At 46.4% G+C, this 67118-nt stretch overlaps 5 protein-coding genes and 2 non-coding genes across 21 annotated transcripts; 2 read left to right on the forward strand and 5 right to left on the reverse strand.

Annotated features, from left to right (window-relative positions):
• Positions 1–30: 30 nt before the first annotated feature.
• CIART (circadian associated repressor of transcription) lies at positions 31–4893 on the reverse strand. Of its 7 annotated transcripts, none has more exons than XM_032154804.2 (7): positions 4805–4830; positions 4475–4554; positions 3793–4218; positions 3546–3621; positions 2928–3006; positions 2724–2835; positions 37–694 (listed from the first exon to the last, which is right to left on the reverse strand). In XM_032154804.2, exons 3-7 carry the CDS (start codon positions 4156–4158, stop codon positions 170–172), a joined length of 1158 nt encoding a protein of 385 aa, XP_032010695.1. In that variant the 5' UTR covers positions 4159–4218; positions 4475–4554; positions 4805–4830; the 3' UTR covers positions 37–169. The 7 variants fall into 7 exon arrangements, with proteins under 7 accessions (XP_058295320.1, XP_058295319.1, XP_032010695.1 ...); XM_058439338.1 differs by having other exon boundaries at positions 3793–3964; positions 4805–4828; XM_058439337.1 differs by lacking the exon at positions 4475–4554 and having other exon boundaries at positions 31–694; positions 3793–3964; positions 4805–4885.
• A 1602-nt stretch (positions 4894–6495) lies between these two features.
• CUNH1orf54 (chromosome unknown C1orf54 homolog) lies at positions 6496–19045 on the reverse strand. Of its 3 annotated transcripts, none has more exons than XM_032154814.2 (8): positions 18883–19045; positions 15695–15820; positions 15245–15309; positions 13933–14016; positions 12304–12362; positions 11475–11585; positions 7717–7818; positions 6496–6585 (listed from the first exon to the last, which is right to left on the reverse strand). In XM_032154814.2, the coding sequence occupies exons 3-7, from the start codon at positions 15288–15290 to the stop codon at positions 7720–7722; spliced, it is 399 nt and encodes a 132-aa protein (XP_032010705.1). In that variant the 5' UTR covers positions 15291–15309; positions 15695–15820; positions 18883–19045; the 3' UTR covers positions 6496–6585; positions 7717–7719. The 3 variants fall into 3 exon arrangements, with proteins under 3 accessions (XP_032010705.1, XP_058295328.1, XP_032010707.1); XM_058439345.1 differs by having other exon boundaries at positions 18932–19037; XM_032154816.2 differs by having other exon boundaries at positions 7717–7815; positions 18883–19027.
• Positions 19046–19086: 41 nt separating this feature from the next.
• Positions 19087–23139, forward strand: APH1A (aph-1 homolog A, gamma-secretase subunit). Of its 2 annotated transcripts, XM_032154812.2 has the most exons (7): positions 19087–19405; positions 19976–20146; positions 20314–20387; positions 20626–20748; positions 20903–21030; positions 21451–21574; positions 21911–23139. In XM_032154812.2, exons 1-7 carry the CDS (start codon positions 19293–19295, stop codon positions 21973–21975), a joined length of 798 nt encoding a protein of 265 aa, XP_032010703.1. In that variant the 5' UTR covers positions 19087–19292; the 3' UTR covers positions 21976–23139. The 2 variants fall into 2 exon arrangements, with proteins under 2 accessions (XP_032010703.1, XP_058295327.1); XM_058439344.1 differs by lacking the exon at positions 20314–20387 and having other exon boundaries at positions 20112–20146.
• On the reverse strand, positions 23025–30290 carry CA14 (carbonic anhydrase 14). Of its 3 annotated transcripts, none has more exons than XM_032154806.2 (11): positions 29897–30290; positions 27914–27934; positions 26457–26636; positions 25798–25940; positions 25478–25573; positions 25228–25294; positions 24899–25056; positions 24679–24799; positions 24419–24439; positions 24220–24304; positions 23025–23504 (listed from the first exon to the last, which is right to left on the reverse strand). In XM_032154806.2, exons 1-11 carry the CDS (start codon positions 29949–29951, stop codon positions 23438–23440), a joined length of 1014 nt encoding a protein of 337 aa, XP_032010697.1. In that variant the 5' UTR covers positions 29952–30290; the 3' UTR covers positions 23025–23437. The 3 variants fall into 3 exon arrangements, with proteins under 3 accessions (XP_032010697.1, XP_032010699.1, XP_032010702.1); XM_032154808.2 differs by having other exon boundaries at positions 23425–23504; positions 24419–24436; positions 29897–30156; XM_032154811.2 differs by lacking the exon at positions 26457–26636 and having other exon boundaries at positions 23425–23504; positions 29897–30156.
• Positions 26297–26401, reverse strand: LOC116470089 (small nucleolar RNA U13). The gene has a single exon (XR_004248518.1). It is a non-coding gene; the product is annotated as a small nucleolar RNA U13 (small nucleolar RNA).
• A 16689-nt stretch (positions 30291–46979) lies between the features above and the next one.
• On the reverse strand, positions 46980–47169 carry LOC116470130 (U2 spliceosomal RNA). The gene has a single exon (XR_004248545.1). It is a non-coding gene; the product is annotated as a U2 spliceosomal RNA (small nuclear RNA).
• An 821-nt stretch (positions 47170–47990) lies between these two features.
• On the forward strand, positions 47991–66088 carry ANP32E (acidic nuclear phosphoprotein 32 family member E). Of its 4 annotated transcripts, none has more exons than XM_058439340.1 (7): positions 47994–48399; positions 51872–52021; positions 53109–53231; positions 54871–55036; positions 57634–57815; positions 61300–61354; positions 63753–66088. In XM_058439340.1, exons 1-7 carry the CDS (start codon positions 48346–48348, stop codon positions 63818–63820), a joined length of 798 nt encoding a protein of 265 aa, XP_058295323.1. In that variant the 5' UTR covers positions 47994–48345; the 3' UTR covers positions 63821–66088. The 4 variants fall into 4 exon arrangements, with proteins under 4 accessions (XP_058295325.1, XP_058295323.1, XP_032010709.1 ...); XM_032154818.2 differs by having other exon boundaries at positions 47995–48399; positions 63750–66088; XM_058439341.1 differs by lacking the exon at positions 47994–48399 and adding an exon at positions 48945–49028 and having other exon boundaries at positions 63750–66088.
• Positions 66089–67118: the final 1030 nt, after the last annotated feature.

The following is a 67118-nucleotide window of genomic DNA, read 5'->3' on the forward strand; positions in this document are numbered from 1 at the left end:
AGTTTTCAATTTCCCCCAATCAGCAAACTGTTTAGGTATAAAAAAATTTCTTTAATCAGAAAAGATTTATCTTCCCTCAACACAAATGCACACATTAAAAGTAAAAATACATATATACATAAATATTTACACAAGTTAGAAATCACAGTGGACAGCTGTATGCCCTGGGCTAGAGGTTGAGAAGATGAGCATCAGGAGCAACTGGAGGATGGCTTCTCTGCTGCTCCCGGTGTCCTATGGTCATCTTTCTGGCCAAGGTGGGTAGACTGGGAGGGGATAGGGTATAGCTCCAGTCTGATGGCAGAGTTACTGGCAAACTGTAGCAACGAGGACCCTCGACAGATAGTTTCATAGGCTCACCAGGGATGACAGAAGATGCTGTAGTAGGTGGGACTGGGGTGGTTGGGGCAGAGTGGGTGAAGGGTTGCACTCCATGCTGGAGGAAAAGAATGACGCCAATGCCAGTTCCAGTGCCTAAAGGACCATGGCTAAAGGAGATAGTACCTGGGGAGCTGAGAGGGGGGTTGCAAATTGGAGTGGTGTGGATCCAGGTGAGGTTCACAGCTGGCCATTCTGTGAGGTGCCAAGGCTGCTTTGGTTTTAAAGCTAGATGTCCTAGCTGTGTCTGGTCCATCTTTTCCATAGGAGATGCAGGAGAGGAAGCAGCTGAATCACTGTGGTGGCTTGGAAAATGCTACGGAGGGGAGAAATGAGAAAAAAAGAAATGTGGAGAAAGCTTTCAGATGAGCTCCACCTGGTTACTTAAACCTTTGCATTCCTTGGGAACTCAGTTTGCAATGCAAACATACCTCGTTTTATGCAACAGATATGATCTTGCCAGGCCATGATTAAGTAAAAGTTTTGGTGGCCGGGTGTGGTGGCTCACGCCTGTAATCTCAGCACTTTGGGAGGACGAGGCGGGTGGATCACAAGGTCAGGAGTTTGAGACCAGCCTGGCCAAGATGGTGAAACCCTGTCTCTATTAAAAATAAAAAATTAGCCGGGCGTGGTGGCAGGCGCCTGTAGTCCCAGCTACTCAGGAGGCTGAGACAGGAGAATTCCTTGAACCTGGGAGGCGGAGGTTGCAGTGAGCCGAGATCGTGCCACTGCACTCTAGCCTGGGCGACACAGCGAGACTCCATCTCAAAAAAAAAAAAAAAAAAAAAAAAAAAAAAAAAGTTTTGGTAACTAAATTATACTTTCATTTATTAAAAAAAAAATGGCCTACTATGGACCACATACTATATTAGACACTGGATATCCAGAGATGAACAAAAAACAAACAGTTCCATAGGTTCTATTTATAAAATAATCCCTTGTAGAATTTCTTTGAAAAGAAGTCTATTTTTAATTGGAATCATCATTTCCCAAATTCTGTATTTAAATTCGAACATTCTATCTTGAGTTCTTTAAAAAGAGTAAATTAATATTCAGGCAAGATCCTCCTACTGTTTTTTAAAAATTTTATATTTGAGACAGGGTCTCACTCTGTCAACCGGCTGGCACAATCATGGCTTACTGCAGCCTCGACTTCCCAAGCTCAAGAGATCCTCCCACCTCAGCCTCCTGAGTAGCTGGGACTACAGGGGCAAGCCACCATGCCCGGCTACTTTTTGTATTTTTTGTAGATACTGGGCTTCACCATGTTGCCCAGACTGGTCTCAAACTCCTGGGCTCAAGCAATCCTCCTGCTTTGGCCTCCCAAAGTGCTAAGATTACAGTGAGCCACTGTGCCTGGCCTACTTATTTTTTAATAGATTAGTCACAGCAATAATAACCATGGCTGATTGAAAATTAGGACTGGTGATTATCTACAGAAGACTCTCCTTCTCCATCATTTGAATGCCCTCTACACACCCTGTTATTTGAGGACAGAAAATAGGTCATTTCCTTTTTTTTTTTTTTTTTAGATGGAGTTTTGCTCTTGTCGCCCAGGCTGGAGTGCAATGGCACGATCTCGGCTCACTGCAACCTCTGCCTCCGGGGTTCAAGCAATTCTCCTGCTTCAACCTCCCGAGTAGCTGAGACTACAGGCGTGTGCCACCACGCCTGGCTAATTTTTGTATTTTTAGTAAAGACAGGGTTTCACCATCTTGGCCAGGCTGGTCTCGAACTCCTGACCTCATGATCCACCCGCCTCGGCCTCCCAAAGTGCTGAGATTACAAGCGTGAGCCACTGCTTCTGGCTGAAAATAGGTCACTTCTATACCAGGTCTAAGAATCTATCAACACTGCTGGTATTGGTGCCCTCCCTCTCCTACTTCCAGTGAGGTACCTCTTATGACCAGTCCTTGAAACCCAGTGTAGACTCAAAAACTGTCAAAGGGTTTGGCACAAGGATACTTGGGCAGAAATGAAAAGAAGGAGAGGGGAAGGGTTTGGGGGCAGTAGGGAAAAAAGAGTTTGCAGAGAGAAGCTGAGGTGTCTTCCCGCATGAATCATTTGGCCAGGTAAAAAGCCTTTTGTATCTATGCAGAAAGCAGATAAGCTGTGGCATGAGGGGTAGGATTAAACTTCATGGAATTCTTCCCAGTGATTCAAACAAAACAACAACAAAAAACATGTAGGAATCAAGACAATTAAGAAAGTTTAGGAATTTTCTTCCCTGAAAAGAAACTTGAAGAAAAGATTCAAAAGAAAATGGCAAAAGGGGCCATTTCTGCATGCACATTTCATTTTCTTGGCTATTTTCCCACCTCTTCCTCATGTTCTTAGGTTCTTACCTTGGTCAGCTGATGCTTGCCACCACCCAATGATGACTTCTGGGCAGCTATATGTGGAAACCAAGTCTTTAACATCCCTTCTACCTGTAGCAAGGTTCCTAGGTAACGTTCCCTGTGAAAATGACATTGCTTTAAAAAACCAGCAACAGGATTGGAGAAATCTCCTTTTTATGAAGACCCAAGCAAAGAACCAGGGGGACTTACCCCATCTGTGGCTTCTGCAAAACACCTACGATACGCTGGATCCTGTCCATTGCCACACTCTGCTGAAAACTGCTTAATCCTGGGGACAGGGACAGAGAGAGATTAAGGATTGAGATTCAAGCATGTAGTCAGGTAAAGGAAGAACAGAAGGGGGTTAAAACTGATTGATCTAAAAAAATTAAGTCGGGCCAGGCAAGGTGGCTTATGCCTGTAATCCCAGCACTTTGGGAGGCTGAGGTGGGCGGATCACCTGAGGTCAGGAGTTTGAGACCAGCCTGGCCAACATGGTGAAACCCCATCTCTACTAAAAATAACAAAAATTAGCTGGGCGTGGTGGTGGGCGCCTGTAATCCCAGCGACTGGGGAGGCTGAGGCAGAATTGCTTGAACCCAGGAGGCGGAAGTTGCAGTGAGCTGAAATGGCGCCATTGCACTCCAGCCTGGGCAACAAGAGCAAAACTCCGTCTTAAAATAATAATAATAATTATTATTATTAAGTCATAGTAGCAAAAAAGGAGTAATATAGGCCCCAAACAAGAACTTAAGAGAAATACACGTCAAAAGAGGGAAAGAGAAAGAGAAATGAACCTAGCCCAAATGAATGCAACAATGAGATTACCTCTCTCAAAACGACCCATCTTCAGCCCATTGAGTAGGTCTGTGAGAGGAGGTATAAATCCTTGGAGTTCTTTACACTGTAGGAAAACAGGACAAAGGCTGTGAGAAGACCAAGAACTGCCCACACCAGCAGTGGCTCTTCCTTCACCTCCAAATCTGGGAGTCAATACTGTCCTCATAGGGTCCTTATCAACCAGCTGGGTGCTAAGCCACTCCAGGAGAGTCTCCTTTCACCTGCTTTCTCTTACCTTCTGGGCAAACAGCAGGTCTCCCTCTGTGGTACAACCTTGGATGTTTAGACTGGTCTCCAGTTCACCATCTCTTGATCTTTTCGCCCCAGATCCTGCCATAGGAGAAGCCGAACCCCGCTGTTCCGGATGAGATGGTGTATGCTGGTTACCGGAAACCTTCGATCGATGCCTGCAGCGGATAGGACCCGGGCTGGGCCGTGAACCTCCCCTCTGCCCAACAGTGTCTGGCCTGGGCCCATGGGCCCCCTTGTCCTCCCTCTCGCTATCAGAGGGGAAGCCAAAGTCACGGTTCACTGGGGAAGTGGAAAAAGACGAAGAGAGAGAGTAGGAGGAATAGGAAGAAACGCTAGATGGAGAATCCATAGGTCCAGAAGCAGGGGCTGTAGAGCAGCTCCTGGAGTACCCAAAGATCGGAACCTGCAACTGAAGAGCAAAGCGAGGGAGTTTGAAACCGGGGCTTAAGGATTAGGAAATGGACTGGAAGATTGGGGTGTAGTGCGTGGGATAATACTTGTTCTCCCCCTCCCCAATATTACCAGTCTCAGACACAACAGAAAAAGAGATTTCTACCCCCACCCCCGCCCATTAAGAACTTGGGATCCCCTCTCTGGCCGCCGCAGAGCAGCTCTCGGCCTGACGCGGCCTCGGTTCTTTTCTTCCCTCAGTTCAGAGTACATACCGACTTGAAAGACACCTTCCCCTCCGCCCGTTGTTCGCCAGGGCTGTTCGCCAGCCTGAGTCCGCAGCAAGCCTCTCCACCTGAGGCCATGCCACCCACAAGCGGTCAATCTGGGCACGCGAACCCACCTGGTGATCCTACGGCAACCGCCCCCATAGAGACTGGCCTGCCCTCTCCCAATCTTTCAAGATCAGGATCCCTACGCCGGTCTCTCTGAGCTCGCCCCTGCCACGTGATGCAAACCCTCCCAATACCAAGATCTGCATTCAGCCCCCAAATCCACTCCCAAATACTCTCTAACAGCTCGCTTTGTCCTCCGAATCTCCTTACCTGTTGTCAGCCGGCTCAGCCCTGGCTCGGTTTCCAGCTCCTTCTCTGTCTGTCCGGGTCTGTCTACCCACCTCCGCCTCTCTCAGTGGGCCCCGCCCCTTCCCCCTCCCAGACACGTGCGGCCCGGCACGTGCCTCCCCCTGCTTACACAGATCTCGCGCTCTCATTGGTTGTGCCGCCGGTAACACGTGACTCTCGTTACTGAAGTCCAAAGCCCATTTGCTACAGTACAAAGGGGCTCAGCCAGTAGAGAGGCAGCCAAGTGATGATTGGCTGTAAGGGAAGCATTCCGTGCTCCGCCCCTACATGTGGCTGCTGGAGAGGACCCGGTGATGAGAAAAGGAGGAGGATGGGAAAAGAGTTGAAAGAAAGGGAGGGGAGGAAAAGGGCGGAGCCCATGGCCTTAAATAGGATGGTGATGCGCCAGAGATGCGCGGCTTGAGTGTTCAGAGATTGGTTGTGCTACTGAAGGCGTGCGCCTCCGGACGTGGGACCCCCGGTTCCGTCTTAGGAAGTAACTCATTTGCCCCCTCTTTGAACACCTCCGCTCACGAGCGCAGCACGTGGAAACCATCAGTGATTTGTGTCTGCAACGTGTGTGAGAGAATGGAGGTGTGTGACACGGTATTTTCTCCCGCTCTCGGCGGCCCAGCCCTCGTGACTCTCTGGTCTGTTTCACCTCCCCCACTCCTTTCTCCTCCAAGTTGGGTGCCTCCTGCCCCGCCGGGTGAGGAGGGTGGGGATTGCAGCCGAGAACACCGCGTCCTCTCTGGCTCCCGCTGGGGCGGCTCTTCCAGGCCTTTTCTTACATAACCTATCACGCACGTTACCAGCTCAGATGCCAGCCCGCCACGACGCTAGAGGTCAAAACGAAACTCAGTTTTTCCTGACTTTTTTTTCCAGGCTTCTCGGGCCCGGCGTCCTGAATTATATGATTCACAGGGAACAGAACGGGGTAGGTCCCTGATCTCCTAGGTTATGGTTTTGTCCAGCTTCAGTCCCTTCATTTGTCCCCTGGAGAAGATTCGAAAGACTTTGAAGGAGGGGAGGGAGGCAAGTCCAGAGTTTAGAGAGTCTCAGAAGTAACTGGGACGTTACTATTGTCGTTGCGCCTTGCATTTTGAGAGTACAATGGAGAGAAGAGCAGGGCCCAGGGACTGTGAGCTGGTTGAAGATAGGACGTCGGAGAGACCGCAAGGGGGCAGCCCAATTCTGATTAGGGTCCCAAGGATAGCGAATTAAAAAAAAAATTTAAGTGAGTTTTTTCCTGCCATAATTACCAACTGCAAAAGGCACATTGTTGGACAGAGGTGTGGGTGGGGGTGGGTAGGTGTGAATATTTTAAATCTATTCTAAGTAGTTTTTGATATTTTACCTTATGTTTTAACAATGTGCTTATTCTTACAAAAAGAAAAAAAGATTCTAAAACCTCAACCTCGTTTCCCCAAGCACACTGTTTCAACACCATACTTAATAAAATAAAACAAGAGAATTACCAATATGGACTGCGAATAAACCTGTTGTCTGTGGGTGCCCTTCTCCAGTCTTCTCCAAACTGCAGGTTATTCAGTCCATAATGCCCTCTAATTCAATTGTCACCCAACTCCCCTTCCAATCTATGCTTGCTGCCTCTAAATCCTGGCGCTCTCTTTAGTTGTGACTTTAGAACAGACTCATGAAAGAGTAGATGGTAACCAGATTATTTCACTTATTATTTATTTTATCTTCCAATTTCCTCTTGCCAAACTCCCATCTAAAGAGTCATAGCAGCCTTCTCCCACCTAAAAAAGCAGAGAAAGAGAGAAAATAAAGAGAGTCAGGAGACCCGAGAAACCCCTTCATGCCCCCCACACTGTATGGAAACTCCCCAGATATTCTGAGCTGGGATTGCTCTGTGATAGCTCCTGGGAAAGATGTGTGTGTACCCCTCTCCTCCACAGTCCTTTCACCTCCTGCTGAATCTCTCTGTGCTCGATGGTTATTTAGCATCCCAATTTAAAAATTCTTTTCCTATAATACAGCTTTCTCTTCCCTTCTCTCCCCCCGCCCTGCCATGCATCAGAGAACCGCCACCCGTTCTGCCTCTGAACTTTGCCTCTTGACTCTACCAGGTTGTAAGAACCACCCACTTCGCCCTCTGGCATTTGCCATGACTTGAAACATGGCCAGGCTGGAACTAGCTTTGATTGTTCCAGACATATTGGAAGCTTGGAGAAGTATTCCCCCAACCACATCATCTAGGTATTTCCCCCAACCCCCTCATCTACCTGCTCTAGGAGATCCTGAAGTCCTCTTAGTTAAGAAAAATTAATGACTCATCACAAAAGTCTGCCTCAGCATCTCCTAAACTTCTTTAAGACTGAATAAGAAGATTTTTCTAAAGGTGATCCCTCTTCTTTCATTTTACTTGTTATTTTTTGAGACAGAGTCTCACTCTGTTGCCCAGTGGCAACAGTGCAGTGGCCAGATCATGGCTCACTGCAGCCTCCGATTTCTGGGCTTAAGGGATCCTTCCACCCCAACCCCCCCAATAGCTGGGACTGCAGGCCTGTGCTACCACACCCAACTAATTTTTATTTTTAATTTTTTTAACCTCTTGTAGAGGAGTTATTTATTTGTTTATTTTTAATTTTTTTGTAGAGACAAGGTCTGTTGCTCAGCCTGGTCTCAAACTATGTTGCTCAGCCTGGTCTGGAACTCCTGAGTTCAGGCGATCCTCCCACCTCAGCATCCCAAAGTGCCGGGATTATAGGGATGAGCCACCATGCCTGAATCTCTTCCTTCAGTGGCTGATGATTGACCAGGCTGGAAACACTAGCTAGAGATACTGGTAAGAATTACTTCGGTTTAGTGTGGGAAGTTAAAAAATATTATTTTACAGACTCCCCCAAAGCCAGTGGCTGCACTCTTACCTTCTACATGAAATACATCCCTGCCTGAACAAAGGCACACGACAGGAGGAGGGGAATAGGACTTCGCAAACTGGACACGGCATCATTCAGATCTGGACTCTGCTAAAATACAGACATCCCCACACAGTAGGCTGGTGTCATTCCTCCTACCACTTCTCTGTCCCCCTCCAGAAGGACTGCCACCTCTTTACAACAACCTCTGTCTTCCTTTCCTTTGGGCTTAGAGAAAGATCCATCCTTCCCCATCACTGCAAGGAGTCCTTTCTTCTGTGCCTTTCAGCTATCCCTGACCATACCAGGGAGGCCAATTCAATTCAATTATTTCTATTTTTTATCTATTATGTGCATTATACTATACTAGTCACTGTGCTAGGTGCTATAGAGAGGGACATAAATATGAATAAGACAAAATTCCTGTCCTCAAGGAATTTACAATCTAAAGAGAGTCTATTATATATTTTATTTATTTGTTTATTTATTACTATTTTTTGAGACAGAGTCTTGCTCTATCACCAGGCTGGAATGCAGTGGTGCAATCTCAGCTCACTGTAACCTCCACGTCCAGGGTTCAAGCACTTCTCCTGCCTGCCTCCCAAGTAGCTGGGATTACAGGCACCCGCCACCACGCCTGGCTAATTTTTGTATTTTTAGTAGAGATGGGGTTTTGCCATGTTGGCCAGGCTGGTCTCAAACTCCTGACCTCAGGTGATCCGCCCACCTCAGCTCCCAAAGTGCTGGGATTACAGGTGTGAGCCACCTCGCCTGGCCTACTGTATACTTCAAAAAGAATTAACTGCCCTTATTGTCAATCTTTTGCTTCCATTCTTACTGGCTTCTTTCATCTGTGCTCAGCTGTGTGCAGGCTGCTCTTTGGTCCTATTCCCCTTTCCAGCTGTTGCTTCTCTTTTTCATTACCAGATTTTTTAGATGGTTGGTCTGTACTCACCTCCCTTTCCTCATAATGTGCTCTCTCTTTAACTCTACAAAAATCTAGCTTTTCTCCAAGCACTCATTTAAAACTACTTTCTTGAGAGTTACCACTGACCTCCTTCTCCTTGGCCTCTTGGTAGCTTTTGATGGATTATATTAAACTTTCTCTTCTAGACTCTATAATACAAACTTGGCTATCTGCCTACTTCTCCAGTCAAATCCTTCTCCATTCCATTCATTAATTTCTCTTCCTGCCATTCACTGCATGCACAGTCACTGGCCTTCTGAGCTTGTGTGTACTGGCTCTGTTGAGCTCATTTACTTTCATATCTCTGACTTTGCACTTAGAACTCTAGCCCTGATCTAGTTCAGTGACCTTTAGGACACCCTCATAGGGCTGTCACCATAAACTCAGCTTGGCCATTACCAAATTAATAACTTCTGTCCTAAACCACTCTGGCCTCCCATAGTTCCCACTTTGGTCAACCATTTTCCCAGACATCCATGTTTAAAACCCATGAGTTGGCCGGGCACGGTGGCTCACGCTTGTAATCCCAGCACTTTGGGAGGCCGAGGCGGGCGGATCACGAGGTCAGGAGATCGAGACCATGGTGAAACCCCGTCTTTACTAAAAATACAAAAAAAATTAGCTGGGCGTGGTGGCGGGCGCCTGTAGTCCCAGCTACTCAGAGAGGCTGAGGCAGGAGAATGGCGTGAACCCGGGAGGCGGAGCTTGCAGTGAGCTGAGATCGCGCCACTGCACTCCAGCCTGGGTGACAGAGCGAGACTCTGTCTCAAAAAAAAAAAAAAAAAAAACAAAAAAACCCATGAGTTATTTTAACTCACTCCTCATTTATACCTCATATAAAATTATCACTCAAGCAAGGTATTTTCTTCATAATATTTATTTTTCTCCTCTCCATTCATAATGCCAGAGTACAGATTGTTTCTGGAACAACGCAAATCTCATGAGTTGCTTTCCACTAAATTATTTACGTCCTGCATACAAACTGATGAGTAGTTTTTCTTTTTTCTTTTTTTGAGATGGAGTTTCACTCTTTTTTTTTTTTTTTTTTTTTTTTTTTTTGAGACAGAGTCTCGCTCTGTCGCCCAGGCTGGAGTGCAGTGGCGCGATCTCGGCTCACTGCAAGCTCCACCTCCCGGGTTCACGCCATTCTCCTGCCTCAGCCTCTCCGAGTAGCTGGGACTACAGGCGCCCGCCACCGCGCCCGGCTAATTTGTTTATATTTTTAGTAGAGACGGGGTTTCACCGTGGTCTCGATCTCCTGACCTCATTATCCGCCCGCCTCGGCCTCCCAAAGTGCTGGGATTACAAGCGTGAGCCACCGCGCCTGGCCTAGATGGAGTTTCACTCTTGTTGCCCAGACTGGAGTGCGATGGCGCGATTTCGGCTCACTGCAACCTCCGTCTCCCAGGTTCAGGCGATTTTCCTGCCTCAGCCTCCCAAGTACCTGGGATTACAGGCATGCACCACCACACCCAGCTAATTCTGTATTTTTAACTATAGACGGGGTTTCTCCGTGTTGCTCAGGCTGGTCTTGAACTCCCGACTTCAGGTGATGAGCTCACTTCGGCCTCCCAAAGTGCTGGGATTACAGTCGTGAGCCACCACACCTGGCCGGTTTTTCTAAAATATTGCTTTTCATCGTGTTTTCACCATAATGAAGAACTTACTAGGCTCCTTGTTGATTATGAGTCCAGACTTCAGCCTGACACCTGAGACTCTGAAATTTGCCCCTATGTTGCCACATGTGAAATTACCAAGCAAATATTAGGAGCCTTGTAAACTTTATATTTTTCATAATTCCCACTGTTCCCTTCCATATACCCTCTCCTTCAGTCATACCCTATTTGCTAAACATATTATGCTTGTTCTATTCCCCCCTCCTATGCAGCTCTTTCACTCTTTTTTTTTTTTTTTTTTTTTAGATAGAGTCTTACTCTGTCGCCCAGGCTGGAGTGGAGTGGCGTGATCTCGGCTCACTGCAACCTCTGCCTCCCGGGTTCAAGTGATTCTCATGCCTCAGCTTCCCGAGTAGCTGGGATTACAGGCACGCACCACCACGCCTGGCTAACTTTTGTATTTTTAGTAGAGATGGGGGAGTTCCACCATGTTGGCCACTGAACTAGCCTTGAACTGCTGACCTCAAGTGATCCGACCACCTTGGCCTCCCCAAAGTGCTGGGATTACAGGCATAAGCCGCCGCACCTGGCCTCTTTCACTCTTGGAATAACTATTCTTCCTCCTAATTGCTTCTGTCCTTCCATAACTACCCACCAATCAAAAGCTCATCTATTCTTCAAGGTGTATCTCAAGCACAAATGCCTCTTGAAAGCTTTTTAGACAACTCTAGCCCGTACTAATCTCTCTTCTTACACTGGCTAAAGCACGGCCAGTATCTTCTGCTTTCAAATTTATATATAATTTAACATTGTAACATACCTTTTCATTTTGTTCTAAGTGTTTCATAAATGTAAACTTGAATTTTATAAATTCCTTGAGGACAGTGACATCATAGATTTCTTTTTTATCAGCATCAGTTACCTTAGCAGCCTTAGGCATAGATTACATACATATTGAATACTACTGAACTGAAATTTAACTGTACCATATCTTCCCAGTGTTCTGTATACAGAGTTAGTATTAAATGTTAGTGAAACATGGCCAAGTTGAGATGAATACCTGCATTGAAGTACTAATTATTTGGTTCCCCCATCCACCAAAGCTTGGTATTCCAGCCCTCTATTTATCCCACGTCACTAGGGATGTCCTGTCTCCCCCAGCCCCCAATCCCCAATCAACTCACAGGTTCCGTTGTTACTGGTTTCACAGTTACAGGCTTCGGATGGTCTGCACGTGCTGTTTCAAGACTAATGGTAGTCCCTACTGCTTCTGTTACGTCCTTATCCAACCTGTTCTACCCTCAGTAGGATTTGGGGAACACAGAGTTATCAGTTTTTCCATCCAACATCTTCATAGATTCTCTATTTAAAGTTCTCCCCCCTTCACCACCTCCACCCAGCCCAAAGACTTAAGCTCAGGGATTCCTCCCTACCCTATGCTTGCATAGATTTGTACCCATCTCATTCAAAAGTCCCTTGATGCTCCTCCTCAGTGTCTTAGCAAACTTACTGAGGACCATTTATAAAGTTCTGGCTTTTTTCTCCTCCCCAGATAGGTTAACAAATCTGTTTTGGGCCTGCTACTTAGTTTCTCCTCATCAAACTCATTTTTATTCTTGTTAATCAGATACATTTCAACATTGCCCAGTTTCTTTTCTTTTCTTTTTTTTTTTTGAGATGAAGTCTGGATCTGTCGCCCAGGCTGGAGTGCAGTGGAACGATCTTGGCTCACTGTGTCCTCCATCTCCCGGATTTAAGTGATTCTCCTACCTCAGCCTTCTGAGTAGCTGGGATTATAGGCATATGCTACCATGTCCAACTAATGTTATTGTATTTTTAGTAGAGATGGGGTTTCACCATGTTGGCCAGGCTGATCTCAAACTCTTGACCTCAAATGATCCACTCACCTTGGCCTCCCAAAGTGCTGGGATTATAGGCGTGAGCCACTGCGCCTGGCCAGTTTCTTTTTAATTGTTACTTATCCTAACCCTTTTAGATGTAGAGTTCACTCACCAGCCTGTCCTCTGACTCAAATATGGAGTAATCAATGGTGAAATCTGCACTAAAGTCATCTGCAGAGGAGAAAGAAAATCAGTAATAATTAAAGAAAAACGTAACTCTACATCTGGAAATGAAAAGGGAAGAAATTGCTCAGAATAGTTTAACTTAAGTTGTAACATTTATTGGTATAATCCAATTTTATTTAACTAATGTTAAAAATGACTGTGTATGCATTTATATTTTCAATCTAGGTATCTAAAATAATTTACAAATTTGAAAAATTTTCAAGTTCTTCTTTGTTTAGAGTCAGGGTCTCACTCTGTTAACAGGCTGGAGTACAGTTGGTTCAGTCATAACTCACTGCCACCTCCAGCTCCTGAGCTCAAGTGATCCTCCCGCCTCAGCCTCCTGAGTAGCTGGGACTACAGCCATGTGCCACCATGCCCAGCTAATTAAAAAAAAAATTTTTGGCCGGGCACGGTGGCTCAAGCCTGTAATCCCAGCAGTTTGGGAGGCCGAGGTGGGTGGATCATGAGGTCAGGAGTTCAAGACCAGCCTGGCCAACATGGTGACACCTCGTCTCTACTAAAGATACAAAATTAGCCGGGCATGGTAGCACACGCCTGTAGTCCCAGCTACCTAGGAGGCTGAGGCAAGAGAATAGCTGGAACCCGAGAGGCAGAGGTTGCAGTGAGCTGAGATTGTGCCATTGCACTCTAGCCTGGGTGACAGAGCGAGACTTGGTCTAAAAAAAAAAATTTTTTTTTCTATAGAATCAAGGTCTTGCTGTGATGTCCAGGCTGGTCTTGAACTCCTGGGCTCAAGCAATCCTCCCATCTAAAAATCACTATTTGGAAAAATAACATCATGAGTCGTTTTTTTTTTTTTTTGAGACGGAGTCTCACTCTGTCACCCAGGCTGGAGTGCAGTGGCATGATCTCGGCTCACCACAACCTCCGCCTCCCAGGTTCAAGCGATTCTCCTGCCTCAGCCTCCTGAATAACTGGGACTACAGGCAGGTGCCACCATGCCCAGCTAATTTTTGTATTTTTACTAGAGACACGGTTTCACCATGTTGGCCAGGCTGGTCTCGAACTCCTGACCTCAGGTGATCCACCCGCCTCAGCCTCCCAAAGTGCTGGGATTACAGGCGTGAGTCACCGCGCCCAGCTCATCATAAGTCTTTTTCTTTCTTTTTTTTTTTTTTTTTTTGAGATGGAGTCTTGCTCTGTCGCCCAGGCTGGAGTGCAGTGGCACGATCTCGGCTCACTGCAACCTCCACCTCCCGGGTTCACGCCATTCTCCTGCCTCAGCCTCCCGAGTAGCTGGGAATACAGGCACCCACCACCATGCCCGGCTAATTTTTTGTATTTTTAGTAGAGACAGGGTTTCACTGTGTTAGCCAGGATGGTCTCCATCTCCTGACCTCGTGATCTGCCCACCTCAGCCACCCAAAGTGCTGGGATTACAGGTGTGAGCCACCACGCCCGGCCCCATCATGAGTCTTGATAAGTTTTGTTCATAGCCAGATTTTTCTCTGACCCCGTTGCTCTGCTTCAAAGTGAAGAGCAAAGTCTCAGAACTAAATATCCTGAAGCCTCTCTCCAGTTGGCTAAGAGCAAGAGCCTTTCATGTACTCACCATAACTGGGGGTGACTGTATAATAATAGACCACCTGATAATATTCATCCTCTCCCAGTCTTTCTTCATCCTCATATTCTTGTCCTATGGGGACAAGGACTAGAGGTCAAGGGACATCTGGAACACCTTACTAACAAAAGGACACCTGGAGTTGACTTCAGCACTCCTAGCTTTCTTGCTCTTACTTTTTTTTCCTCTCTCTCTCTCTCTCTCTCTCTCTCTCTCCTCCAATAGTCATACTCCTTTCCTGCCTGTGCACCTCTACCCTCCTCTCAGTCTTCTGGGATCCATATCTGTAATGAGGCCTGTTACTCCGTGCCCTTTCAATCCAGGAACTCCTAAAACAGAAAACAGTCCCCTTCACTTACTATAAACCAAAAGGGAGAACTAGACCTAAAAAAGGTAGGAAAAGTAGAGACCAGGAATTAAAAACGCCAAATCTTCTATTTAGAATGCTCCAGATCTTACTGTATTTGTGAGAGTTCTTACCAGTATCTCTCACAATAACTAACATACACCCTTAGGCTTTGGATTTGAGCTTTAGTCCCACCTTCACTGCTAACAGAATAACCCTGAACAATCCACTTAACATCCGCTTTCTTAAAATGAGTCAGCTGGACTAAATGACCCATCTCCGTTAGTTTTTCTTCCCTTTCAGAACTAAAAATATGTGGCTTTGATATGACTGGATCAAGAACTCCAGGCCTCCTGCTAAACACTTCCCTGAGCTCCTTGAATGCTTTCCCTTCAACTCCAAGCTAATGACACAAGAATCTAGAGGAAAAGGAAACAATGAGACACACCTGGCAGACTGGGGAACAAAGGAGGGAAGGAGCCAAGCTACTCTTGGGACCCTGTCCCTGAAGACAGCCAGTTTTCCACTATCCTAAAGGTCACCCCACTTCTGTGTCTTTACTAATAGCAGGTTTTTTTCTCCAATTCTCTGAGAAAGGAGATACCCTAACTACTAGCTTCAGACTGTGATACCTTCCAATAATCCCTCTTTCACCCTTACTTTAGCCCCTCTCATCTTGTTCAACTTCCGTGGTGATGGAGAACTGAGCTCAGTGTTGCTAGGGCCTCCTTGTGTCTGGAGCTCTATCCTCCTTTGACAGGACTCTGCTTTTTTCCCCCTTTCCTGGCTCTGCCTTCCAGATCTCCATTCTGCCCTCAACACCGGACCCCAGCACGATGAGAAAACTCTGTCGCTCCCCATTGAAATGTACCTCTCACCCACTCCTCATTTTTTTTCTCCCACCCAATTCATGGTAGAAGACCTGGCATAAAAGCTCAGAGAGAGGAGTGGACTTACCTAGGATAAGTGGCACAGCAAGGATGGCTACAAAGAGAACATCCATTCTGGATTCTGCACTATTGCTGTGAAAGTAAAAAAGGAAATTACAGAGTTTCCCACCAAACTTACCCCGCCTCCCCTCCTCCTCCAAAGCAGGGAAGGAGCTGCAGCAACTCTTCTCCTCCCAGGGGGCAGAACTCCCCGCCTACTGGCTGACTGACTAGATCTCTAGTTGCTGCCGGTCCCCAGCCAGAGCTGCCCAGATTGAGAGGCAAAAGGGGGTTTTGATGCAAACATGTTTCTTAAGCTCCCCCTGCCCTAGATTAGATCCATTCAGGACTCCCACTGTCACCACCAAAATAAAAATAAAAAATAAGCCTACCAAGAAGTTTCCCCTCTCCCGGCTTTCCTTCCTTCCTCCAAGGCCTCATAAAAAGTTCACCCTCCCTCTCACTGTCTCTGACTTACCATCACCACCCAGAGTTGCCTTTCTCTCTGAGGCTTCATCAGTCTCTTTTCATCACAGTGGAAATGTTCTGAGGAAGGGGTGAGCATTTTTCTAGACTGAAAAGAGTCCCTTCTGTCTGTCTGGAGCTATAGAGAATAGGAACAATATTTACCCATCATTGTCTGACTTAAAGCACCTGCTGCATGGCTTCAGCTAAAAGTCTCTCAGCCACGGTCAGTTATTTCCTCTCTGGTAAAACTGACCTAACCTCACCTCTTTGTTTTTTTTTTGAGACAGAGTCTTGCTTTGTTACCCAGGTTGGAGTGGAGTGGTGCAATCTCGGCTCACTGCAACCTCCGCCTCCTGGGTTCCAGTGATTCTCTTGCCTCAGCCTCCCCAGTAGCAGGGACTACAGGCATGTGCCACCATGCCCAGCTAAGTTTTGTATTTTTAGTAGAGATGGGGTTTCACCATGTTGGCCCAGGCTGGTCTCGAACTCCTGGCCTCAGATCGTCCACCTGTCTCGGCCTCCCAAAGTGCTGGGATTACAGGCGTGAGCCACCGTGCCTGGCCTCACCTCATCTCCTTCTCTACTTCCAGGATGCAGGTTGGAAGAAGGGAGAAAGCAGATAGTCTCTTTCCCTGCTACAGGTGCCACACCTTCCCTCCCACATTCAGTCACTTGGTGTGTTCCCTTCATTCAGTCCTACAGGAGTAGAGTTTTTATCCTTTCCTCTGCTTTTATGTTTCCCATGTTCATTCAATTCAGAAACCCTTAGCAACATATGTGCTAGACACAGGGTGCTAGGCCTAGTCTGATAGGCAATTGAGAGCTTACAGGCAAGGGAATAAGAAAAGACAGTTTTGCTTTGTTCTTAAGGGAAGTTAATAAGTATCTGCTCAACATGTACTATGAGTCAGGCACTATGCAAGTGTCTGTGGAACCACCCATGAACAAGATAGGTTTACAGCCTCCTGTCAATGGTCAGAAGATGCCGTGTTAACAGGTCAATGGAGAGATGAAGCTGGCCATGGTGGCTCATGCCTGTAATCCCAGCACTTTGGGAGGCCTAGGCGGACAGATCACCTGAGGTCAGGAGATCGGCCTGGCCAACATGGTGAAACCTTGTCTCTACTAAAAATACAAAAATTAGCTGGGCGTGGTGGCAGGTGCCAGTAATCCCAGATACTAGGGAGGCTGAGGCAGGAGAATCACTTGAACCCGGGAGGCAGAGGTTGCAGTGAGCCAAGATAGCACCATTGTACTCCAGTCTGGGCAACAGAGTGACACTCCATCTCAAAAAAAAAAGACATGAGAATTGTCTCATTCCTATCCACCTTACTCTGCCTGCTGGGCTCAGAAGCGGGACATACTGGAGTCTTGAACACAGGCCATGATAATGCTACCCTCTTAATCTTTTTTTTTTTTTTTGAGACGGAGTCTCACTCTGTTGCCCAGGCTGGAGTGCAGTGGCACGATCTCAGCTCACTGCAAGCTCCGCCTCCTGGGTTCACGCCATTCTCCTGCCTCAGCCTCCTGAGTAGCTGGGACTACAGGCACATGCCACGACGCCCGGCTAATTTTTTGTATTTTTAGTAGAGACGGGGTTTCATCGTGTTAGCCAGGATGGTCTCGATCTCCTGACCTCGTGAGCTGTCTGCCTTGGCCTCCCAAAGTGCTGGGATTACAGGCGTGAGCCACTGCGCCCCACTACCCTCTTAATCTTATTAGGGAATAATCTACCTGGTGACTTTCCATGTAAATCTTTTCTTTCTTTTTTTTCGGAGACAGAGTCTTGCTCTGTCGCCCAGGTTGGAGTGCTGTGGTGGGATCTCAGCTCACTGTAACTTCCACCTCCCAGGTTCAAGCTATTCTTGTGGCTCAGCCTCCTGAGTAGCTGGGACTACAGGTGCGCACCACCACGCCTGGCTAATTTTTTGTGTTTTTAGTAGAGACGGGGTTTCACCATGCTGGCCAGGCTAGTCTCAAACTCCTGACCTCAAGTGATCCAGCCGCCTTGGCCTCTGAAAGTGCTGGGATTACAGGCATGAGCCACTATGACCAGCCTCCATGTAAATCTATACAATCTATTCCTCAGCTCTTTTCCAGAATTTCCTGGAAGACATGTAAAACACGTATGTGAGTGTGCACATATGGATTAAATCATAAATCACTTCCAGGAAGGAAAGGAAGTTTGGTTATCTTTAAACAATTTCTGTGGGGTTTTTTTTTGGTACTTTGATTATGCTTTCAAAAACAATATTCTAGATTCCTTTCCTCTTTTCCATCCTCAGATTCCTTTGCCTAACATCTTCCCTAAGGACTAAACTTTCCCCATCCAAATGAGATTACAATACCCTCCTCTCCTACTTTAACTTTCTTTTTCTTTGAGACAGAACCTAACTCCGTTGCCCAGGCTATAGTGCAGGAGCGCAATCTCAGCTCACTGCCACCTCTGCCTCTCCGGTTGAAGCTATATTTGCCCCTCAGCCTCCCGGGTAGCTGGGATTACAGGCGCGCGCCACCACCCCCGGCTAATTTTTGTATTTTTAGTAGAGGTGGGGTTTCGCCATGTTGGCCAGGCTGGTCTCAAACTCCTGGCCTCCCAAAGTGCTGGGATTACAGGGATGAGCCACCGCGCCCAGCCTACTTTAACTTTCATTCACTCTAATATACAACCCCTCTCCCCAGCCTGAGGAAAACACACCACTGAGGTTCATTTTTCAGAAAATAAATAGAGGAAGTATGACATAAAAGGAACTTGGGGTGGGGGTGGGGTGGGGGTGTCGTTTTCCTTCAACCCCATCGCTCTAATTGCTTTTAAACTCCCGGACTCTTTCAAAATGCCTTCCTAACATTTCTCTCCAGGCTCCTTTTGCTTCTCTCCGATTCTCTTGTCATTACAGATGAAGGCTTCATTAGCGATCTACTGTATTACATGTTTATTATACTAGTCTGTCCGAAGAGCTCCTACTTTTTAATGTAATCTTCATCCCTTAGGCAGCAGCTCTAGCCCATTTCCTCTCATTCAAGTAAGAACAATACCCGTCCCTATCTCCCTGCGCCCCATCCTGTGCTCTCTTTGTATTTGTCCCTTAGATTCAAACAGGATCTACCCCCTCTGCAGCCCTTCAAGAAGAGGTATGATTGCTACCACTTTTCCCCACAAAGTGACGAAAGGAAACAGCGACGGAGGCGCAACCGAACCCAGGAATCGGTGTCTCGACTGGTCCATTCCCGGCCCACCCCCATTAACCGGCTCGAGCCACTCCCAGGACGAAGTCAAGGCCTCGGAAGGCGACTACAACTCCCAGCAGGTCGAGCAGCTCCGCCCGCGCTGATTCTCCATTGGCCTTCCGGGGGTGGGGATTAGATGGGAGGTGGCCGTGGGGCTGCGGCCGGGATTTGTCCCCTCTTCGGCTTCCGTAGAGGAAGTGGCGCGGACCTTCATTTGGGGTTTCGGTTCCCCCCCTTCCCCTTCCCCGGGGTCTGGGGGTGACATTGCACCGCGCCCCTCGTGGGGTCGCGTTGCCACCCCACGCGGACTCCCCAGCTGGCGCGCCACTCCCATTTGCCTGTCCTGGTCAGGCCCCCACCCCCCTCCCACCTGACCAGCCATGGGGGCTGCGGTGTTTTTCGGTTGCACTTTCGTCGCGTTCGGCCCGGCCTTTGCGCTTTTCTTGATCACTGTGGCTGGGGACCCCCTTCGCGTTATCATCCTGGTCGCAGGGTGAGTAGAGGGCCCGGGAGACGCGGGAGAGCGTCGAAGAGAGAGGTGCGGAAGGGGCTGGAGGAACTGGGGCGAGCCTGGGAGCCTGAATTGGGGACGATAAGTCGGAGGTGAAGTTTGGGCGGAGGTGAGGGGTTGGGTCTGGGAGATTTGCCCTTTCCCGCAGTTGGTTTCCACCTTCCAAGGATCTCACAGATTCCTCCTATATTCCTCCCAGCGACGTCAGAGAAGGCCCAAGGCCGAGACTCGTGAGGGGGCTGTGCTGACCTAGGCTGGCCGAGTCAGGTGCCTTAGGGGAGGATCCAGGAATGGATACCTCGCCCTTCCGTGCTCGCACACTCTGGCTCTCATCGCTCTGAAGACTCTTTAATTAGATTTCTCCCCTTTCCAATGCGTTCACTTTTCTACAGATGAGTCTCTTGGTGGAGACAGTTACCCTACCTGGTCCATGTCTCCCTAACCATCCGGAAGGCTAACTTCCACCTTTCAAGCAGCTTTGGCTGGTTTCCCTCCTTGATTTCTCTGGCTGCCCCTACCATTGCTTGTCTCACTGCCCCTGTCTTTTCTCAGGGCATTTTTCTGGCTGGTCTCCCTGCTCCTGGCCTCTGTGGTCTGGTTCATCTTGGTCCATGTGACCGACCGGTCAGATGCCCGGCTCCAGTACGGCCTCCTGATTTTTGGTGCTGCTGTCTCTGTCCTTCTACAGGAGGTGTTCCGCTTTGCCTACTACAAGCTGCTTAAGTAAGAAGATGGAGTGGTCTGGAGGGGAGAGGGGCAAAGTACTGCACTATGGGAAGTGGGGCAGCCCCTGGGTGCTGGTTTGGAAGAGGAGGCACTAAGGGAGGACATTAGAGGGAAAGGAGCATCCCTGCCCTCCCTCATGTTTCCCCTACCCCACCCCACCCCAGGAAGGCAGATGAGGGGTTAGCATCGCTGAGTGAGGACGGAAGATCACCCATCTCCATCCGCCAGATGGCCTATGGTGAGCCAAGGGAGAGGGACTGGAGGAGGGAGTTGGACAGCCCCCTCCTCTAGGGAAGTCTCTAAATATCCACATGTTCTAAGTGGCTTCTTACTTTCCTTCATCCGTCACTTCCAAAGAAAGTTGGTCTGGAGGGAGAGTAGATGTGAAAGAATTGTAACCGGGAATGGGGAGGGGGTCAGTGGTGAACAGGCAATAGTGTGATCTCTGACATTGATGAGATCCTCCCTTCCCCCAGTTTCTGGTCTCTCCTTCGGTATCATCAGTGGTGTCTTCTCTGTTATCAATATTTTGGCTGATGCACTTGGGCCAGGTGTGGTTGGGATCCATGGAGACTCACCCTATTACTTCCTGACTTCAGGTAAGATCCACCTTCTATCTAGCCTTTACCCCCCCATCCATCCTTGTCCCTGATCTGATTTATTGGCCTTCCCTGGGAGACTTCTTTGGCTCAACATCTCAGGAGCCTGGGAGAAGATCAGGGATGTATCTCCTCCCCATCTCCCTCCCTGCAGCCTTTCTGACAGCAGCCATTATCCTGCTCCATACCTTTTGGGGAGTTGTGTTCTTTGATGCCTGTGAGAGGAGACGGTACTGGGCTTTGGGCCTGGTGGTTGGGAGTCACCTACTGACATCGGGACTGGTGAGTTGGAGACAGGGGCCTGAGTTAGGGAGAAAAGCATTTAATGGTGAGTGGGATGTGGGGGAAAGGGTATCCTCACTTCTTAACATTTTTAACTTACCTGGGAGGAGGAGGACAGGTGAGTCTTTCGAGGTCTCTCACCTCAGCATCATTTCTATCACCTGCTCTGGGGAGGAGGTTGAATGGATTAGTCAAACTAATGCAGAGGGCCTGGGCCTGAGGTGAGCAGGAGCGGCAGAAACCTTTGAGTTTCTGAGGAGCTGAAAATCAAAAGGCCCCTTAACCACAAGATGTTGGTGCTCAGAAGGGAAAGACTGGGGAATTTGAGAGAGAGATCTGGGAGTCAAAGGTACAGAGAGAATATGGGGATTAGGTCGAGGGAGCATCTAATCTCTTTCCTACTCTTACCCTCCTTCCTAGACATTCCTGAACCCCTGGTATGAGGCCAGCCTGCTGCCCATCTATGCAGTCACTGTTTCCATGGGGCTCTGGGCCTTCATCACAGCTGGAGGGTCCCTCCGAAGTATTCAGCGCAGCCTCTTGTGTAAGGACTGACTACCTGGACTGATCGCCTGACAGATCCCACCTGCCTGTCCACTGCCCATGACTGAGCCCAGCCCCAGCCAGGGTCCATTGCACACATTCTCTGTCTCCTTCTCGTCGGTCTACCCCACCACCTCCAGGGTTTTGCTTTGTCCTTTTGTGACCGTTAGTCTCTAAGCTTTACCAGGAGCAGCCTGGGTTCAGCCAGTCAGTGACTGGTGGGTTTGAATCTGCACTTATCCCCACCACCTGGGGACCCCCTTGTTGTCCAGGACTCCCCCTGTGTCAGTGCTCTGCTCTCACCCTGCCCAAGACTCACCTCCCTTCCCCTCTGCAGGCCGACGGCAGGAGGACAGTCGGGTGATGGTGTATTCTGCCCTGCGCATCCCACCCGAGGACTGAGGGAACCTAGGGGGGACCCCTGGGCCTGGAGTGCCCTCGTGATGTCCTCGCCCTGTATTTCTCCATCTCCAGTTCTGGACAGTGCAGGTTGCCAAGAAAAGGGACCTAGTTTAGCCATTGCCCTGGAGATGAAATTAATGGAGGCTCAAGGGTAGATGAGCTCTGAGTTTCTCAGTACTCCCTCCCAAGACTGGACATCTTGGTCTTTTTCTCAGGCCTGAGGGGAACCATTTTTGGTGTGATAAATACCCTAAACTGCCTTTTTTTCTTTTTTGAGGTCGGGAGAGGGAGGAATGTTGGAACTCTTCTAACCTCCTTGGGCTATATTTTCTCTCCTTGAGTTGCTCCTCATGGCTGGGCTCATTTCGGTCCCTTTCTCCTTGGTTCCAGACCTTGGGAGAAAGGAAGGAAGTGCATGTTTGGGAACTGGCATTACTGGAACTAATGGTTTTAACCTCCTTAACCACCAGCATCCCTCCTCTCCCCAAGGTGAAGTGGAGGGTGCTGTGGTGAGCTGGCCACTCCAGAGCTGCAGTGCCACTGGAGGAGTCAGACTACCATGACATTGTAGGGAAGGAGGGGAGATTTTTTTGTAGTTTTTAATTGGGGTGTGGGAGGGGTGGGGAGGTTTTCTATAAACTGTATCATTTTCTGCTGAGGGTGGAGTGTCCCATCCTTTTAATCAAGGTGATTGTGATTTTGACTAATAAAAAAGAATTTGTAATTGTGGGGGAACTTGGCTTTTAAGGGAGGGGATAGCACGTTAATTGAGATCTCTGTCTTCAGATCTCTTGTCCGGCCACTTTCCTAACCTGGCAACCACTGATCTCCAAGCATAGCCTTGGTGCAAGGGCAGAAATCTGGGCTAGTGGTTTAACATGTCTGAAACTTTGGGTTAAGTGTTTTCCCAGAAGCTAATCTTTCCTTCCAGGGGTGGGATAAAAGGAGTTAATCACCCATGCTTCTTTTCCCCATCCTTTGCCCTTCTTTACCACCTGAGGGATTCAGGAACTTGCCCACCCTCAAGAGCCTCAAAGGATAGGCCAGAATTAAAGTCAGAAACTTTAATTTCCAAATATATTGATCAAAAATATACAACTTCAACAGCAGCTCTTTATCCTAAGGAGAGATCCTGCAGTATATCTAGGGAAAGGGCCATAAAATGAGGGGGTAGAGGACTTTGGGGTATATCCCAAACTTCCCCTGCAACTAAACAGAGTTTGTTCTCTGCATTAACAACAGCGACTTCCTCATTTCCTCCTACATGTTTGGAGAGGCTGAAGGCTCTGCAGTTCTTGAATGACAGCCTGGGTCCATTCCTCTCTGTAGGAGATGTCCAGGGGAAGGAGGACATCTGCCTACTACTCTACAGTGTTTCTGGGCAGATCCTACACCCAATTTTAGAGGCTTCCTGATAGGCATGAGGGGAAGTCATCCACATCCACGGTATCTGAGAAGGAATTTAGGCCTCAGTCGTGGCTTGTGCTGAGGTGAAGACCACACTCTTTCGGTTTTCCAGCCTCTTCTTCCTGGAAAGGGGAATGGCTCATGAGAATGACTGCTATCTAAGTGAAGCAGATTAGAGGTGAAATAGGAGAACGCTTTTTAATAGAAAAGAGGGCTGGGCAAGGTGTTTCATGCCTATAATCCCAGCACTTTGGGAGGCTGAGGCGGGTGGATCACTTGAGGTCAGGAGTTGGAGACCAGCCTGGGCAATGTAGTGAAAACCCATCTCTGCTGAAAATAGAAAAATTATCTGGGCATGGTGGCACATGTCTGTAGTCCCAGCTACTCAGGAGGCTGAGGTGGGAGGACCACTTGAGCCCGGGAGGTGGAGGCTGCAGTGAGCTGTGATAAAGCCATGCACTCCAGCCTGGACAACAAGGAGAACCTGTCTCAAAAAGTGGGTGGCTCACGCCTGTAATCCCAGTACTTTGGGAGGCCGAGGCGGGCGGATTGCCTCAGGTCAGGAGTTTGAGATCAGCCTGGCCAATATGGTGAAACCTTGTCTCTACTAAAAGTACAAAAATTAGCTGGGTGTGATGGTGCGTACCTGTAGTCCCAGCTACTCGGGAGGCTGAGGCAGAATTGCTTGAAACCAGAAGGCAGAGGTTGCAGTGAGCTGAGATTGCACACCACTGCACTCCAGACTGAGTAACAGAGCAAGACTCCGTCTCCCCCCAAAAAATAAAATAAAATTTAAAAAAATTAAAAAGACTGGAAGAATGGAAAGTAGGGCCTCACCGAATCTTTCTAGCAATGAAATAAACAGCCAGGAGAAGGCAGAGACAGCCAACCAAGATTCCTACACCTAGACTCAGCATTTCACCTGGGGGAGATAAAGGTAAAAGGTGTCAGCCTAGGACTAACATAGATTTTGAGCCTTTCCCCCACTCGGTGAGGATGCCTCCCCTCCCTGCAGTGTCTTATAAGGCTGCCTTACCTGTGGTATACAAAGATCCTGCTGTAAGAGAAGAAGATGGGTCAGTGGGACTTCAGATCCCCATCCCAGCTGGGAGCAGCACTCTCTGCTGCTATGCCTGGGAGAATCCCCCGGGGGCACCCTGGGGTGGGGGTTGGTTCCCAATCCAAGCAAGTCCCGGAAACCCCCTCCCCTTTTAGCCTTTTCTTCTCATTGGCTTCCTAGTTCCTGCCATTGTGTCCCCCTCAGTTTCCCATCTCTTCTGAGCCGTGGAGAATCACCTTGGATAAAAGAAGCAAAGACCATGCGCTGATTGAGAGGCTGAGGGGCTCGGTAGTTCTGTACCAGAAGCTTGGAGGGCCCCTCTTCTGTGGAGAACAATGTCCCCTGAAGCTTTTCCAGCTGAGGAGCAGAAGCGTGGGAGAGGTGTTACTTTGGGGAGTGGGAAGGGGTCTGAAGTTGCGACTGTGTCTCACCTCACCTCGTTTCTCCACCACTTACCTGTTCCATTGAAATCTGGGACCTTCTATAGAAGACTGTCCAGAGCACACTCTGGTAGCAAGGGGGAGTTGTGAGCGAGCCATTGTAGCGGAAGTACTGCCCCAGCTGTGGGGGGAGCAGCTCTCTTAGGTTGAAGGGAGGCACTGAGGTCTTCTGATCTGGGGAGAACAGACTGGGACTCATCTTCCTTTCAGTGTGCCCTAGCTTACCTAGATAGGGCTCCCAGAAGCAAAATTCCTTGGCTCTATGTAATTGCTTCATCCCAAGGCTTTTAAGGATAGTTTTTGAAAGTCTAATCTTACTTCCTGCTATAGATTTTTAAGGCTCACCTTTATGCCTGACTTCATGCAAGTGACTCAGAATGTGTTCATAAGCTATATTCTTAGTCTCACCCACCTGGAAGAGGAGGAAAGGGAGAGAGTTTGGAATGAGTCCATGTTTGGAATAAGAAATTTATGTACAGAATAAATGGTCAGGGTGGGCTGCTGCCTGCCATAGGAAGGAGGCCAGTAACAGAAATAGGTTTGAGGGTTGCAGAGGAAGTGGAGAGAAACCTGGAAGGGGCTGGGGGCTACTGACCTCAATTAGGATGCCCAGGACAGCCAGGCCCTGAGGCCTCTCAGCAGCCTCACTCAAGCTGTCATAGGAATCAGAGTCATAATGTACAATGTGGAGCTAAAGGAAGGAAGAGGGAATTGAATCATGGAATGTCCCCACCCCCTTCAAGGCCTTGATCCTAGCTGCCACCATCACCCCGCTGTCCCCGGCAGGCACTAAGTCTGTCCCTCAAAGATTGGCCTTATCTCCCCAGCATGACTTTTCCTAAGGTCCAGATCCTTTCCCCAGGACCAACCATCCCTGTTACTTTGTCTGAGTCCCAGCTCTTTGTTCCCTGGTACCTCTGCAACTGTGGCTTCACTGTTGATCTGGTGTTCTGACCCCTCTGGGGATCCTTTCTGACCCCAGTGCAGGTGGAGCTGGGCAGCTACGTATTTTCGGGGAAGTCCACCCAGATACAGGGTAGAGGGCAGAGAGAGTTGCACTGTGAGGAAAAGAGCAAACTCGGATTGGTGGAGGCATGTGGATACATTCCCACTCCTGGGTTGCCACCACTAACTGGGAGACTTGGCCCTCTTCCAGTTTTCTCCCCTAGTAGCACCCAGTTCCTCCCATAGGCCAGTGCTTTTCTAGCGTATCTTCCTTTTTCTTGGTTTAGATCAAGTCAGTGCAATGATACCTACCTACTGAGCTTGGTTATAAACATTTCGATTCCTGCTTTGGCTACAGGATCCTGATCCCCATTCTCATATCTCCAAATTCATGGACAAAGCTTTTTGAGAATTCGCAGGTTAGGAGAATGCTGCTTTCCTCTGACTCCTGAGGTTATTTGTTTATTTATGTCAGATGGGTAATGTGCCAACATCTTGACAAGATTTGAGGGTGGCACATCTTTACGCATGCTCATGAACACCCCATCATCATGCTCATGAACTACAAAAGGATCTGACTCCTAAGATCTGAGCTGGAGCCTACAACTCCTTGGAGCCTGTGCTTTTACCTGTGTGGCCATTGTTGTGCAGGTCCAAAGGCTCGGTTCCAGGCTGGTCATATCCGTGGGGCTGCAGAGCAGGCAACTCAGGATCAAATGTCACACTGTCTGTCTGAATATCTATGGGCGACTGGGCATTGTTTCCACACTCAGGGTAAGAGGCTGGCCAATGGTCCTGACCATGTGGGCCTGGTGGGGGTTACCAAAGACATTGGTCCTGTCCTCCAGCTCTAGCTACCCTTCAACACCGCCCCCTCCCTTTGACCTTTCCCCTAGCCAAGCCATACATCTGTGTGGAGGTAGAAATGGACTTCCCTCCACCCAGGTTAAGACCCCAGTTGTACAGGGATGGGTGAGGTAGGAGTCCTGTTGAGTCTCACACTGCAGTTCCCCTTCCCTACCCAGAGGCAATGATGATTCCCCAACTATCCTGATGAATGGGGAGTGGTAGCTCTTTTACTTACCTGTATTTTGAGAACAAGAAAGCTGAATGAGGGGAGAGGGGATGCATAGAAAACCTGAATACCTTGAGAGATGGGATTAGAGAGTAGGAGTAGAAAAATGGGAGAAATAAAATGATCCTAGATAGGCCAGGCACAGTGGCTCATGCCTGTAATCCCAGCACTTTGGGAGGCCAAGGCAGGTAGATCGCTTGAGGTCAGGAGTTCGAGACCAGCCTGGCCAACATGGTGAAACCCCATCTCTACTAAAAATACAAAAATTAGCCAGACGTGGTGGTGGGCACCTGTAATCCCAGCTACTCGAGAGGCTGAGGCAGGAGACTCGCTTAAACCCGGGAGGTGGAGTTTGCAGTGAGCCCAGATTGCGCCACTGCACTCCAGCCTGGGTGACAGAGCAAGACTCTGTGTCAAAAAAAAAAGAAGATCCTAGAGAGATAGGGTCTCCTGGAGGACCCTATCAAGTGGCCTTGGGATTCAGATATCCTGACTTCTCATCATTCACTTCTTGCTCTCACACTGACCGTTTATCATGGACTTGAGTTCGGTTAAGTCATTAATCAGTAGTTCATAGGAACTGAGTTCCACCTCCCCCAGGGTCAGAAACTATCCTGCCAGCCTCTTCCTCACCCCTGACCTCCAGCTCTGTCCCAATTTCAGATGCAGGTTAGGGGTAGGATGGATTAGGATAGACAGAGCCAGAAGGAGACCTGGCAGCTAAGCTCAGAGTTCCCACCCAGCTTCCTTTCCACCCCAGCTCCCTCACTCCTACACGATTTACTGAGGACTTAACTAGCTTTCCTGCCAAATCAGGAGGTGTAGGATTTGATGATTAGAGCAGGATCTAGGAGCCACATATGCGAAACTCAAGGCAGGAGGAGCTCCAGAAGGGAGGAGCTAGGGTGAGAAGCTAAAGGAAGTCTCCTCCCACCCGCACAGTGTGTCTTCCTGCTAGGTGAGGAGGTCCCAGTGTGAAAGGGTTGTCGGGAGGCCTCGAGATCTGCTCACCCTCATATGTCCAGTGTTGACCTGCAAGGCAGAATAGTTTGGGTTACAGCCAGTGCAGCCTGGGGCAGAGCCCTGGCCTCCACGCTCCCCTCCCTCCGGCATTCTGTACTGCTCCACCTCCCTCTTTGCAGTCTCTCCTCCCTCTGCTCCAGCACTTTGCAAAGGAAGCCCTGAAACTGGACACCTCTGTGGAAAGGTCGGGGGGCCTATTTAAAATCACCAGCCAGGCTGTGCTGGTGCTTGCGGAGTAAAAGGGGAGGAGGAAGGAAAAGAGGTAAAGCCCAGAGACTAAAATTAACCTGGATCCAAATGTGCGATTGGCCCAACCCTTACTTTTCTGTAACCTGTGCCAAGTCAATCTAACACTTAGAAGATTGGGGCGGGTGGGGTGAGGGTGTGGGCAGAGGGTTGGAAGGATAGGGACTAGAAAGCAGGGAGGAGAAAGGAGTTCAGAGAGTGTGTGTGTTGGGGGGTGCTACTGAGGGGAGAAGGGGGGATTATTCCTTTGCTTTGAAAAATTGCATGAATAAAGGCACTGAGCTGTAAAATCATATGTAAATTCTTCCTTTTTGGTCCCATTAGCTCTAGAGGAAACTCCTCATCACCAGGAGGCTCTGCTCCCTACATTCCGAGATGGTTAGGGAAGGGCGGGAGTCAGGGCAGGGTCTACTCTAGATTGAGGGTGGTGGGTGGGCACAGGCGGCCAGGCTGGCAGGGACAGGATGAAAGTGAAGCATTGTGTGTAGAGAAGAGAGCTGCCAGCTGGGTCACATGCCAGGCTCTCCTGCAGTCCTGTGTGACGCAAAGGCTGAGGGTCTGCAGGTCCAGCCCCTCCCTACGGCCAAACTGCCTCAAGAAGAAAACGAAGACCTTCATGGTTTATGCTGCAATATTCATACTACTAGAAACTCTGGAGAAAAATCCTAAATTCCTTCCTGTCTCTCTCTCTTATTCCCTTAAATTCCTCACACTTGTGAGATGTCCTGCTCTTATCCTTGACCTATTCTGCTAGCCCAAGGGAGAGCTGGAAGAAGCCTCTCATTTACCATATCTGCGGGACCCCCCAACAACTCGAATTCCCTGGTCTGTAAAGGTGCCTGTCCACTCTGGTCAGAGCCTCAACACACTTATTCTGTCTCTTCCTCCTCTTTCCCTATTTTTTTCATTCTCCTCAGAAGAGATTTGTGACTCTCCATTTGGCTGCCCGCCTGCCCCCATCCTCTCTGCATTTGCCTTCTGCTCTCTGGACACCCCCCTCACCCTGCTCTTTCCACAAACCTCGGTTACACACCTAGTATGTGCTGGATACTGTGCTAGGCACGGAAAACACAAAAATGAGGTCTAGGAGTTCCTGGGGACACTCCTGGAGCGCTTCAGCCTGTTCTCCCAAGAATCCCTCCTCATCTCCTGGGAGCTTCTGAAAGTCCTTTGTAAACTGTAAAGTGTCAAACAAATGTTGGCTCTTACTGCCACTTTTAGAGGATAACTGGTGAGTTAGTCGCTCCACAGAATGAAGAGGGAATCTTGGCCAAAAGGGGATGAATTGGAGATCAGGGTCTGAGTTGGGCAGGAAGTATTCTTCCCCCCACCCCCATCTATCTATCTTTTCACTCCAGGCCTCTTTGACTCCCTATTTGGAGGAGTTTGTAAATAAAGAAGTCCAGGAGTCCTGCCTGGGACCAGGGCATTGGGGGAAAGAGCTCTGGACAAAATCTGTAGCCTGCAAAGAGATTCCAGCACTTGCGTGTGTACACACCCTGCCCGCCACTAGCTCTCCCCGACCTCCAATAACAACAAGGCTGGAGAGACAAAAGGTAAAGAAGGGAAGTGGTCTCCTCCACACCCCGCTCTTTTTTCCTCATCTCTGAGCCTATTATTCCAGCCTCTAGGCTTCCTTTCACACCTCTCTTCCCCCCATTAAGCACACCTGGCGACATGTGAACATCAGCACAAATCCACACACAGACATTTAGTTGTACCTACCCCCATCTGCAGCCAGGATCCAAATCACCTCCAGCAGGAGGGCGGAGAACAACATAGTGTCCCAGGAAGGGGTGCAGGGGACTGGGAATTTGAGGACTAGAGGACTAGGACAGGCAGAGAGAGAGGGAGGGAGGAGAGAGAGAGAGAGCGAGCTCCTGGCGTGAGTGTATTTATCTCTGCTTCTCTTGCTGTCTCTGTCTCTGTGGGCTTCCAGGGGATTTGGTGTTCAGTAGGGTACCATGGGTTTCTGGATCCCCAGGACAAATCTCTTGCTGCCTCTTTGCCCTCTCTCTTTATCTCCCTCTGCAGTCTCCACTCCACTAGCTGGCCGGCGACTTTACAACTGCCTCCTGCTTTTAAGGTGGCTCTGAACGGGTGTGTGTGGGGACGGGGGGGGCTGCCTGGGCTGCCAGCGAACAGCTCCTTAAATAGCCAATTAGGCATGCAGGATGGCCCCACTCGGAGCTGGAGCGCGGCAAGTTTCACTGGAGCCCTGGCCCTGGCTCAGGAGCCCAGCTGGGGTGAGCTCTTCCTTCCTCTGCTAGTCACACAGATGCTGCTTAGACGGGTGTTCCCTGGAGCAGGCAGGGTCAAGGAAGGGGCTTTGGGGTTCAACTCAGCCCCCTCAAGAGGACACGGTATTTTCATCCCCCCGCCTGGCTTCTCCTCTGAGGAGCAACTCCCTGGGTGGTATGGGGCAGATGGCGGGGGTACCTGTTCCCAATTCCCTGCACAATCTGAGCTGCCCTGGAATGGGAAGAGTCCAGAATTAGGAGATATATAACAAGAAGGAATTGGGGACTCAGGGTGCAGGCGAGGGGTGGAGGAAGTCAGGAACTAAAACCTGAGTTGTGTCCTAAGTTATAAGGAAGAGAAGTAAGGCGAGGAGAACTCATCTGGAGCAATCTCTTCTGTGCCTGCCACCACTGCCTTCCCACGGTGAGGCCTGGGTCCACGTGCCTGTGTGGCCTGGGGCAGGGCGGGGAGGGAGCGTTGTTTGCTGGATAAAGCCCATTTGTATGCCCAGTGGGGGAGGGGTGTAGCAGCACCATGGAGAGACAGCGGCTGTAACTGCCAGACCCAGCCACCTCCCTCTCCAGGGAGCCCAGATCTAGGGCGGCTTTTGTCACTGAAGAGGACACTGACCTCCGGCAGAGAGGCCAGGGCAGGAGGAAAGAAGGAGAGACTTTAGGAACAATCACTACCACCATCAGAAAAAGGCAGTCTTCAGAGAAAGAGAGGGGAGGGTCTGGAGAGACCATGTGATCCAGATGGAAGAGGGGCCCAGGGTCTTCCCTCCAGCCCAACAAAGGCCTGAGGCAGGACATGTGGCACTGAATGAAACCTGCCACCAAGGAGCTGCACCCGTGGAGTATGGAGGCTACATGTCTCAGGAATGTGAACTGATGTTTGCTCACGGGACTGGAAATCCCGATTGGAATGTACATCCTAAATCCGTCGTTAGAGAATGTGAAACCCACAGATACTTTCAAGCCAGACATTGAAACCTCTTTCTCCTCCGTGCCCTTCACCAGAGGCACCAGCCAGGAGGATGCACCCATTTGAAGCTCCCTCTGCCCTCCTTGCTCCTGCTGAGTAGCAATAAATAGCCAAACAAAGGGAGCAGAAGCTAAATAAGGGAGCAGGATAAAAGCCAAATGAACAGAATAATGCATGTGCTCAATCATCAGCTCCTGCAGAGACAGGCGCTCACTGTGCCTTTCTATCCCCCATGATTGATCTGCAAAGCCAAGCCATTTTGCTGATGTCATTTCCCTTTTTCTTCTCCTATCACTCTCTGAATTATTTGTCCCCTTCAGGAAAGCGTTATGTTTTGAGGTTCCCCAAAGCCCCATCCATCCCATCTAAGAAGAGTAAAAGGCTTGAAGTATAAATTAGACTTCCCGGGAATCAGGGTACTTAACACAAAGAAATAGAAAAAGAAAGCAGAGACATCTTGGTATGAAAGAAGAGATTTAGTAGGAAAGAAGAGATCTGAACAGAATGACCTCTGCCAGGACAGAGTTCCCCTGGAGCGCTGAGCTGAGATTCCGATTCCCAAGGCAGATAGCATGTCTTGCCAGGCGCCACCTCCTGGCTTGTCTATGAATTTTTAAATTTTAATTTAAAATGCCTTGTGTATGGTTCCTTCTGGAGGTATTTCACTGCTGCTGGGCTTTGGGATTTTGCCTATGCAACCGAACATTGTTTCACAAAGATATCTTAGCCTGGAATCAACACTTTCCTGATCTTGGGTGAGCAACGCATCCAGGTGCTTGTGCTTCCCAGACGACAAAGGCCCTCCTTTCCAGGACAGAGGGAGCCAGGAGGCAAGCGCCATCCTCCAGGCACTTGACTTTATCTTGATCTTTGGCTTTACTGTGGATATTTCTTTTGTTGCTTTCTAGCTGTGCTGATTTGGAGTAGGTGTCAAGGGGACCCTTATATGTAAGTTAAAAAAAACGGACACAGCTCCCTCTCCCCACTCAGTCTTAGTTTCCACTCAAACTCTGGCACCTTTGTTTTAGTTCTGACCTCTCTCTCAAGCCCTTTCTTTGCTTGCATTGGCTAAAACCGTTAAAACCAAAACCAAGCATCTCACTGCCTTCTGGCGCCATCTCCTGTCCTTGTAGATATACTGAAACTTGACTGAGATGAGGCGTGGTGGCTCACGCCTGTAATGCCAGTACTTTGGGAGGCCAAGGCAGGTGGGCCAGGAGTTCCAGACCAGCCTGGCCAAAACACATCAAAACCCCGTCTCTACTAAAAATACAAAAATTAGCCAGGCGTGGTGGTGCATGCGTGTAATCCCAGCTACGCAGGAGGCTGAGGCAGGAGAATTGCTTGAACTCAGGAGCGGGAGGTTGCAGTGAGTTGAGATTGCTCCACTGCACTCCAGCCTGGGTGACAGAGTGAGACTCTGTCTCAAAAACAAAAAACAAACAAACAAAAAAGAATTATGTAATTTTGGAAAAAATGACCCTTTGGATCATTTTCTTAGTTTTCCAGTTCACATTACACAACAGATGCAGTATGAGAATCTTGTAAATTGAGGACCGGTAAAAGTCTGTGGTCTGAAAACTTGCAAGTCATTTAATTATAAACAATAAGTTACACTATTTCAGTTGCAATTTTTTTTTTTTTTTTTGTGAAAGAGAGGCCCTCTGTTGCCCCCGCGGGTGTGCAGTGGCGCAATCTCGGCTCACTGCAAGCTCCGCCTCCCGGGTTCACGCCATTCTCCTGCCTCAGCCTCTGCTAGTAGCTGGGACTACAGGCGCCCTCCACCACGCCCGGCTATTTTTTTTGTATTTTTAGTAGAGATGGGGTTTCACCGTGGTCTCGATCTCCTGACCTCGTGATCCGCCCGCATCGGCCTTCCAAAGTGCTGGGATTACAAGTGTGAGCCACCGCGCCCGGCCATTGCTGCAATTTTTTAACTTCCTCCTAGTATTCACCTCAAATTTCCAAAAATGTATTTATACTGCTATGTCTTGATCTTTTAAAGTTTCAGATATTTGTGAAAGCTAATCCACCATGTTGGCTTCTGATTAACCCCAGTTCTGGGAAGACCTCTAAGATTTCAAGTTTACCTATTGTTCCTGGTGTAAGAGCAAGTATTACCATACATTCTGCCCTTAGCTCAAACAACCTTGATGTTATATCTATACATCCCTTCTGAATCACCCTTTCCCTGTAGTATAGAAGCCCCAGGTCTGGGGGTAATGGAGCAGGAAACCATCATCTCATTTCACCATTGCCCAAGACACGCACATGGCCTCTGTTCATAAGTCTCTATTAAATGTTTATTTCTAAGAAACTGGACTCGTCAGCCTCTTTCTTTGGCCTCTCAGCTTCCTTGGACTTTTGGAACAGGTTTGCATAGGCCTGCCCACTGCCACAGAATTATCTATTAACTTCCAACCATAAAAGATGAGGAGTTACTTCTTTTACATAATACTTCCTTCCCAAAACACACTTCTCCTGCCCCCAGCCCCTTGGAAATAACTATTATATCATAATATTAGTTAAATTAACATTTAAGCTATCATCAATATTTACTCACAGCTTAGCCAAGAAGTGTATTATATTTCCTTTCTTGTATAACTTTTAATTTCCCTCAATTTAATAATGGCTTTATTTTTTTCTTTTGTTTTAGTTTTCTAGTTGTTTATTCATCTCCAAATTCACTGTTGAAAATCTAACTCTTATTTTATTATGTTCCAACCTGTCAGATATTCATTCTGTCATAACATTTTTAAAAGAAATATTCCTCTTGGAACCCTTTATCCTCCAGTTCTGAGTTCAACTGGCTCTTCTCTCTGGAAGCTTTTTAGTAATTTTCCTTTCTCCTGGGTGTTATATAATTTCACGCTAATGTATTTTGGGTTTTTTTTTGGAGGGGGGCAGGGTTTTGAGACAGAGTATCCCTCTGTTGCCCAGGCTGGAGTGCAGTGGTGCAATCTTGGCTCACTGGAACCTCCGCCTTCCGGGTTCAAGCAATTCTCGTGCCTCAGCCTCATGAGTAGCTGAGATTACAGGTGCGGGTCACCAGGCCCAGCTAATATTTGTATTTTTGTAGCGACAGGGTTTCACCATGTTGGCCAGGTTGGTCTCGAACTCCTGACCTCAGGTAATTCACCTGCCTCAGCCTCCCAAAGTGCTGTGATTACAGGCATGAGCCACCGTTCCCGGCCCTGCTAAGATAATTACTGGGATCTCCGAAGGGGACCCCAATAAAAGGATTCCTTCTGTGTTCTAAGATCCTGAACACATTGAGAAATCAAGCAAAAAATACAGAGGTCAACATATCACCTTTATCACTGTTTGAGACCAGATTGGAGGATGTGGGTTAGTATGGGAGTCAATGAGCCTGCTAACTGGCCGGGCGCAGCTCACACCTGTAATCCCAGCACTTTGGGAGGCCGGATCACCTGAGGTCAGAAGTTCAAGACCAGCCTGGCCAACATGGAGAAACCCCATCTCTATTTAAAAAATACAAAAATTAGGCTGGGCGCGGTGGCTCATGCCTGTAATCCCAGCACTTTGGGAGGCCGAGGTGGGTGGATCACGAGGTCAGAAGATCGAGACCACAGTGAAACCCCGTCTCTACTAAAAATACAAAAAATTAGCTGGGCGCAGTGGCGGGCGCCTGTAGTCCCAGGTACTCGGGAGGCTGAGGCAGGAGAATGGCGTGAACCCGGGAGGTGGAGCTTGCAGTGAGCCGAGATCGCGCCACTGCACTCCAGCCTGGGCGACAGCGAGACTCCGTCTCAAAAAAAAAACAACAACAAAAAAAAACAAAAATTAGCTGAGTGTGGTGGCGGGCGCCTATAATCCCAGCTACTTGAGAGATTGCGCCACTGCACTCCAGCCTGGGCAACAGACTGAAAGTGTCTAAAAAAAAAAAAAAAAAAAAAAAAAAAAAAAAAAAGCTGGGCACGGAGGCTTACGCCTGTAATCCCAACACTTTGGGAGGCCGAGGTAGGCTGATCAACTGAGGTCAGGAGTTCAAGACCAGCCTGACCAACATGGAGAAACTCCCGCCTTTACTAAAAATACAAAATTAGCTGGGTGTGGTGACGCATGCCTGCAATCCCAGCTACTCGGGAGGCCAAGGTAGGAGAATCACTTGAACCCGGGAGGCAGAGGTTGCAGTGAGCCAAGATTGTGCCATTGCACTCCAGCCTGGGCAACAAGAGCGAAATTCCGTCTCAAAAAAAAAAGAGCCTGCTAACTGTATCCCAGGATCAGGCAGCTTGGATTGGGGCAGACCTCAGCATGGAGGAAACAAGCAGAAAATGTGTTCTGATGGGTGGGCTCCTCTTCCCAAGAGCAAGAGGATAGAACTGAGTGGAACAGTCCACTAGCGAGACTCCGTCTCAAAAAAAAAAAAAAAAAAAAGAGTGGATGAACAAAGGCCAGGTGCGGTGGCTCAAGCCTGTAATCCCAGCGCTTTGGGAGGCTGAGGCGAGCGGATCATGAGGCCAGGAGATTGAGACCATCCTGGCTAACACGATGAAACCCTGTCTCTACTAAAAACACAAAAAATTAGCTGGGCGTGGTGGCGGGCGCCTGTAGTCCCAGCAACTCGGGAGGCTGAGGCAGGAGAATGGCGTGAACCCGGGAGGCGGAGCTTGCAGTGAGCCGAGATTGCGCCACTGCGCTCCAGCCTGGGCGACAGAGTGAGACTCCGTCTCAAAAAAAAAAAAAAAAGAGTGTATGAACAAAGGGCTAAAAAAGGCCCACTTACATGAATTAAGTCTCTTCATAAGAAGGAAAACCAGTCGGGAGCGGTGTCTCACGCCTGTAATCCCAGCACTTTGGGAGGCTAAGGCAGGCAGATCACGAGGTCAGGAGATTGAGACCATCCTGGCTAACATGGTTAAACCTTATTTCTTTCTTTCTTTCTTTCTTTCTTTCTTTCTTTCTTTCTTTCTTTCTTTCTTTCTTTCTTTCTTTCTTTCTTTCTTTCTTTCTTTCTTTCTTTCTTCTTTCTTCTTTCTTTCTTTCTTTCTTTCTTTCTTTCTTTCTTTCTTTCTTTCTTTCTTTCTTTCTTTTCTTCTTTCTTTCTTTCTCTTCTTCTTCTTCTTTTTTTTTTTTGAGACCGATTTTCACTCTTGTTGCCCAGACTGGAGTGCAATGGCGCGATCTTGGCTCACTGCAACCTCTGCCTCCCCGGTGCAAGCGATTCTCCTGCCTCAGCCTCCCAAAATGCTGGGATTACAGGCGTGAGACACCGCGCCCAGCCGGTTAAACCCCATATCTACTAAAAATACAAAAAATTAGCCGGGCATGGTGCTGCGCGCTTGTAGTCCCAGCTACTCAGGAGGCTGAGGCAGGAGAATTGCTTGAACCTGGGAGGCGGAGGCTGCAGTGAGCCGAGATCTCGCCACTGCGCTCCAGCCTGGGCAACAGAACGGACTGTGTCTCAAAAAAAAAAAAAAAAAAAAAAAAGAAGGAAAACCTCAGAAGTAAAGAAGCATATCTGAACTACATTGTTCACCAGCTTTACAGATTCCAAAATTTTGTTGAGGTCTCTCCTCAGTTGTCTTCTTGCTCATTCTCTTTGTCCTTTGCATTTAGATCTTATTCTTTCAAAGTAATTTTATTAAGATTTGGGAGGAAATACAGGTAAATATAGATATTAAATTCTCCACATTAACCATAAGTTTCCAGGTTTATTGATTGATTGCAGTGGCAAAATGACAGCTCACTCTAGCCTCAACCTCCTGGGCTCAAGCGATCCTCCCACCCCAGCCTCTTGAGTAGCTGGGACCACAGGTGGGCACCACCACGCCCAGCTAATTTTTTATTTTTTGTAGAGACAGGGTCTCCCCACGTTGCCCAGGCTGGTCTTGAACTCCTGAAGCAATCCTCCTCAGCCTTCCAAAGTGTTGAGATTACAGGTGTGAGCCACTACGCTTGGCCTTTTTTTTTTTTTTTTTTTTTTTTAAATAGAGACAGGCAGGATCTTGCTATATTGCACAGGCTGGTTTAGAACTTCTGGGCTCAAGCAATCCTCTGCCTCAGGCTTCCAAAGTGCTGTGATTACAGGTGTCAGCCACTGGGCCTAGCCTCAAGTTATGTTTGGAAGGTAACCTTGTTACCAAAAGTACAAATTTGGCCGGGCACCATAGCTCATGCCTATAATCTCAACATTTTGGGAGGCTGAGGTGGGTGGATCACTGGAGGTCAGGAGTTCGAGACCAGCCTGGCCAACATGGGGAAACCCCGTCTCTACTAAAAATACAAAAATTAGCCGAGCATGCTGGTGCATGCCTGTAATCCCAGCTACTTGGGAGGCTGAGGCGGGAGAATCGCTTGAACCCGGGAGGCAGAAATTGCAGTGAACTAAGATTGTCCCATTGCACTCTAGCCTGGGCAACAAGACCGAAACTCCATCTCAAAAACAAAATACAGGCCGGGGGCGGTGGCTCACGCTTGTAATCCCAGCACTTTGGGAGGCCGAGGCGGGCGGATCACGAGGTCAGGAGATCGAGACCACGGTGAAACCCCGTCTCTACTAAAAATACAAAAAATTAGCCGGTCGTGGTGGCGGGCGCCTGTAGTCCCAGCTACTCGGAGAGGCTGAGGCAGGAGAATGGCGTGAACCCGGGAGGCGGAGCTTGCAGTGAGCCGAGATCGTGCCACCGCACTCCAGCCTGGGTGACAGAGCGAGACTCCGTCTCAAACAAAACAAAACAAAACAAAACAAAACAAAAAAAACCCAAAATACAAAAATTAGCTGGGCGTGATGGTGCACTCCTGTAGTCCCAGCTACTCAGGAGGCTGAGGCAGGAAAATTGCTTGAACCCACAGGCGGAGGTTGTAGTAAGCCAATATCACGCCATTGTTCTCCAGGCTGGGCGACAGAATTACTGTGTTTATCCAGTAGCACAGATGACAAAGAGTTGCCTTAAGATAAATTTGTAAATTTTTTTTAATTTTTATTTTTTGAGATGGAGTCTCTCTCTTTGTTGCCCAGGCTGGAGTGCAGTGGGCAAACTCAGCTCACTGCAACCTCCACCTCCCAGGTTCAAGCAATTCTCCTGCCTCAGCCTCCTGAGTAGCTGGGATTGCAGGTACGTGCCACCACGCCCAGCTAATTTTTGTATTTTTAGTAGCAACCGGGTTTTAGCAGGTTGACCAGGATGGTCTCGATCTCCTGACCTCGTGATCCACCCGCCTCAGCCTCCCAAAGTGCTGGGATTACAGACGTGAGCCACCGCGCCCAGCCATTTTTTTTTTTTTTTTTGAGAAGGAGTCTCGCTCTGTTGCCCAGGCTGGAGCGCAGTGGCGCAATCTCAGCTCACTGCAAGCTCCGCCTCACCGGTTCACGCCATTCTCCTGCCTCAGCCACTCCGAGTAGCTGGGACTACAGGCGCCCGCCACCACGCCCGGCTAATTTTTTGTATTTTTAGTAGAGACGGGGTTTCACCATGGTCTCGATCTCCTGACCTCGTGATCCGCCCGCCTCGGCCTCCCAAAGTGCTGGGATTACAAGCGTGAGCCACCGCGCCCGGCCTGGATTTGTTTCTAGGAGACTTACTCTTCTAATTTTGTTTGACTTTGGCTAATGTTAGAACTTGTTTACACTCACTCCCTTAGCATGTAGAGAGGTGATTCAAACTGGGAAAGCTCAACCTAGAATTTTATATTTTTGCAGATATTCCACAGAATTTTGTATTCACATGGCAGTAATCAAGAGTTTACTGTAACAATATGCAATCTTCTCTCTTCACCATTTACTGACAATCTCTACAGAGAAGAGGATCCCAAATTAAAGAAAAAACTTGAAAAATCCTGGAAAATATAGGGTAGTTTGATCATTTTATAGTTTTCACGCTGCCAATCAGAATCTTTTCTAAAAATTATTTGATAAAGATATTCAACAAACGTTTAATAGATTAATCAAGTTTACTAGGCTGGTTGCAGTGGCTCACGCCTGTAATCTCAGCACTTTGGGAGGCCAAAGTGGGAGGATCACTTGAGTTCATGAGTTCGAGACTAGCCTGGGCAACATGGTGAAACTCTGTCTCTACTAAAAATACAAAAGCAAAAACAAAAACAAAAAAACCCAAAACTAACCAGGCATGCCTGTAGTCCCAGCTACTTGGGGAGTTGAGGTGGGAGGATAACTTGAGCCTGGGATGTATAGGTTGCAGTGAGCTGAGATCCCACCACTGCACTCCAACCTGGGTGATAGAGCCAGACCCTGTCTCAAAAAAAAAAAAAAAAAGTTTACTTATTAGTCATCCTGGAGTTTTTGTATCTCAATGGGAGTCATAAGATTGAGTATCTATTTGTGGCATTTTGAGCATCAATAGGTAGTAAGAATGATATTGTAGAGAGCAGAACTTTTTGTGCACCCATGAATTAAACAGGATTATATTGGTCACCTTCGGAAAAAGAGTTGAACTTCGAAAAAGAGGAAATAGAGGAAATGAATTTGAGTTTCATATTTCCAAATTACTAATTACTACCTCTTGTTTTAGTTATCTTCTAGTTATCTATTGTTGCTATTGTTTACTTATTTATTAATAACTAATAAACTACCTTAAAAATGAGTAGTTTAAAACAACAGCTATACTTTATTTATTCAAGATTCTTTTGCTGTTGTTGTTGTTTGTTTGAGACACGGTCTTACTCTGTCACCCAGGCTGGAGTGCAGTGGCATGACCTTGGCTCATTGCAGCCTGGACCTCCATGGCTTAGGTGGTTCTCCTACCTCAGCCTCCCAAGTAACTGAGACTACAGGTATATGCCACGATGACTGGCTAATTTTTTGTACTTTTTGTAGAGATGGATTTTTGCCATGTTGCCTACGGTGGTCTCAAACGCTTGTGCTCAAACGATCTGCCTACCTCTGCCTCCCAAAGTGCTAGGATTATAGGCATGAGCCACCACATCTGGCCTTACTCAAGATTCTTTTTTTTTTTTTTTTTTGAGATGGAGTTTCGCTCGTGTTGCCCATGATGGAGTGCAGTGGTGCAATCTCGGCTCACTGCAACCTCTGCCTCCCGGGTTCAAGTGATTCTCCTGCCTCAGCCTCCTGAGTAGCTGGGATTACAGGTGTGCACCACCATGCCCGGCTAATTTTTGTATTTTTATTAGAGACAGGGTTTCACCATCTTGATCAGGCTGGTCTCAAACTTCTGACCTTGTAATCTGGCCACCTTGGCCTCCCAAAGTGCTAGGATTATAGGTGTGAGCCATCACATCTGGCCTTACTCAAAATTCTTTAGGCCGGGCATGATGGCTCATGCCTGTAATCCCAGGGCTTTGGGAGGCCGAGGCAGGTGGATCACCTGAGGTTGGGAGTTCGAGACCAGCCTGACCAACACGGAGAAATGCCATCTCTACTAAAAAAAAAATACAAAATTAGCCGGGCCTGGTGGTGCATGCCTGAAATCCCAGCTACTCAGGAGCCTGAGGCAGGAGAATCGCTTGAACTTAGGAGGCGGAGGTTGCGGTGAGCAAAGATCATGCCGTTGCACTCTAGCCTGGGCAACAAGAGCAAAATTCTGTCTCAAAAAAAAAAAAAAAAGAAAAAAAAAAAGAGAAAGATTCTTTAATTTGCCCAGAACATAGTGGAATAGCCAGTCTCTACTCCACATGGTGCTGGCTGGGCAGCTTGACAAAAGGCTGGAGGATCCTAGTCAACTTCACTTGCATGCCTGGGGCCTGCACTGGTTGGCTGGGACAGCTGGAAGATGTCTGGGCTCTCTCTCCCTTCATAACTCTCATTTCCCAGGGCCTCTGTCTACAATGAAAGATACATGGCCACTCTCTCCAATAGGGTAGTTAGACTTCTTTATATGAGAAACGGCTTCCCAAAGAGCAAAACAGAAACTGCTGGGTCTCTTAAGGAATAGGCCCAGAACTGGCACAGTGTTATTTCCACTACATTCTATTGGTGAAAGCAAGTCACAAGACTAGCCCCGATTCAAGGGGAAAAGAAACAGACTCCACCTCCTGATGGGAGGAGTGTGGTGTGTGCACAGGGATGGGAGAAACTGTTGATGACTATTTTTCTACTTTTGCAGACAATTTACCACACCACTTAACCTCATAAAATTCAGTGTTTTTTGTTTTTGTTTTTGTTTTTTTTTGTAAAAGTAACTCACTTTAGAGCTATAGATAGAATATAAATATATAGACATATATCCCCTAACTCTAAGGTCCTGTACAAATATAAAAACCTACATTGCCTTAAAAGGTGTTGACCTGGAAGGTTCTCAAAGCATATTAGCACAGTGGGCATTTAGAATTATTGGTGTTCTCTGGGTATTGATCATTTCTCCTAGTGCTAAGGAGAGCAGTAGTGACCCTGCTGGGTGGTTTTCTGGGACAGGATTTCTCAGTGGTATGAGTGGGAATGATTTCTGGTGGTTCCAAGTGCGTTTAAACTCTGGAGAAAATGCATTAGTTGCACTGGCCTACCTTTATCTTTAAACTGCAAATTAACTAGTTTGGAAAAGGGAAAGTGAAAAGGTTAAGAGAATAGCAGAACAGCAGTCTGTAGTTATTCTTTTTTTTTTTTTTTTTTTTTAGACAGAGTCTTGCTCTGTCACTCAGGCTGAAGTACAATGGTGCAGTCTTGGCTCACTGCAATCTCCGCCTCCCAGGTTCAAGCATTTCTCCTGCCTCAGCCTTCTGAGTAGCTGGGAATACAGGCATGTGCCACCACACCCAGCAAATTTTTGTAGTTTTAGTAGAGACGGGGTTTCATCATGTTGGCCAGGGTGATCTCGATCTCCTGACCTTGTGATCTGCCCGCCTCGGCCTCCCACTGTGCTGGGATTACAGGCATGAGCCACTGCACCTGGCTTGTAGTTATTCTTAACTCCTACTCCATTACCTGTTCCCCAAGAAAGCATCAACCAAATTATTTCCTAATAGAAGTATGAATTTAAAGGGAGGGCACGGTGGCTCACGCCTGTAATCCTGGCACTTTGGGAGGCCAAGGTGGGCGGACCACGAGGTCAGGAGATCGAGACCATCCTGGCCAACATGGTGAAACCCCATCTCTACTAAAAATACAAAAATTAGCTGGCTGTGGTGGCACGTGCCTTAATCTCAGCTACTCAGGAGGCTGAGGCAGGAGAATCGCTTGAACCAGGGAGTCGGAGGTTGCAGTGGGCCGAGATCGTGCCACTGCACTCCAGCCTGGCGACAGAGCAAGACTCTGTCAAAAAAAAAAAAAAAAAAAAAAAAATAGATGAATTTAAACTACTAGTTGAGACTTATTTGAGGTATAATCAATTATTAAACCTGCCTTAAATACCCACCCTGTGCTCAGCACTGTGCCCACTCCTATGAGTGATGCCAGAGAAAGCCAAGTTACTGACTTAATTTCCCTGTAGGAAATTCCAATCTAGTTGGGAGCAATCAGAATTAAATAACATATATGAGGCCGGGCGTAGTGCCTCACTCCTGTAATCCCAGCACTTTGGGAGGCCGAAGTGGGTGGATCACCTGAGGTCAGGAGTTCAAGACCAGCCTGGCCAACATGGTGAAACCCCATCTCTACTAAAAATACAAAAATTAGCCAGGTGTGGTAGTGCACAGCTGTAGTCCCAGCTACTCAGGAGGCTGAGGCAGGAGAGTTGCTTGAGCCCGGGAGGCGGAGATTGCAATGAGCCAAGATCTTGCCGCTTAATTCCAGCCTGGGCAATGGAGTGAGCTTTGTCTCAAAAAAAAAAAAAAAAAAAAAAAAAACCACACACACAAACATATATGAGATGTTGCAAGGCATCATAGGGTAAATGCTAGATGAGTAGAACATTTAATAAGTGCTGAGAATTCAGAGGAGGGAAATTTGTTTTGTTTAAGGTAGAAAATAGCATAAGCAAAACTAAAAGGAGCAGAATGACTATCACCTGTCATCACAGAACACAAAGGGCACTAGTGAGATTTTGTTTGTTTGTTTTTTATTTTTTATTTTTTTTGAGATGGAGTCTCACTCTGTCACCCAGGCTGGAGTGCAATGGCATGATCTCGGCCCACTGCAACCTCTGCCTCCTGGGTTCAAGCAATTCTCCTGTTTCAGCCTCCCAAGTAGCTGGGATTACAGACGTACACCACCATGCCCGGCTAATTTTTTGTATTTTTAGTAGAGACGAGGTTTCACCATGTTGGCCAGGCTGGTTTCGAACTCCTGACCTCAAGTAATCTGCCCACCTCGGCCTCCCAAAGTGCTAGGATTACAGGCGTGAGCCACTGTGCCCGGTGCACTAGTGAGATTTGATCAGAAAAATGTGTGCTAGGAAGTTGTTCCAATTACTATTGCTACCTAACAACCCCAAATTTAGATATTTAAAAGAATAGTGATTATTTTATTATTTCTGGTGATTTCTGTGACACAGGAGTTTGGGAAAAGCTCAGCTGGCCGGTTCTGACTCAGGATCTCTCGTGAGGTCAGACGGTGGCTGCAGCTGGAAATGGGGGTTGAAGAAGCTGGGGGCTGGCTGGGCACCTGCCACTCTCTTCTGATGGTCTCAAGGCTTCTCCAGGTGATTATTTTTATAGGTTAGTTTGGGCTTTCTCAGAGGATATTTGGAAAGAGCCACTGTCACATGTCCCCAGGAAGCAGACTGAGATGTCGGGACATTTGTTGTTGAGTGATATTGGGACCATTACCTGTGGGAGGGAGAAGAAAGAAGCAGGATTAAGTAGAGAGAGAAACTGAATGGCAATACCATCCTAAGGAAGGCCTCAGCTGACCCCAACAGGGTCCTCTGGAGCTGGGATGACCCTTCTGAGTTTGTCTAAAACTGGGCAAATGGGCAGGCTGGTCCTTTACACCTCTGTGTTAATCACTCATTGGATTCGGGCTTCTCCAAAAGGGAGTATAACCTTGAGTGAGGTAATCTTGAGCCAGGCAATCCCCTAAAAGGGCTGACAATTTAGGTTCATCTTCCAGTAGTACTCGCAGCAGCTACAGGAACAAGTTCCTCATTCCTGAAGGAAAAGCTGGGTGGTACATCACAGTGTCCACCACAGTTCTGACACCATCCGTGGCCTTCTGTAGAGGGACTCAGCCATTTTGTATGGACCTGGCAGAGAGGAAGCTGGGGGAATAAATGTCCAACCTCACTTTCCTCCTGACTTGATTTCCTATCAAGACCAAGTCCGGGAAGCCACAGGACTTCACGCAGTCCATATAGGTTCTGGGTTACAGAGCAGGGTGGAGAAGAGTGAAGAGTAGATCTAGAAGTGCAAACAAGATATTCAGCAGCAGTAGATGAGCTTGGATTTTGAATGTTAAAGGCATGTTGAATTTAATAATATCCTGAGCGGCCAGGCGCGGTGGCTCACGCCTGTAATCCCAGCACTTTGGGAGGCCGAGGCGGGCAGATCACGAGGTCAGGAGATAGAGAACCTCCTGGCTAACATGGTGAACCCCCCCGTCTCTACTAAACATACAAAATATTAGCCAGGCGTGGTGGCAGGCGCCTGTAGTCCCAGCTACTCGGGAGGCTGAGGCAGGAGAATGGCGTGAACCCGGGAGGTGGAGCTTGCAGTGAGCCGAAATGGCGCCACTGCGCTCCGCCTGGGCGACAGAGAGAGATTCCGTATCAAATAATAATAATAATAATAAATATCCTGAGGGAGCTTTCTTGCTGGTGGATTAAAGGAGTTTCTGACTCACTCTCTCACCTGCTCCACTTAATTTGGTTATTTATTAATTTTTTTTTGAGACAGAATCTTGCTTTGTCACCCAGGCTAGAGTGCAATATCGTGATCTCCGCTCACTGCAACCTCCACCTCTTGGGTTCAAGTGATTTTTGTGCCTCAGCCTCCCAGGTAGCTGGGATTATAGGCGTGTGACACCAAGCCCGACTAATTTTTGTATTTTTAGTAGAGATGGGGTTTCACCATGTTGGCCAGGTTGGTCTCAAACTCCTGGCCTCAAGTGGTTTGCCCACCTCAGCCTCCCAAAGTGCTGGGATTACAGGCGAGAGCCACCGTGCCCCACCTTAACTTGGTTACTTAACCTCACTTTTCATGTTGCCATTTAAACCCTACCTAATTACTTCAGCTTAAAGAGTAATCTGATCTGGTACATGGGTTTGGCTTTGGCTTTTCTCCTGTCTAAATTTCACTTTTTTTTTTTTCTTTTTTCTTTGAGACGGAGTCTCACTCTGTCTCCCAGGCTGGAGTGCAGTGGCGCGATCTCGGCTCACTGCAAGCTCCGCTTCCAGGGTTCACGCCATTCTCCTGCCTCAGCCTCCTGAGTAGCTGGGACTACAGGCGCCCGCCACCATGCCCAGCCCTATGGTGTACTTTCTGCAGCCACTATTCAATGGTAAAATGAATTCATGGCCTTTCTTCACATTGATTATTTCCAGGATACAATTTAATCCCAATCATCATCTTTTATTTGAAACCCTACAATTTGACATCAGTAATAATCTCTTCCATCTCTTCTTTGGCTTCCATACATTTTTTTCCTTCTCTGCCTACTCCTCAGTTTCCTTGAGGACTTTGGTAGACAGTCTCTCCCTCTTCTCTTTTCCCCTTCAACCATGTTTTGCTCTCCTTTGCCTGAGAGTCTTATGTACATTCCCTGTGGCATTTTATTTATTTATTTATTTTTTTGAGACAGAGTCTCACTTTGTCGCCCAGGTTGGAGTGTGGTGGCGCCATCTCGGCTCACTCTGTCGCTCAGGCTTATTGCAATCTCCTGCTTTTAAGCGATTCTAGCTGGGATTACGGGTGTGCGCCACCGCGTCCCGCTAATTTTTGTATTTTTAGTAGAGATGGGGGTTTCACGATATTGGCCAGGATGGTCTCGAACTCCTGACCTCAGGTGACCACCCACCTTGGCCTCCCAAAGTGCTGGGATTACAGGCGTGAGCCACCGCGCCCGGCCAGCATTTACATTTTAAATGTAATCCTCTTTGAGGAGCAGTGTGTCTCTGTGGGGGGTGAAGTAGGGAAGGTGGAGTTGTGAGGAGTCTCTGTTGGAAAGCCAAAGATCTCTAACCTGAGGAATAGGAAAAACAGCAACCAGTTCTGGGAGGGATGGGACTAATTCTCCCACTTTCCACTCCTTCCCCAAATCATTTGGAATTTATTTGGTTATTTATCCTGAGAATGGTGTAAGGGAATAAGAATGATATAATTTAAGCAAGAGCTAAGAAAAAAGTTAGACCCTCAAGACAAAATTTTAAAAGATAATTCTTTTTATTTTTGAGACAGAGTTTCGCTTTTGCTGTCTAGGCTGGAGTGCAATAGCACGATTTCGGTTCACTGCAACCTCTGCCTCCCGGGTTCAAGCAATTCTCCTGTCTCAGCCTCTGGAGTAGCTGGGATTACAGGCGCACGCCACCACACCCGGCTAATATTTTGTATTTTTTGTAGAGACGAGGTTTCACCATGTTAGTCAGGCTGGTCTCCAACTCCTGACCTCAGGTGATCCAACCGCCTTGGCCTTCCTAAGTGCTGGGATTATAGGTGGGAGCCACCATCCCCGGCCAAAAGATAATTCTTATCCCACTCTTTTATATCCCATCCCACATAGACAGACTGTTTTTTTTTCCTTCTTCTGTTTTGAACACTAAATTTTAATCTCCTGAGGGGGTGCACTGTTCCTGGAGGTACTGTAATACCAGGTCGATGCGTGAAGTGAACAAGCAAGCTCCTATTCCGTCTTCCTGCTCCCCAAATCCATTTAATATATTGGCCTCGGATAGAAAATATACCAGATATTAAACTGTTAAGAACAGATCCTACACTTGATCTTAGCCAAAAAGCAGAGAAGCGATAAACACTTTTAAAAGCACACTTCACCTACAGATTTCCATGGAAACCAACCAAAGGGAAATTAGAGAGGCATCGCTGTGCCATTTCTATGCTAATTAATGTCTGATTTTCATTAGGCCAGCGTTATTTTTCCTCCAAGGTCTTAGTGTTTATTACAGCAACAATTAACTCAGTAACAATTCCTCCAGGATAGTTTTATTTAAATATTATTAACTTACATACTTCACCCAACTGCTTTCAAAATTGTTGTCTTTTATGGTGTTAAACTACCATCTTTAAAATCTTGGCTCTAGCTCTGCATCACGAAAGGTCAGTCTCTGTGAAGAGCCTGACCCCAGCAGGACAATGCCACGAAGGCATCTTTTTAATGTGATGCGCACGTTGCTGTACACCTTGGCTGCAAAGCAGAGGCTATGCTTTTAAAACGGCCAAGAGCCAGTTCGAGCCGTGTGGTGAATTATCAGTAACGCAACTTGGGCACCGAAGGATGCTTTCTCCCTCTTTAACACTAACAACAGAATAAAAAACCAAAAACTAAAAACCAAATCCAACAGACAACGAAACTGTCCGAGTGCCTAGGGAAAGCGCGCCAACTACATAAAGAAAAGTAGGGGGGGTACTGGGATTCAAAATCATTTCTCCGGGACGTACACCCTCCTGGACCTATCAAAATTAACTGCGCGCTTGATCGTAGCCAATAGGGACGGAGTTTCTGGTCCAGGGCCTCCCTGAAGACTGATAGACATTTACCTAGCCCAATGAAGTAATGTGACGCTAAAGAATCAACCAACACGTTTGGTAGGTGGGTGGAGTGTAGGCCAGGGGGTTGGCGGTGCCGTGTCATGGAGGCTCAGTCTCTGAGCAGCCATTGAAGGGGAAGGAACTGCGGGTGTGTGTGTGTGTGTGTGTGTGTATGTGTGTGCGCGCGTGCGTGCGTGTGTGTGCGCGCGCTAGTGTGTGGACAAGGAGGTGGGGGCAGCCGAGTTAGAGTCCCAACTCTTGGACTCCATTTGCTATTCTCTTCTTTCTCCCCCACACCTATCTGGTGGTAGTGGGCGTTTATATTTGCGTTCCTTTTCATTCATTTCTAAATCTCTTAAAAATTTTGGGTTGGGGGTATTGGGGAGGGCAGGAAAAGGAAAAGAAGGAGAGTAGTAGCTGAAGAGCCAGAGGAGGACATGGAGATGAAGAAGAAGATTAACCTGGAGTTAAGGAACAGATCCCCGGAGGAGGTGAGATGACTCAGCCCCCACCCCTTCCCCATCAGTCCTGTATTCTGAGGATCGGATTTCTGGTGGTCCTGGGTGGGTGTGCGGGGATGGAGTAATAAGTTAGCCCCCACCCCCCGGGTTAGGGTTGGGGAAATGTTTAATTTTAAGTTTTAAATCATTAAAATCTTCTACTTAAAATGGCGAAGGGTTGAAGTTTCTAGGGGCGTTTTTGTGTGTGCATGGGGGCTTAACTCCTTTCGGCTTTCATCGAGTCGGGCGTCCTGGCCTCGTGGGGGCGGGAAGCGGGCTGGTGGGGGCGCTCCGCCGCTTCGCTCCTGGCACTCCTCCTCCTGGGGGCCGGCGGCGTGGGCGCGACCCCCCAGTCCCACTCGGCCCCTGCTGCAGCCATAGGCGCCAGAGAAGTTAGTCCAACTTTTCTGCAGTGCGGCCAACTCATCTTTTTAGGGGGTGGGCTCCCCCGGCCTCGAGGCCCTGGGCGTCCGACGTCGCGACGGGCGCGGGCTGGGGTCGCTTGCAGAGTCCGCGCATTCTCTGCTCCGGCGGCGCCCGCTCCTCCGGGAAGCCGCGCGCGCCGCCCTCTGCCCTTCGCCCGGCGGAATCTGGGTTAGCGGCGGGTTCTCCGACCGCGGGTGAGTTTGGGGACTCGTCGCAGTGACCGGAGGTGGGGAGGGGACGGGAGGCGTAATCCGCTTCTTCCCCCGCCGTGTAACGATATGTGGCACGTCGTGTGGCCGCAACTCTGAATTTGATCCCTGGAGACGGTTTCACAAAACTCAACATAAGGGACGTAGTAGTTTCGTGCTTTAAAGATGGGTTCGCCGAAACTAAATGATGCGCTCTCACTGCTGTCGCCTTAAAGAGACGGGGTTGGGAGGGGCCACGTGAGGCGGGGTCGCGGTCAACTTTTCGGGGGTCGGGCAAGAGGCGTTTCCGCCTCCTTTTCGCGGTTGCCTCCTCGGCCTCACCTACCCAGGGCGAAGGCGCGAGGACAACGCGGGTTGGGAGGCGACCCCTTTTTTCCTTGGGGAGTCCCCGCCCCGTGTGGGGTTTCCCGTCAGTCGGAGCGGCACGTCGCGAGAGCAGGGCTGGTGGCCAGCGGGGAGCCTCGCAGAGGAAAGCATCAGTCTTGCTGAAATAAGCCTAGAATTGGAATGTAAGGGAGTTGTCTGTAGCTGGATCGACCTATCGATAGAAGGATATAACGGGTGGTGTCTGTGCAGATCGGCATAGAGGATGAGCAGGGTCTGTCTGGGCTTTCGCGTCCGGCGTGTGGAGTAGCAACTGAGACTTTTTTTTTTTAAGTGCCTGTTTTCTGAAATTGGCAGGGAGAGGAAACAGTTGCTTGCTATCAGGGTCATCCTGGAGAGAACTTGAAGTTTCTAGAGCTTATTCTTAGAGGCTTCAGGAAAAAAAAAAGACAAACTTTAAAAGCTGTCTCTCACAAGCACACGTTTAGAATACTTTTTGGTGGTTTGGGTTGGAAAATTGAATCTCGCCCGCGCCTCCCCCGCCAGGATTCTTTCACTTAGTGATTGTAGTAATTTCTTTGCGAGTTTTGGGGAGCGCAAGACGTTGCCTTTTTTCAACTTCTTCCGCTGTGTTGTAATAACGGTCTCTTATATTTATATAGACAGTTTACAAAGCACTTATCCCGTTTGTTATTTACTTTCCTCCTTACATACTTGTAAGGTGGATTGTGTTGTTCTAGAATCCAAATTAGCAGACAGTCTCAGGGCAGTGAAATGATTTACACAAGTGGAGGAACTGGTTTTCTGACACCAAATCTGGTAGCTCCCACTCCTCAGCTACACGGGGAGTCTGAAGACAGAACCAGTTCACAGCCCTGCGGCAAACCAACTGTGACTCTAGGCAAGCCATTCTTGATCTCCGGGCCATAGTTTCCTCTTCTCCAAAACGGAGCTCAAGACGCTCTCTCTGGCCACAGAAATAATTATGTCAAAATCATATTCAAATAGAGAAGGTGGCATTCCTTGTTGCCAAATTTTAGCCCTCGGATACCTCAAACAGGTTTTCACATTGAATATAGAGAACCAGGATCTTTGACCTTTCCCTTAAAGATTAAGTCCATTCAGGCCCACACCAGGAAGTTTGTTACTACAACTCTTACCTAATAGGGAATTCAGCCCCACTCCTTGAGGAATGGGGAAAAGTGCACAGAAATGCTATTATTCCAGAGTGGTAGGGAGAAGTAACATTTTGTTAAGAATGTATTGTTCTGGGTGATACTGTTTGGCCTGGATGTGAGAACAAATACCCTCTGGGCTGTTCCCAGAGGAGCTTTCTAACATTTCTTCATAAAGGGTAAGGAGGTTTTTTTGAGTTATGATGCTTTTATCAACCAAAGAGAAGGAGGTTTAAACTGAAAAAGTGATTAGACAGTTTCTTCTCTTTGTAGGTTTTTTTTTTTTTTTGAGGTAGAGTCTCGATCTGTTGCCCAAGCTGGAGTGCAATGGTGCGGCCTTGGCTCACTGCAACCTCCGCTGCCTGGGTTCAAGTGATTCTCCTGCCTCAGCCTCCCGACTAGCTGGGATTACAGGTATCCACCATCACGCCCGGCTGATTTTTGTGTTTTTAGTAGGGACGGGGTTTCACTATGTTGGCCAGGCTTGTCTTGATCTCCTAACCTCAAGTGATCCACCTGCCTCAGCTTCCCAAAGTACTGGGATTACAGGCGTGAGCCCCCGCTCCTGGCACTCTTTGTAGGTTTTAGGGCAGCTCACTTGAATCTTTTCCTGGTAGCTCAGGTACCCGCTCCTTGCATAAATATATTCTCTGATGTTGAGGGTCCTCCTTATCAGGGTCAGAAACAGGTTTCACATGGGAACTTCTTCAAAGTTTGTTTCTTATGCATCAGTGATTTGAAGCAGGCATTGAACTTTAGTCCAAGTTTAAATTTAAAAAATGGCCAGGTGAGGTGGCTCATCCCTGTAATCCCAGCACTTTGGGAGGCCGAGGGGGGGCAGATCACCTGAGGTCAGGAGTTCAAGACTAGCCTGGCCAACATGGTGAAACCCTGTCTCTACTAAAAATACAAAAAAATTAGCCGGGAGTGGTGGCATGCACCTGTAATCCCAGCTACTCGAGAGGCTGAGACAGGAGAATTGCTTGGACCCAGGAGGCGGAGGTTACAGTGAGCCGAGATCGTGCCATTGCACTCCAGCCTGGGTAACAGCAAGACTCCATCTCAAAAAAAAAAAAGAAAAAAGAAAATTTAAAAGATTACTTATAGTGATGACTTTAGATTGTATATCAGTTTTGGGGGGAAATGAAAAGGATCTGTGTAAGGGGATTGGTGGGGTTTCTGTTGTGTTGTGTTTAGTTTTAACTGATGGGCAATCGAACTGGAGATTGGTGGTTTTAATAGTTAGATTTCCAAAGTGTCAAGACCCAGGTCTCTACCTAAACAGATTACAAACTAAAGAATCATTAATTAATGTTTTCCCTCTTACAGGTGACAGAGTTAGTCCTTGATAATTGCCTGTGTGTCAATGGGGAAATTGAAGGCCTGAATGATACTTTCAAAGAACTAGAATTTCTGAGTATGGCTAATGTGGAACTAAGTTCGCTGGCCCGGCTTCCCAGCTTAAATAAACTTCGAAAAGTAAGTTGGCATTTACGTGAAGCATCATGATTTCAATGCCACGACTGTTATGTCTAGTGTTTGGCCAAATGGAATGACCTGCTTGCTAATTAGAAGTTTTTAAGTTTCTAGAGATAAGAAAAAGTTATATAGGATTTTGAGAATCAGCTCTAATACTGCTTTTATAAATTTATTTATTTTTGAGACAGGGTCTTACTCTGTCGCCCAGGCTGGAGTGCTGTGGTGAGATCTTGGCTCATTGCAACCTCCGCCTCCCGAGCTCAAGCATCCTCCCACCTCAGCCTCCCGAGTAGCTGAGACTACAGGCATGCGTCATCACACCTGGCTAATTTTTGTATTTTTTGCAGAGATAGGGTTTCACCATGTTGTCCAGACCGGTTTCAAATTCCTGGGCTCCAGTCATCCTCCTGCCTTGGCCTCCCACAGTGCTGGGATTAGAGGAGTGAGCCTCTGTGCCTGGCCTAGAAATTTAAATCTAATAGTGGAATTGCCTTATAATATGAATTTGGATTTAATATATACCAAATATTATTCTGTACATCATGAAATCCAAATGTAGTACAACTAGAATCCAAGCTGGGTTAAAAGCCCATTATGTAGGTGTTCTAATATATTATTTGGCAGATGTAGAAAGGAATTTGGAAATTAATGATCTATAGTGATAGTTTCTTGAAGCCAGAGAGAATGACAGTTTTTTTTTCTTCAAATTGATATACTTTAAAAATCTTTGATATGCCAGGCGCGGTGGCTCATGCCCGTAATCCCAGCACTTTGGGAGGCCAAGGCGGGCGGATCACCTGAGGTCAGGAGTTCGAGACCAGCCTGGCCAACATGGTGAAACCCCATCTGTACCAAAAATACAAAAATTAGGTGGGTGTGCTGGTGGGCACCTGTAATCCCAGCTACTTGGGAGGCTGAGGCAGGAGAATTTGCTTGAACCCAGGAGGCGGAGGTTGCAGTGAGTGGAGATCACACCACTGCACTCCAGCCTGGGTGACAGAGTGAGACTACGTTTCAAAAAAACAAAAAAAAAGTTTGATATGATACCTTTACCATTCTTTGTTTTCTTCCTTTGTTGAATGTATAGTTGGAGCTTAGTGATAATATAATTTCTGGAGGCTTGGAAGTCCTGGCAGAGAAATGTCCAAATCTTACCTACCTCAATCTGAGTGGAAACAAAATAAAAGATCTCAGTACAGTAGAAGCTCTGGTAAGTGGAACGGTTTTGTCTCTGGACTTGCTTTTTTTGGTTAAATTTTCTGAGATTTGTTTGTGTCTATTAATTTCTATTTAACTCTTAAAACTTATGAATTTTTTGTATGTTATGATCTGGGCAGTTACTGCTTTTGTTTCTTTTAGACTAAAATATTCAGATAAATTTAAATTTTTTTTTTTTTTTGAGACAAAGTCTCACTCTGTCACCCAGGCTGGAGTGCAGTGGCACGATCTCGGCTCACTGCAAGCTCCGCCTCCCGGGTTCACGCCATTCTCCTGCCTCAGCCTCCCGAGTAGCTGGGACTACAGGCGCCCGCCACTACGCCCGGCTAATTTTTTGTATTTTTAGTAGAGACAGGGTTTCACCGCGTTAGCCAGGATGGTCTCGATCTCCTGACCTCGTGATCCGCCCGCCTCGGCCTCCCAAAGTGCTGGGATTACAGGCGTGAGCCACTGCGCCCAGCCATGAATTTTTAAATCAATGAGAAATTTATTTTATCATCAACTTCAGGAGTTGAATATCTGGTTTTAACATTTCCAGTATTTTTTTTTTTTTTTTTTACCTTTTATTCTTTTTCCTTCCTTCTTGATTATTTTTTGAGTATTTTATTATTTGTCCCCTTCTTTCCTGGTTTGAGGGAAGGAAAAGAAAAAGTGACATGCTGAAAATTATTGCTCTGATTTTGAAAAAAGATTGGAGGCTGGGCACAGTGGTTTATGTCTGTAATCCCAGCACTTTGAGAGGCAGAGGTGGGAGGATCGCTTGAGTCCAGGAGTTTGAGACCAACCTGGGCAACATAGTGAGACCCTGTCTCTACAAAAAAAAAAAAAAAAAAAAAAAAAATTAGCCAGGTGAGCTGGTTGTGCTTGATATAATAACCCTTCATTATAAAACTCGAAAAATACAAAAATCATTCTCAATTTCTAATATATTTGTTTTCTGGATCATAAATTAAAAAGAAATGATGTGGTCGGGCACGGTGGCTCGCGCCTGTAATCCCAGCACTTTGGGAGGCCAAGGTGAGCGGATCATGAGGTCAGGAGATCGAGACCATCCTGGCCAACATGGGAAAACCCTGTCTGTACTAAAAATATAAAAATTAGGCCGGGCGCGGTGGCTCACGCCTGTAATCCTAGCACTTCAGGAGGCCGAGGCAGGCAGATCACCTGAGGTCGGGAGTTTGAGACCAGCCTGACCAATGTGGAAACCTCGTCTCTAATAAAAATACAAAATTAGCTGCATGTGGAGGCGCGTGCCTGTAATCCCAGCGACTCGGGAGGCTGAGGCAGGAGAATCGCTTGAACCCGGGAGGCAGAGGTTGTGGTGAGCTGAGATCGTGCCATTGCACTCCAGCCTGGGCAACAAGAGCAAAAAGTCCATCTCAACAAAACAAAACAAAACAAAAACACAAAAATTAGCCGGTCATGGTGGCGCACACCTGTAGTCCCAGCTACTCGGGAGGCTGAGGCAAGAGAATTGCTTGAACCCAGGAGGCGGAGGTTGCAGTGAGCGGAGATCGCAGCTCTGAATTCCAGCTGGCAACAGAGCTAGACTCCGTCTCAAAAAAAAAAAGAAAAAAGAAATAACATGGTATTTTAAATCTTGAATGTAAGTTTTAACTTTACTTTTCCAGCAAAATCTTAAAAATTTGAAAAGTCTTGACCTGTTTAACTGTGAGATCACAAACCTGGAAGATTATAGAGAAAGTATTTTTGAACTGCTGCAGCAAATCACATACTTAGATGGATTTGATCAGGAGGATAATGAAGCACCGGACTCTGAAGAGGAGGATGATGAGGGTAATCATTCTTAATACTCATAAGTGTGTCATAATTATAGCCTCTGCTGTAGCTGTGCAAATTAGATTGGGCCTGGAAATTTAGGTGTGAAAAAAAAATCCACAACAAGATATTAGTAAGACAAGAAAAAATTAAAAACCCATAGCTCTAGCCAGTGTTTCTTCTTTCAGATTTCCTATAGTTTCAGGGAATTTAATGACTATTATAACATGAAGCTCTGTGAAATTTTATATCTGTAGAAAGTTGTACACCCAGTAAAAGTGGCAACCTCTTAAATAGTATTTTTTTTAAAGAACAACCACTTATAATAGCCAAAAAGTAGAAACCCAAATGTCTATCAACTGACGAACGGAATTTTTTTTTTTTTTTTTATTAATGTTGAGATGGAGTTTTGCTCTTATTGCCCAGGCTAGAGTGCAGTGGCGCAATCTCGGCTCACTGCAACCTTCGCCTTCCGGTTTCAAGCAATTCTCCTGCCTCAGCCTCCCAAGTCGCTGGGATTACAGGTGCCCGCCACCACTCCCAGCTAATTTTTTTGTATTTTTAGTAGAGATGGGGTTTCACCATGTTGGTCAGGCTGGTCTCGAACTGCTGGCCTCGTGATCCACCTGCCTTGGCCTCCTAAAGTGCTAGGATTACCAGCGTGAGCCACTGCGCCCTAGCCCGATGAACAGATTTTAAAAATGTGGTTTATCTACACAGTGCAATATTATTCCACCATAAATATGAATGAAGTAGTGATACATGCCACATGAATGAACCTTGAAAATGTCCTTCTACGTGAAAGAAGAGAGACACAAAAGACCATGTATTGTTTGACTTCATTTATATGGAAAGTTCATGGGAAGCTGAGGCAGGAGAATTGCTTGAACCCGGGAGGCGAAGGTTGCAGTGAGCTGAGATCGTGTCACTGCACTGTAGCCTGGGCGACAGAGTTAGACTCTGTCTCAAAAGCAAAACAAAAAGACAAACAAAAAACTGTATATATGGTTCAGAGTAGGCAGAAACTTCAGGATAGGCAAATCCATTGAGACAGAAAGTAGATTATTGGTTGCTCGATGCTGGGGGAGACGAAAATGGGAGAGTGACTGCCTGTGGGTGTGGGATTTCTTTTTGAGGGATGAAAAATAATCTAGAATTATATTGTGAGTATACAGTTTTAGGTAAGTGGATGACTAACAGATCAGATGACAGAATAGCTGTTAGTAATGGGATACTGCTCGTTATTATTGAGTGAAAACTTCTTCATCGTAAAAAGAAATTTGACGGATAAATACTGTTATAAAATGATGAAATGATAGATAAGCGGGTTTATTTTTTATTTTAGATTTAAGGGGGTACATGTGCAAGTTTATTTTTTTTTATTTTTTATTTTATTTTTATTTTTATTATTTTTTTTAAATTTTTTTTTTTGAGACAGAGTCTTGCTCTGTCGCCCAGGCTGGAGTGCAGTGGCGCAATCTCGGCTCACTGCAAGCTCTGCCTCCCGGGTTCACGCCATTCTCCTGCCTCAGCCTCTCCGAGTAGCTGGGACTACAGGCGCCCACCACCACGTCCGGCTAATTTTTTGTATTTTTTAGTAGAGACGGGGTTTCACCGTGGTCTCGATCTCCTGACCTCGTGATCCGCCCGCCTTGGCCTCCCAAAGTGCTGGGATTACAAGCGTGAGCCACCGTGCCCGGCGCAAGTTTATTCCATGGGTGTATTGCATGATGCTGAGGTTTGGTCTTCTGATCCTCTCACCCAAATAGTGAACGTAGTGCCTAATAGTTCTTCAGCCACCCTCCTTCCCCTCTTTTGAAGTTTCCAGTGTCTGTTCCCATCTTTATGTCCCTGTGTCCCCAGTGTTTAACTCCTGCTTATAAGAGTGAGCATGCAGTATTTGGTTTTTTGTTTCTGCATTAATCCACTTAGGATGATGGCCCCAGCTGTATCTATGTTGCTGCAAAGGACGTGATTTCATTCTTTCTTTATGGCTGTGTAGTATTCCATCATGTGTATGTTCTACATTTTCTTTATCCAGTCCACCATTGATGGGCACCTAGGTTGGTTCCATGTCTTTGATATTGTGAATAATGCTGTGGTGAACATACAAGTGCACATGTCTTTTTGGTAGAATGATTTGCTTTCCTTTGGGTATATACCCAGTAATGGGATTGCTGGGTTGAATGGTAGTTGTATTTTTAGTTCTTTGAGAAATTTCCAAACTGCTTTTCATAGTGGCTGAACTAATTTACATTCCCACCAACAGTGTATAAGCATTCCCTTTTCTCTGCAGCCTCTCCAGCATCTCACAAGCAAAGTTTTGAAGTGTCCACAAAGTAAAACAAACTTTAGCGCGTGTGATATTTTCATGAGAATCTAGATATATATTGGATACCAGTATTTGGAAGCCATACTTCTCGCATTTGGTTTGTAGGAATGACTAGGAATGTTGTGAAACAGAAATCTTAAAAAAAAAAAAAAGTATCGCTCTGAGTTACTTTCCACCTATTGGCTTACAAATTTGAAGTGATTGGGCAAGGGTAAAAAGCATCAACATCCTAGGAAGAAACATTTACCCAGTCATTTACTCATCTTTAAATGATTTTTTAAAGATGGAGATGAAGATGATGAAGAGGAAGAGGAAAATGAAGCTGGTCCACCGGAAGGATATGAGGAAGAGGAAGAGGAAGAGGAGGATGAGGATGAGGATGAAGATGAAGATGAAGCAGGTTCAGAGTTGGGAGAGGGAGAAGAGGAAGTAGGTCTCTCATACTTAATGAAAGAAGAAATTCAGGTGAATACACACTTCTTACCTGCACTGAAAATTAATTTCTAGGCATAGGGCTAAGTACTATATAAAGTATGTTTTGTAGCAATCTGAGAGTTGTTTCTAAGTTGTGGGTGTGCGTATGTCTATCCACCTGTCTTTTTTTTCATTGTCCTCTAGCCCAAACTATATCCAGATAATCATAAACACCTATTGATTTTACCTCCCAGATAACTTTCAAATCTGTTATAGCCTTAATGGCATGGTATGGTGGAAACATTTTACAAATGTCCGTGAACCTCAATTCCTGCATTTATAAAACAGATTAGGCCGGGCATGGTGGCTCACACCTGTAATCCCAGCACTTTTGGAGGCTGAGGCAAGTGGATCATGAGGTCAGGAGTTTGAGACCAGCCTGGACAACATGAGTGGGGAAACCCCGTATCTACTAAAAATACAAAAATTAGCTGGGCATGATGGCACACACCTATAGTCCCAGCTAATCGTGAGACTGAGGCCGAGAATCACTTGAACTCAGGAGGCGGAGATTGCAGTGAGCTGAGATCGTGCCTCTGCACTCCAGCCTGGGCAACAGAGCAAGACTCTGTCTCAAAAAAAAAAAAGCAGGTTATATCCACCTCATAGGATTAAGGATTTAACAAGATAATCTGTGTAAAGAATATAGTCCCTGGCACATTATAGGCGCTCAAGAAAACTTGTTTCTTTCTCCTAATTATCTCTTGCTTATTCTTTTGTAGTAGCTTTCTAAATAGTCTCTCTGAATACAGCATCACCACTTAGGAGTATTCTCCACAGTGCTGCCTGTTTAGTCTAATGCAAATGTGATTATACATCAGCCTTCTTAAAACCCTTTAATGTTTCCCTCTAGCCCCCAAGACATACAAGGCCTTTCATTTCTGGCCTTTGCTTCCTTCACCATGCCTGGCTAATTTTTGTTTTTTGTAGAGACAGGTTTCACCATGTTGGCCAGGTGGTTTGAATCCTGACCTCAATTATCCACCCACCTATTACAGGCGTGAGCCACTGTGCCCGGCCCCTGCTTTCTCCTCCAGCTTCGTCTCCCTTGATTCCAAATTAAATGATCACACCAAGCTATTTTACCTTTATGGCTGTGTATGAATATGTTGTTCACTCTATCTGAAATGAGCCTCTGATAAACTTTTTGTTTTTTGCTGAGTGAAGCTTGTGAAGTGCACTGATTTGATTTACAACTCCATGGAATTTTACATATGCATGTACTTGTGCAACCACCACCCAAATCATGCTTTGTGAATTCTTATCTTTACAAACCCAACTCTGCAGTTGCCTCATCATTGAAGCTTTCTATATTTTTTCTTAGGCAGTCACTCCTCCATCTGTTACCTCTGAATCGTGATCAGGCTTCTATTGCCTACAGACACTTGTAAAATCATTTGGCCACTTCCTGCTAAGTGGTGAGCTCCTTAAGGGGAGTGCCACTCACCTTTGTATCTCAGCATCTAGTACACTGACTGGTACGTGGTAGGCTCATGGGAAATGTCAGTTGACTAGAACAAGTTATCTGTAGCCCCTGGGAGTTTAGGTTAGTTATTTTCTCCTAATGTTAAATTGAATTTTATTTTAAAAACTCATAATTTAAGCCGGGCGTGGTGGCTCACGCCTGTAATTCCAACACTTTGGGAGGCTGAGGCGGGTGGATCACCTGAGGTCAGGAGTTTGAAACCAGCCTGACCAACATGGAGAAACCTTATCTCTACTAAAAATAGAAAAAATTAGCTGGGCATGGTGGCATATGCCTGTAATCCCAGCTACTTGGGAGGCTGAGGTAGGAGAATTGCTTGAACCTGGGAGGTGGGGGTTGCAGTGAGCCGAGATTGCACCATCGCAGTCCAGACTGGGTGATTAAGAGTGAAACTCCATCTCAAAAAAAAAAAAACTCAGAATTTAAAGCATTTTTTATTATTAAAAATAACATCTCTTATTTAGACTGGAAATTGTTAATATTTGTTCTAATGAGTTTTGCATTGGTTAGATACATAATATAAACGATCAATGACAGATATTTTCTGATGAAACTGGTATGGAAAAAATAGGATTTACATTCATTTGGGGTCTTGGCGAGTTAGGAGCTATATATAATGAAGAACAGAACTTTAAGTGTTCTTTTTTTTTTTCTTTTTTGAGACGGAGTTTCGTTCTTGTCGCACAGCCTGGAGTGGGTGGTGCGATCTTGGTTCACTGCCACCTCTGCCTCCTGGGTTGAAGCGATTCTCCTGCCTCACTGTCCTGAGTAGCTGGGATTACAGGTACCCACCACCACACCTGGCTAATTTTTTGTATTTTTAGTAGAGACAGGGTTTCACTGTGTTGGCCAGGCTGGTCTTGAACTCCTGACCTCAGGTGATCCACCTGCCTCAGCCTCCCAAAGTGCTGGGATTACAGGTGAGCCGCTGCGCCTGGCCCCACCTTTTCTTTTTTTAACGAACAAATTCTGCAACAAAAGCCACATTCAGTCTTCCCCTTTTTTTCTTGTCTTCCCTTCTTCAGTTTAGTCTGCAGTTTTTCCTGATTTTCATTGTGTTCCTTTTTATGCTTTTTGCTATCTCATCTATTCCTTTTGCTCCTTATAGCTTACTGGTATTCTGGTATGGAGATGCTTTATTTCAACTGAATGTATAAGAATGATTTCTGATACAAGAATTAGGCAGTTGGCTGGGTGCAGTGGCTTACGCCTGTAATCCCACCATTTTGGGAGGCTGAGGCAGGCGGATCACCTGAGGTCAGGAGTTTGAGACCAGCCTGACCAACATGGAGAAACCCTGTCTCTACTAAAAATACAAAATTAGCTGGGCATGGTGGCACATGCCTGTAATCCCAGCTAATCGGGAGGCCGAGGCAGGAGAATCGCTTGAACCCGGGAGGCGGAGTTTGCGGTGAGCCGAGATCATGCCATTGCACTTCAGCCTGGGCGACAAGAGCAAAATTCTGTCTCAAAAAAAAAAAAAGGGAAAGAGAAAAAAAAAACTACAGATTTAGTTAGGTTTTTTTTGTTTGTTTGTTTGTTTTTTTGAGATGAAGCCTTGCTGTTGTCTCCCAGGCTGGAGTGCAATGGCACGATCTCAGCTCACTGAAACCTCTGCCTCTGAGGTTCATGCGATTCTCCTGCGTCAACCTCCCGAGTAGCTGGCATTACAGGCGCCTGCCACCATGCCCGGCTAGTTTTTGTATTCTTAGTAGAGATAGGATTTCACCATGTTGGCCATGCTGGTCTCAAACTCCTGACCTCAGGTCATCCGCCCGCCTCGGCCTCCCAAAGTACTGGGATTACAGGTGTGAGCCACTGTGCCCAGCCCTTTAGTTAGGTTTTGAAAAGGACCTTTATTAAGAATGGCAGAGGTTGTCAAAACACAGAATAACCATAGTTTCTTTGCTTTTGTTGGAATATATTACAAGAAAGAGTGAAAAATCCATATGATTTTTAAATTTTCAAACTGAATATTTGAATTTCAAGGATGAAGAAGATGATGATGACTATGTTGAAGAAGGGGAAGAAGAGGAAGAAGAGGGTGAGTTACATTAGCCATAAACAAATTCTAAAATTAAAGACATAGTCATTTTTTATATACTTTATTTATTTATTTATTTATATTTCATACACTTTAAAGAATGAGCCTATAATGCCAATTTTTACTGATCCCTTTGATTTTGCTTTATCATAGAGTGCCTTCAAAGTTATAAAAGTTTTTTTTTTTTAAGAGTAATTGTCTTAGGGCACTCATTAATTCATAACTCATAAACAGCTTATAACATTTATTTTAAAAACAAATGAAGAGATGAATGGAACCTTGAGCTCAATTTATTATTTTTATAGAGTCTCATTTTGGAGAGAGTGAAGCCTTGTAAGAGAGGAGCAGTTGAACTCCAGATAATTAATGCTCTTTTTAGATTTGTTTTCTAGGCCTTTAGAAATTTATATATATATACACATATATATATTTTTGTTTGTTTGTTTGTTTGTTTGAAACAGGGTCTTACTTTGTTACCCAGGCTGGAGTGCAGTCATGCAATCACAACTCACTGCAGTCTCAATCTCCTTGGGCTCAGGTGATCCCGCCATCTCAGCCTCCCAAGTAGCTGGGACTACAGGCACACACCATCACACCTGGCTAATTTCTGTATCTTTTTTTTTTTTTAGAGATGGGGTTTCGCCATATTGCCCAGGCTGTGTTGAACTCTGGGTTCAAGCGATCTGCCCACCCCAGCCTCCCAAAGTGCTGGGATTGTAGATGTGAGCCACCATGGCCAACCAATATTTTATTTTATTTTATTTTATTTTATTTTATTTTTTTTGAGACGGAGTCTCGCTCTGTCGCTCAGGCTGGAGTGCAGTGGTGCAATCTCAGCTCACCACAAGCTCTGCCTCTTGGGTTCACACCATTCTGCCTCAGCCTCCTGAGTAGCTGGGACTACAGGCACCCGCCACTGCGCCCAGCTGATTTTTTGTATTTTTAGTAGAGACGGGGTTTCACTGTGTTAGCCAGGTTGGTCTCGATCTCCTGACCTCGTGATCTGCCCATCTCAGCCTCCCAAAGTGCTGGGATTACAGGCGTGAGCCACCACACCCGGCCTATTTTATTTTATTTCATTTTATTGTTTTGAGACAGGGTCTCTGTCAGCAGTGAGTGCAGTGGGGCAATCATAGCTCACTGCAGCCTCGACCTCCCAGGCTTAAGCAATCCTCCCACCTCAGCCTCTTCCAAAGTAGCTGAGACTACAGGTGCCCACCACCACACCTTGCTAATTTTTGTAGTTTTTGTGTAAACGGGGTCTCACTGTTGCCTGGGCTGGTCTTGAACTCCTGGGCCCAACTGATCCTCTTGCCTTGGCCTCCCAAAGTGCTAGGATTATAAATGTGAGCCACTGCACCCAGCCTCAAAATAATTTTTAAAATTTACTAACAATTGCATTGATGTCAAGCCCTTAGTTTCTTAATCTGTACTTCATGATATGGCCACAAGGGTGCATAGCAAACTGTAATTATGGATTTCTAAGCCTATTAAGTCTGTTTTCAACCTACTCAAATTTAAAGAAATTCAGAGAGGAAACTTGAAGTATAATTTCCTTCCTTCCTTTCTTCCCTCCCTCCCTCCCTCCCCTTCTTTCCTTCCTCCCACCCTCCTTTCTCCCCTCCCTCCCTCATTCCTTTCCTCCCTCCCTCCCTCCCTCCCTCCCTCCCTTCCTTCCTCTCTTCCTCTCTTAGCCTGCCCTCCCTCCCTCTTTTGAGACAGTCTCACTGTGTCGCCCAGACTGGAGTGCAGTGGCACAATCTCGGCTCTCTGCAGCCTCCGCCTCCCGGGTTCAAATGATTCTCCTGCCCCAGCCTCCCAGGTGGCTGGGACTACAGGCACCTGCCACCACACCCAGCTAATTTTTATATTTTTAGTAGAGATGGGGGGTTTACCCTATTGGCCAGGCTGGTCTCCAACTCCTGACCTCAAGTGATCCGCCTGGCTTGGCCTCCCAAAGTATTGGAATTACTGGCGTGAGCCACCTTCCCTGGACAATTTTCTTCTGCCATTAACTTTTTTTTTTTTTTTTTTTGAGACAAAGTTTTGCTCGGTTGCCCAGGCTGGAGTGCAGTGGCGCGATCTTGGCTCACTGGTACTTCTGCCTTCCAGGTTCATGGAATTCTTCCTCAACCTCTGGAGTAGCTGAGATTACAGGCGCCTGCCACCACGCCTGGCCAATTTTTTGTATTTTTAGTAGAGATGGGGTTTCACCTTGTTGGCCAGACCTCAAGTGATCCATCCACCTCAGCCTCCCAAAGTGCTGGGATTACAGGTGTGAGCCACCGCGCTAGGCTCTGCCATTAACTTTTCACTAAGATTCAAAACTTTGTAATGTAACCAATCCTCATTTGTTAAAATTAAGCATTTTGCATTTTTCTTTCCACTCTTTAAGAAGAAGGAGGTCTTCGAGGGGAGAAGAGGAAACGAGATGCTGAAGATGATGGAGAGGAAGAAGATGACTAGATCATTCTAAGACCAGATTCTCTAATGTTTCTGGGTGTGCAATAGAGTGATCACATCTTTGTTTCTTCATGTACGATAGCTATCCTACAGAAGATAATGTGTAACTTTTTATAGGAAAAGTGTGGTTTTACTATTTTTGCCTTATCATTCCAAATAACTAGTCTGTTAATGATCATATTATATGTAGAGAAAAATTTTCATTGACTCCCATTGTGGAATTCCCTAGCAATTTATTTAGACTTAATTTTTTAAATTCAAGCCTACTGTATTAGTCATTTTTAGCCCATAATTAAAACGTGATCACTTTTACACAGGTGTAGTATGGTGCATTTCATTCCTTATTTATAAATTAACTGAAATTACAGTTTGCTATAATATAAAATGACAATAGTCTCGAGTGGTAAGTTGGTTATTTTTTTAGAGGTGATCCAGGGATCTTTAGTTTGAAGGCAGTCACCTTTTTTTTTTTTTTTTTTTGACTAAGAGTGTTTGGTTGCTTTTTTGTCACAAGTAACTTGGAAAATAGAAACAGAATAGTAAAGGTTCTATTCAGCAGCATAGTTCACGGATTTTGTGGAGGTTCTATCAGTAATATGTTTCATGCATTTAGTGGTGACTGATAAGATTTTATTTTTGAAGGAAAAATTGCTTATACTAAGTCCAGAGACATGCAGGTGAGCCCTTTTGTCAGGCTGCAAATCATGACATGTCGATGGTTGTTTATTTTGTTTTGTTTTTAGGTGTGCATTCTTCTTAGCAATTCCTTTATGATCACCTTCCCTTCTTGCTTCACTCCCTCCTGCTCTCTCAAAAGAAAGTTGGGAAACTTGTGAAACCCACAAAAACCTTTAGTCTTATACCTCAACTACCTTTCAGTCCTGTCTGGGTTTTAAATAAGTGAAGTGGAAGAAATTGAGTATTTTCTGACATAAGAATATATTATCAATACAGTTTTATGCAGTAAGCTCTGCTTACCATAAATGTTTCTTGGTTGACAACATCTAAGACAATATTAGTAGGATGAAGAAAGAAAAGCAGGGGTGCTTTTGGAAGCAGTGTTAGTGTTCCTCAAAAGTCAGAACATTTGCCTGTTGATATATTAATAAGACATTAAAGTCAAATTTTAATGTTGGACTCTCAAATGATTTGGATACCACTCTACAAAGTATTTCTAACCTTTAATTCCCAGTTTTAAAGCAGATATAATAATAGCATTTAATTGGAATATACTAGGCAGCTGGAAAAGTATTTGAAACTAAATCGACATTAAAATTAAGATTTGTTTTCAAGTGGATGTCCATTAAAAGTAGAAAAATATTTGGGATAAGTGAGTGTGTGTTTCCTTACATGGCTACTAAATAAAATATAATGAGTATACAAGTATATCTCCTCTTTTGCTATGGAGGCTCCATGTTCAAGGCAATGGCTTTTTAAATCTTGGCTATCTAAAATTTTTTCCCTTTGTTTTGAATATTTGTAAGTTTTTAAAAGTTAGTGTCAGCAAATTAATTGAAGTTATGAGTTATGCTTCTATACTGGGACATATTTAAATACTGAGTATAGTACTGCTGCTACTACTTCTACAATGTAAAATGTATGACTTGGTGTTTTAAAATAAAAATTATGATGTTACTTGTGGAGAAACTAAAAATGTTATACAACTGATTGAAATAAAACCCTTGGGATAAGTTTAGTGAGGGGATTGGAATCCCCAAAAAACTAACATTTTTCTTCTGCTTTTAAAAACTGAAATTCCCTGTTCTAGTTCCTAACAATTCTCATTACATACTATGCCAGATTACAAAATACTTATTTTTAAAATGAAATCTATATGTTGACTTTCTTATCAATCATCTTACTGTGCAATCAAAATTAGAGTACTTTGGTTTTGAAAACAACACTTAGAGCCTCCAGGTAACTTTTAAGACTTATTTAGCTTTGTGGGTGGTATTTTCATGCAAATAAGTAAGGGTGGGTTTTATATTTTGTAGAAGTTTTTGGTCCTATTTTAATGCTCTTTGTATGGCAGTATGTATATAGTGTGTTAAGTTCCTCAAGAATCTCCTTAAAAACTTTGAAGTTAATACTTTTGTGCAACTGTGTTTTGAATAAAGCCATGACAGTGTTAAAAACAAACAAAAAAATTTGCAGTACTCCTGATTATTCTTTTATTGTTTTTGACTGTTCCCTGTTTTTTTCTGTGACTGCTGTAATTTAAAGTTTTTGAAACTGAATTGCTTCAAATAAATTGAAGATTTGTTACAATGATTAGTTTCAGTGTGTAACATTAACTTTTTCAACAATACCATTAGCGGCTTTGATGGTCTTTTTAAAAACTAACAGCTTGAAAGTTAACTGATTTAAATACTTGGATGTGATATAAGGCATTACAATTTATTTATTTATTTTTTGAGATGGAATCTTGCTCTGTCGCCAGGCTGGAGTGCAATGGCATGATCTCGACCCACTGCAACGTCTGCCTCCCGGGTTCAAGCGATTCCCCTGCCTTAGCCTCCTGAGTAGCTGGGACTACAGGCACGCACCACCATGCCTGGCTAATTTTCTGTATTTTAGTAGAGACAGGGTTTCACCGTGTTGGCCAGGATGGTCTCGATCTCCTGACCTCATGATCCGCCTGCCTCAGCCTCCCAAAGTGCTGGGATTACGGGCATGAGCCACTGCTCTCGGCTGGCAATTACAATTTAATAGTTTAACTCATCATCTTCTTTATTAACTTTTTTTTTTTGAGACAGAATTTCGCTCTCATTTCCCAGGCTGGAGTGCAATGGCGCGATCTTGGCTCACTGCAACCTCCGCTTCTTGGGTTCAAGAGATTCTCCTGCGTCAGCCTCCCGAGTAGCTGGGATTACAGGCATGTGCCACCACGCCCAGATAATTTTGTATTTTTAGTAGAGATGGGATTTCGCCATGTTGGTCAGGCTGGTCTCGAACTCCCTGACCTCAGGTGATCCACCAGCCTCAGTCTTCCAAAGTGTTGGGATTACGGGCATGAGCCACCACACCTGGCCTTCTTTATTAACTTCTTGTCCAAAAGGCAGAAAAAAAATTTGTATTCTCTTAATTTTCCTTTTGGGGTTGCAAATTGAACCGGTACTTTTTGCAGTTTGATTTAAAGTAATAAGTTTATTACCTATACTTGTATTATCTGTGGTTTATTAAAGTGATTATAAGACTATTGTATACCAATAGTTTTTTCTAAAGTGAATCCAAAGTTCTCCAATTATACTGTATGTTTATCTTCTGAATCTTGATAATATAAATGGAAATATACATAATA

The sequence above is a fragment of the Hylobates moloch genome, unplaced genomic scaffold, assembly GCF_009828535.3.
Source record: "Hylobates moloch isolate HMO894 unplaced genomic scaffold, HMol_V3 SCAFFOLD_5, whole genome shotgun sequence".
In the NCBI taxonomy this organism is placed as follows: Eukaryota; Metazoa; Chordata; class Mammalia; order Primates; family Hylobatidae; genus Hylobates; species Hylobates moloch.

What these genes read in the sequence shown, in the direction of transcription:
- CIART (XM_058439336.1), bottom strand. Translation starts at nt 4,564, where the DNA reads ATGGCCTCAGGTGGAGAGGCTTGCTGCGGACTCAGGCTGGCGAACAGC. An exon ending in TTGCAGAAGCCACAGATGGG is followed by an intron (nt 2,836 to 2,927) that starts GTAAGTCCCCCT and finishes TCATTTTCACAG; the next exon opens with GGAACGTTACCTAGGAACCT. An exon ending in GCAAGCATCAGCTGACCAAG is followed by an intron (nt 695 to 2,723) that starts GTAAGAACCTAA and finishes TCCCCTCCGTAG; the next exon opens with CATTTTCCAAGCCACCACAG.
- CA14 (XM_032154806.2), bottom strand. Translation starts at nt 29,951, where the DNA reads ATGTTGTTCTCCGCCCTCCTGCTGGAGGTGATTTGGATCCTGGCTGCA. An exon ending in GCACAACAATGGCCACACAG is followed by an intron (nt 25,941 to 26,456) that starts GTAAAAGCACAG and finishes TTTTCCTCACAG; the next exon opens with TGCAACTCTCTCTGCCCTCT. An exon ending in GTGAAGCCACAGTTGCAGAG is followed by an intron (nt 25,574 to 25,797) that starts GTACCAGGGAAC and finishes TCCTTCCTTTAG; the next exon opens with CTCCACATTGTACATTATGA.
- APH1A (XM_032154812.2), top strand. Translation starts at nt 19,293, where the DNA reads ATGGGGGCTGCGGTGTTTTTCGGTTGCACTTTCGTCGCGTTCGGCCCG. An exon ending in CATCCGCCAGATGGCCTATG is followed by an intron (nt 20,388 to 20,625) that starts GTGAGCCAAGGG and finishes CCCTTCCCCCAG; the next exon opens with TTTCTGGTCTCTCCTTCGGT. An exon ending in CTATTACTTCCTGACTTCAG is followed by an intron (nt 20,749 to 20,902) that starts GTAAGATCCACC and finishes CCCTCCCTGCAG; the next exon opens with CCTTTCTGACAGCAGCCATT.
- CUNH1orf54 (XM_032154814.2), bottom strand. Translation starts at nt 15,290, where the DNA reads ATGGATGTTCTCTTTGTAGCCATCCTTGCTGTGCCACTTATCCTAG. An exon ending in TGCTGTGCCACTTATCCTAG is followed by an intron (nt 14,017 to 15,244) that starts GTAAGTCCACTC and finishes TTGTCCCCATAG; the next exon opens with GACAAGAATATGAGGATGAA. An exon ending in AACCAGTAACAACGGAACCT is followed by an intron (nt 7,819 to 11,474) that starts GTGAGTTGATTG and finishes TCTGTATTTTAG; the next exon opens with CAGAGTCCAGATCTGAATGA.
- ANP32E (XM_032154818.2), top strand. Translation starts at nt 48,346, where the DNA reads ATGGAGATGAAGAAGAAGATTAACCTGGAGTTAAGGAACAGATCCCCG. An exon ending in TCAGTACAGTAGAAGCTCTG is followed by an intron (nt 53,232 to 54,870) that starts GTAAGTGGAACG and finishes TTACTTTTCCAG; the next exon opens with CAAAATCTTAAAAATTTGAA. An exon ending in GGAAGAAGAGGAAGAAGAGG is followed by an intron (nt 61,355 to 63,749) that starts GTGAGTTACATT and finishes CCACTCTTTAAG; the next exon opens with AAGAAGGAGGTCTTCGAGGG.